Below are 72089 nucleotides of genomic sequence, written 5' to 3'. Positions count from 1 at the left end.
TGATGCTTATCTCTTTGGCTTCAGCTACGGTGCCCGGCTCATAGTTCGTGCTGGTAACGATATTGGTCCAAGGCAATTGGGAATAATTCATTGTAAGTGCTTCTTACTTGGGTAAAAATTTCATTTGTAAGATTGAATTTTAATATCGTTCATTACTTACGTGGAATTACAACTTCAGTATGTGATCCAGCCGGTCCGGGATTCTCAAATAATGCTGATCCAAGAACTGCTGCACAGTACTCTCAATGTAAGTACGCTCAATTTACATCATCGTCAAGTATTAGACATTTTTGGTTATTAATAATTGGTTTCTGTAGGTATTCATACAAATTCAAAAGGACGCGGAACTGAAGAACGAAATTGCGATCAAAACTGGATGATGGGTTATTGTGGCGAATGGCAACCGGCATCTGGGTAAATAGATTTTTTTTTTCTTCAACTTGATATTTTGTAAATTTTTCTGATCAATTCCCTTTTGACCGGATGCAGACCGAAACCGTTGGGTAGCCATGGATTATGTCCAGTAATGTATAATAATGTGGGTTAACAAGAAAAATGTTTGAACTGTGGAATGCATAAACATTAAGCTTATATTTGATTTCAGAGCTTCAAGTATAAATTTATGGCTATCGAAAAGCGCAGAACATGTAGTGCACCAGCTAACCCTCGTGATTTAAGTATTTTACCATCGGATGGAATTCGAATGGGCTATTTCCAAAAACTCTACAATTCCACACTGTTGACTGGAATCAATCTGTATGCCATCACAAAAAAAAATCCACCATACTGCTAGGCTTCGCTTTCGAAAATGACCGCTATCTTCGTTTGGTATTGACTTCAATGAACTTTTTAAAAATGGAAATATGATTTAATGTTGCTTTTTTCCAACAATCGATTGAAAAAATACTGAAGACTACGATTCAGCTCTCAGTTAGGTATTGATTCTAATTTTCGTCGTATTCATCCCAATTGGTTTGATCATATATGTGGTTTTAAATTGGTGTAGGAAAGAAAAACACACACTTGGGTAAAAATGCCTTGCATATATTTATTGTTCATACTATTTCACAAGATTCATCTAAAAATTGCTGTACGAAAGTTCACATAATAAACTATTGAAAAGGAAAAGTGCATGTATTTTGTTAATTATATTAAACACATTTGATCGAATCGAAAAAATATAATAGGTATTTACAAAAAGTTACATTTAAAATCAGTAAAATGTGCTTAATAAGCGCTGCTCATGTTCAAAGTACCGGATGAAAGATCGTAGCAGAAAACTTAATACTCATTCAATCCAGTTTGGATAGGAAAATGGTTTATCGTTTATTTATGAAAATTCCATCAGCTGATCAACTCGATTGTACTCCTCATATCAGATCGATTGAGTACTGCAAAAATTGAAAGGTAAACGAACAAATTCATTGTCGTATCACAGTCAAATGCTTTTATAATTTACGAATGTTGTTATATTGCCTCTTAACTTATTGCCGATTCAGTCAGTCGATGGAATTATTTTTTGTTCTCTACATCACATTTTTCCATTTCTTGATGTGGTCATCGTCTCTGCAAATACGTACAACGAAGCACTGCGCAAACAACTGTATTTGCTTCCTTTTATTCCATTCGTACGTTTGTTTATATTGTGTTAAGTGGAAGAATGCATGCGGCCGTGTTTTGGTTCTTGTTTTCGTTCGATGACTTTATTTTCATTCATATTCTATCACACAAACACAAGCACTCAAGCACGTACATACACACACACATACTAGGAGATTAATGTCTCAGATAAAAATCGACCTTTTTTGGGTTGTTTTTCTTTTTCTTGACTTCATCTCTTCACACAAACACACACACACACACACACGCACGCTTTTTGATTCGAAATGGCCTACAACTAAAACAACAAAACAAAGCTGGTGATAATCCAGAAAATGAGCGACCCATGAAAAAAAGTACACCAAGTGTAGAGCTATGTATGCGCCATATTGAGATGGTGATTTGCGCCCAATCCACACCATACACCACCGAAAATATATAAGGCTCGGCGCAAATTGGGCGCAAACTGGTGTGAATTGTCGTTGCAACGTCCAGATATATATTGTTTGAAATGATTATGACAGCTCACACCAATTTGCGCCGAGTCTTATATATTTTCGGTGGTGTATGGTGTGGATTGAGCGCAAATCTCGGCTCATATCTGGTGTAGACCATCAACATGGCGCATACATCGCTGTACACCTGGTGTACTTTTTTTCATGGGGAAACGAACCGATTGTAACTATGTATGGGTACAGATTTACAGGCAATAACATATTATTAACTATACTTAATAACATAATAATAACGGCCGATATATTGGTCCAACATAACATAATAATAACGTTATTAAGATTCAGCATAATAATAACATAATATGTTATGCGTTATATCGGGTGTTATCTTAATAAATCCTAAGATTCGGCGGTAATAACATTTTATTAACTATAATAATAACATATTATTAAGATGGATTTATTAACTCAATTAATAACATATTATTAAGATACAATCTTAATAACGCTTTTTTTCGCGCATTTCTTTCGCCGGAGCACTGACAAGTTGTTTTTTCTCTGCGGAGTACACACATGAATTTTTTGCACGATTGCAATGAATTTAAAATGACTCTTTGAAACGGAATTATCATGTATTGAACTTAACCATTAAGTTTAGGAAATCGCCAGTCCCGACCTTGAAAGGATCAATTTACCATATTTTGTCTGCATTGTTATAGGTGTGTACATCGTACAGTGCTTTTTTTCTCTCCAGCTAGGGAAAAGAATGCGCGAAAAAAGCGTTATTAAGATTGCATCTTAATAATATGTTATTAATTGAATTAATGTCGTGGACTTTTGCATTAGTTTTAAGTTTTTTTTTTTTTGTTAATTTTAATTTCATATTTGTTTCATTAATTTCTTCCAATTTGCTCATTTAGTTTGTTCATGCATTGTTCGGTCAAATCACCGAACGCTGAACGCACTCACATTTGCTTTCGTTTCAAATGCGTTCTGCGACTTGACTGACATTTCGTTGTGTGTTTGTGTGAGTAACATTCGGGCAAAATACCAATACAAAAGTAAGCGTTGTGATACAGTGACAATTCAGAGAGAGAATCAAAATGAAATCAGTTCTTCGTGAGTCTCAGCACAGGACAGTTCCTTATTGAACTGGCAGTACAAGTTGTGCGCAATTTAATCTGAGTTCGCATTGATACTCGATACACGGAAAGTTTCCATAGGTATCAGCACAAGTTGTGCACCTTTTGTTTAAGAAATCTCTCTGAATTGGCCAGCGCTACAGTTAGACAGCTAATTTAGTAGGTTTTTTGAATAAAATAAAAGTGAAACATCGCAAAACTCGAATTGGCTAGCTCTAAAGTTTAGACGGCTGATTTGAGTGTTTGTCTAAACGTAGGTTGAATCGCACGTAAATTCAAGTTGAATTATTGCGTCGAGAAGTTCTCGTTGGCCGATTAAAACTTCATGTTTGACAAACATTCGCCTGTTTCAATACCTTTCTCTCGATTCCATCACGCAAAATTTCACGCTTCCACACTCAAACACACAATCGAAGGAACATTCACACATCAAATCACCACAAGCATTCAAAAGAACAACATTTGAATAAATCTACCAAAAACAAATCGACGCATTTTATTTTCTTCATTTTGAATCGACTTTGGCAGCAATAAAAAGGCATATTGCTTCACAATTAATAAAATCCAAACCTAATAATATGTTATTAATTCAGTTAATAAATCCATCTTGATAATATGTTATTATTATAGTTAATAAAATGTTATTACCGCCGAATCTTAGGATTTATTAAGATAACACCCGATATAATGCATAACATATTATGTTATTATTATGCTGAATCTTAATAACGTTATTAAGATTTAAAAAAATCCCAACATAACATAATAATAAATATGTCGGGCAATAACATATTGATAACATATCGAAAATGTAAATCTGTATGTATGGGCATCCATTAAAAGTACAACACACATCGGCATAGGTGAATCGTGTTAATACAATTGTGTTCGCAACCGGCACCACCGAAATTCTATCAGATGACTCTCGTTTTGTGTGTTTCTGTTTATACATGGAAGCAATCAACAAACACTGAAGACCAATGTCATGCCGTGCGTGTGTATGTTTGGAAGGAGGAAAACTCCCGAAAAGTGTGCAAATCGGAATAACAGCCAAAATTATTTTGATTCTAGTCCACATGAAAAGGCCACTCTTTTTTCTCGTGCCTCATTTTATTCTTCTCCCCCTCCCCCTCGATTCGACTTGAACACATATCTCAAACATTTGTTTCCTTCTTTGAGTGTCTGTTTTCGAATTCCACTAAACGCTTTTGCCTTTTCACACGTCGTGTGCGTGCGCGTGGCCTGCATTTCTATCTTATAAATAATATGTGAATGGCCATTTATTCAGCATTGAGGATAATAAAAAAGCGACAGAGCAAAGGCACAATAATATACACGTGTAATTGTATGATTTGTTCATAATAAATGGAATGGACAAGCAATAAATCAATATACAAAGAAAAGAAACTTTTCTACTCATTCGATGAATGCGTATACATGATTCATTCATTGGATCTACGAAACCAATGAATGTTTAACCGTTTAGCCGTTGTTTGACGGGCAAAAAGTGAACATATTCGATGCAGACAGAATTTCGTTAGGAAAAATTCACGCCCTCTTTTTGCTGTAAAAATATGAAAACATACACAAAACAATTTTAAACCATATTGAATCAGAAAACGGTTTTTTTTCTTCGTCATAAGCGTCACGTTGTTAATAATAATTCCAGACAGGGTCTAATATTCTTTTTTTATTTTGTATACGTAAACGGAAATAGGAATGAGGTTCGATTTATAGTATTCCAAGGAATCCCAACTCATTCGCCATACAAATAGCCGTTGGCATAGAAATGGTGTAGAAAATAAGCTAAGCTGATTCTTTTTGGTTTCCATTCTCCAAAGACATTCCCACAAGGAGCGAGGTAAAAGATTGTCGTATTCTTTTAGAAATGAAATCATTTATCGATACTAACAAGAGTGCCGTGAATACGGGGCGCTGTCCAACCAAATTAATTTCCTTGTTCAATGCCGCAGAGATAATATGTCTCAATGGAATTTGTGGGGAATACAATGAGGAGTTGGGCCATACATACATAGAAATGACATGACGTACAAAAGCGATACAGCGTTTAGAAATGATACACTAATACGAAATTCGATACCAATTTCGTGCCATATCTTGCACAATTTCCGTCCGAAAACAGATGCAATCCATTAAAGACTCATCATCTCCATTGCTCGGAGTATTTAATCCTTGATGCCTGCTTAATAATCTTCCACATCTTTTCATTCGTCAGATAAAGCAATGCTTATCGGCCAAAATTAAATTTTTCAACCGGTGTGTGTATTTCGATTTCTTTTCGCAATCCAAAAAAATCGTTTAAACGGATTCATCAAATCATTTCACTGATTCATACAGTTGAATCAAAAGATGTTCAGACACTCAAAGCAATTGTTTATATTTTGGGATATCGGTTAACCGTTATATAATACGTTGTTTAACCACGTACCAAGACAAAAGAAAATCCATAATCTATCGTTCGAGATATTGATTGAATATTCAGGTAATTCGGTATATATGTATTTATTCGCATCTGCATAATGTCTTAAAAGCTCAGTCACGATCAGACGCCCATACAACGGAATCGAATCACGTGAATAATTTTGAAATCATACGCAAAGGCAACCTAATGATTCGTTCAGCATAACGGAAAAGAATATCTTCTTTTTTTTCGTGTTTAACCAGTAATCCATGGAATGCCAGCTGCATTTTACTTGTTTCGGCTATTCGAAATTACATTTCAAACGTTGGCGGTGAATAATCGAGAGCGGAAAAAAAAGAGGAGAATAAGCAACGCATTTCTCAGCTTAGTTCAATGGCTTTGGATTTGCTCGCCGTTATGATAATGTACCTGAAGCGCCGAACCCAAAAGCGAACGGATGCCAGAGCAGAGAGAATCACATTTTAAATGGCAGCAATAATAAAATTGTCTCTTTGATATTGTCTCATTAAGGCGAATATTTGAAATATTTATGAATTACAGTACAGAGTACACACCAACCGGAACGCGTGGTGCTCATTCCCTAATGGAAAAGATAATTCGTTTGGATGCACTCGATATCACTTCAGACGAAATGTAAGAGTGAATGTATTTCCCTTTCATCATTTCGATTCTGTTGACTTTCAGCACATTTCGTCAAGTCAATTTCTTTTATCACTTCGTTTACAGTTCTTTTTTTTCGCTCGTCTCCTTTCAAATAAGAGGAACAGTGAAGAAGAAATCTACCGCTTCCTTTTTTCGGGGAATTTTTTTGTTCACGTCTTTAATGAAATAGATACAATGGACGCTGTGTCTGTTTGTCGAAGTACATTTTTGAATGGTTAGTTCCTAATGAAAAAAGAACGAGTCGTTAAATCTGCCGCCGCCACCACCACACGGCTGCTTCTGAAAACGAAGGACCGAAATAGGAAGAAAAAAAATCAAAAGAATATTTTTGTCTGCGCTCCTGGTATCGGTTCGGATCGTTGTATTTTTAGGATGACGGCGTTAGCATACACAATGCTAATTCCATATTATTACACTTTTTTCAACATTTATATGCCGTTTTGATTCAAGCTCAATGCCAAAGTTGAATCAAAAACAGAAAAGTTGGGCAATGCAGTGCATTGGATGACACAGCACCACATCATTAAATTTATATAAATTTACCGCGTGCTGTAGAAACCCAAGTCACAGCGATAAATAAAACGCTTTGCTTTTCCGCTTTAGTTGCGTTTTTTCTCCTCTCTCTCGTCTCTCTCGTTTCGCAGCAATGCTCAAAGTAAATTGTAACAATTCTCTTCCCCTGTCACAGACACACATACACATAAATCTTGTATCTTGTTCGAGGGGATGACAAAATGATTGAAATCTATTCAAATACAAATACATGCACAACGCAATAGACATCCGTTGGGTGTCAGTTTGATATTGTCTATGCATTATTTATGCAAAATTCAAAATGTTTTATTGGAATAAAATTTAAAACTAAGCAAACGACTCCGTTTTAAAACGAAGGAATGCCTCGGACTGTAACTATATCTTGATTTGTACGTCGAGTGTTTCAAGATAAACCCGAAATAAAGCGTAGGAGGGTGTGCGAGAGCGATAGAGAGGGAAAGAGGGAGAGAGTATGTGTCCAATGGTATAGACTTGAGAGCGTTACCTCGTTTGGTGATTTAGTGTTTTAATGCTGGGGATAGCCGGAATGCGTTGTTTACATACAATTTATGAGCCACTAAATTGATCTTTAATGGCTTGTATTCTACATTTCTAACTTACATTCTTTTAATTTTGCCACACTTGAGGCAAAACGGAACCATTTTCTTGCTCGCACAAATAAAAGAACAAAACCCATCAGCCGACAATGAAGGGGAGAAAACAGATGAAACCTTGGCATTTAACATTGGCTTCAATTTATTAGATTTTTCCTTTTTTCGGAACGGATAAACATCGAAAGTTAAGTTGCTATTGCCCACATTTTCGAACCGACATCCAACCGAGAAATTTCACGAAAACTAATGGTTTCATGCGCTTCTTCGGCGAGGCTGGTTTTGTTAAAACGATTTTCCGAAGAGAAAAAAAAAACCTGCTCAACATTTACTTATTTTCTTTTTCGAATGAATTCATCGAAAGCAGAATAAAATGCTTCATTTTCTTGCGTTCAGAACAGATGAACAGACACATTGATACAATGACATTTCTATCAACCGACACACTTCATAAGTGCGAATGCCGTAGGATTCCAAAAACTGAATTTCAGTTGATATTTTCAGTAAATTTTCCACACCGCTACCAATATGAGATGTTTTCGTTTCCTGATGACACATGCGTTTCCAGACGTATTCGAAATTAATGTTCGATTAAGCATAAAATACCAGCGACTCTGAAAGCAATCTCAAACCACACGAACAAAAAATACATTACACATACATACAAATACTTGGAGGAAGAACGAACGAAAAAAAAATCCATTGAAATGAGTCTTTATTGGGATGACAATCATTATAACTTGTTCAAATACGTATGTATCTAAAAAAAAATCGGAGATTTGCATTGTATTTATATATTTATATACATCTATATCAGTTGTCTTGTGACTGTCGCGTTGATCGCGTCATACTCACAATGCTTGTTGGCGGAGGAGATTGTCGTGGATGTTTTTTTTTCTTCATTGTGCATGTCCCTAGAGAAATTGTTGAAATGTGAGTGGTGAAATTATGATTTTTCTTCGAAATGAAAACCCATCAACTTGAGACATTCGTAATGGAAGAAGCGCTAAAATATAAATAAAAGCGTTGTATCTGTATACATATATTGATAAAACAAAAATAAATTGACATTCTTACCATCACACACACACACCATTTTGATAAGTTTATTGGAGCGTAAAACTTGATGTTTTAGAATTCAAATGGCTTTATGACGCATAAAATATTTGTGGTATGAGACAACAAAACTGACAATAAATTTCAATGGAATTCGCTTCATGTACAGACAATGATTTTTCGCTTTGCATTTTGTCTTTTGGATTGTTTTTTTACGCTTCTTTTTAGCATTTGTTTTGGTTTTCTTTTAAAATCACAAAACATTCTGAACTCAATCATGCTTGATCATCGTCACACAGAATAAAATCATCGAAACGTTTGTAAATTGCTTCCAAAAACGCAATTCCCGACTCGTTTCCCATGGGTTGCGAATTGCTTTCAATTGGTGTGGCAAAGATGTTGAGGGAGTCCCAAATTGCTTCAAACCGCATAAACCATGCGAAGACTATGTGTCACGAAATAATTTAAAACTAATAATGGGCAGGTGAATATCGTAGCCTATGCAATGTGAATTAAAACTATCAGAAGAGCAAAAATCTTTTATGAACGCGTTTTAAGCTCATTAATCATTTAGTCAGCCTGCATAATATTGTTTCTGGCGCAGAAAATTGGGTAATTGAATCGGCCAGCCGACACATCTACACGTGTTCAACATACATGATTCACCCGCGTTAAATCGACTAATTGTAAAATATTCCACAAAGTGCACGTTCACCGTACAGAAAATATGATCAGGCTTTTTGTATGAACCAAATGGAAATTTTATTGTTTTACTGTTGTCTTGTCTCCCCATTTGAATTATCGTCTTTGCTGCAAGCATACACACTGTGTTGGCTGAGATGCCCGTAAAAAAGTTCTATTTCTTCTTTCTAGCACACGCTAGGTCTTCATTTCACTTTCAGTTTTGCTCATTTCTCTTTTTCTCCCTCGTTTAAATGATAAAAACATTAAGCTCTTTTCTGATTATTATGATTGGCATTGCGTTTAACTGACATAACACTTTCGCGTTGTGCTTTTTGTGATGATCATTTTTGTTTTCATGTTGGCTTCGCTTCGCTTCACTGTCGTTTTATTTCCATTCGGTTATTTCGCATTTTTTTATTGCATCAAATTAGTCATTCAGCGGCTGCCATCAACTCTCCGATTTCATTCTAAAAATTCCCATGAACTTTGCAAAACATCCGAATTACTGCATTGCTTTTGTTCTAAAGCACTTGTATAATCACAGAGTTACGAACAGAAAATGCTCGAGGTTGGTAAAAGCAAATGGGAAAAGTCTTTTCGTAAAGCAGTGCATAATTTACGTGTGATTTAATACAAATTTGAAACGACTGCCAATGGAACTGTTCCATCTAGACTTTCTCTCTCTCTCTCTCTCTCTCTCGGTCAGGCGTCCCACTCGTCATAAACATTCAATATGATCCTCATTGAGTGGCAGTGTTTGTCTATTATTTGACCGTCCATTTGGTGAAAATATTTAATTAAGTGGGTAATGTGGCTGGTTTTTGTAGTGTGTTTTTATCATTATTTTTATTTCGTTATCAAAACATTGCCAAGTAATGTAGTTTGGTCTTCCTCATTGGTTTGTATTATGGGTTGATAGTTGCTTTGAGCAAATACTTCGGTCGTTTTTCTTTTGTTTAACCATTTCAAAACAAGATCATAAAATTTTCGAGTTTTTTCTTTGTTCTAGGTTTTATAGTCAATCATTATTTTTCGCTTTTATCATTCAACATCTACGATTTGTTTGTGTCATTGGCATGAAATAAAGGGGAGGAAAACTCTACAAATTGTACATAAAAAAAACCCAAATTTTACTATCCACTAAATTCTGTGAAATAGAAAAATTGACAAAAAACTTTCAGTTTTGAAATAATGATAATGGAATGATTACAGCTCTTGATGCTTGAGCTTAAACAATATGAAGAATTTGAATTGCCATGAAGAGTTATTTCTCTGCCATCACTCTGTCGAGAATTATCGTCACGACTTCATCCAACAGATATAACCAGCTGAATATTTGATTTTTTTTTTCTGTTTTATCATCGAAATATTTTTGCTTTAAAATTGGTGTTTTCATCTGTCCACGCGATATTTCAGTTTGTACCAGAGAATTGCTGCAATTTTCCCTTTGAAAAAAGAAAAAAAGAAAAAAAAGAGTCATATCTCCTAGCAGTTCTCTCGCTTGTGAACCACCAAAAAAAACATCGTTGAATGAGGGTTTCAAGAGACGTTCGGAGTCTTCATCATTTCGAAAAACTCTATCGAGAGCACATGAACGAAAGTTGATCCACAAAAGTATGCGGGCGAGAACTTATTTCAAAAGTTTGATTCAAACACACACTCACACGCAGCAATGCCAAGTCGTGTGTGGTGTACGAAGTGGTGTTTTCGTTTCTCGGGCCGTGGTTCAGAAAAGAAGAAGAGAGAGAAAAAACGAAACACAACTTCTCAAACATTCATTAAGGATAACTTGTTGAGAGTACATAAAAGCACGAGCACACATATCAAAACAACATGTGAGAGGAGACAGATAAGGAAGTATCATTTCCGCACAAAATCTGCAAAAGTTAGAACAATCGGAAATTAAGAGAAAAAGATACCTTTCAATTGTTGCATGTACTTCAATGAATGGAACTATCACTTCTTTTCCGATTCGCCATTCAACGAGTTTTTGTTGCGCTTTTCTACAGAAAAACAAAACAAACTGACAATTCTAGACACGACTGAATCGATCGAAAATAACGAACAATTACAAGCTTTTCGTCAATCTTCGGTAAACGATTTTTCTATCTAGTGTGATGATAATGCGATAATTAGTATATAAAAGTGATTATTAAATAAAGAATAAAATGCAATCAAGGATTTGCAAGTGCACTTTTCAGAATATGTTATTAATTCGAATGTATATTGCGTCAAACTTTTTCTATGGAAACATTTTTTTTTCTTTTTCGCCTTGAGTTGGATTATTCTTTCTTCTTCGTTGGGCTGTGAATATTTTATGACTTTGTCGGCATTGATACGACGGCCTTTCAATATTCCTTTTGCTAACAGTGAACAAGAACGTTGGCGCATTATCCGTCAGTTGCGTTGTTCGTAGTGCCTGTCTCTCTCGCAGTGTGTATGCTGATTGTATCACAAACGAAAATCGAACAAGACGAAAATCGAAAATATTCTATTCATGTATATGAATATAATAATATTAAAACAGTTTATTATTGATGAAGCACGTTAGTATTGGCATGTTGGATGTTGGATATTGGATGATGGCGTATAAGATGCCGCCCAATACTTGCCACATAAAATACATATTGGAGAGCGGAAAATTTGCACACGTATTCAAAGTAGTCGATTCAATTCGCGTAATATACGTCAAACGGTGATGCGATACGCATTGTATCTAGCCGATGGATTGATAGAGACACATTATAAGCCACAAAAACGACGAAGCAATATTTCAATGAGTCATTGTTCAAAGGCACAATGTATTTGCACACGTTCCGTACCGTTCGGTTCCGATGGTGGTTTAAGTGGAGAGATGGAGAGAGCGAGTGAGGCTTGCTGTAAATGCCACAACACACTCTGATGGGCCTGACTTATTGATGCGTTGAACGATGAAGGATGACTTAGTCGTCGTCGTCGGCGACGATTGTTATGCTGATTATAACGATTGCTGATATGCCGACGCACCATTACCATGTTTTTCCTTCCATTTGTGTATGATTTTGGGCCTGGCGGAATCCATGGAATGGCGGAAATTCCTCTCAACCACATCGAAACAGAAAGATTTCATTTTCTTCTTTTCAGAAGCATTCCTTTTCCATTCACACACACACACACACACGCACGCAGATCCACACTCACACACGTCCCAAGAAAGCAATTTTCTCATCGTGCATGTTTGCTAAAGTCAATTTATATTCTCAAGCTCTATTCAAATGTGGAACGCCTATTATTTGTTCTTGCACGATGTATGCGGAAAATCTTCGTGCTGTTCCTGAACTATTAAAGTAAATCTTTTAGCACAGTAATTATTGCGGTGATTTTTTTCTTGTACGCTATACTTTTTTATTCAGAGACTTGATTTTTCCATTACAATGACTTAATACTACAAACAGAGAAAAGAGGCTCTTTGCAAAATTAATTTGGATTGCACCAATACTGTCAATATGTTTGTTTGAGCGATTTAGATGCCAATTATTACTGCTACACAGACAATATCTATCTAAACGCTTTGAAGCTGATTCAGCCGCTAAATTCTATGCGTTACGTTTTTTCAACGCATTTGCAGTACAAAAATGGATATCATTGTTTTTTGTGACATGACGGCTTGAGCGGAAAAGTATAATATAGCAATGTATTAATTATAGAATATATTATACTTTTCCTCTCAAGCCGTCACATGATATCCATTTTTATTAAATCACCGTTCCAACTTGGAGTGATTAGTTCTCTTTCATATTTGCCGTTCCATTGTGATGTACATTTTTGTAGTGCAAATGCGTTGAAAAACGTAACGCATAGAATTTAGCGGCTGAATCAGCTTCAAAGCGTTCAGATAGCTAGCTGAAATTATCTCAATATATTGTCTGCTGCTACAGTATTCAGTTGTTGATGATTTTCTCGTTCTACAGATGACAACAGGCTTCCTGATCTTCAAACTGATAAGAATTTTTTTTTTTTGGAACTGAGCATATTGAACAGTGTCTATACGTGTATGTATGTATCTACATTGCTCCAAGCGGCTTATTCAGCTTGTGCTCAGGTTTTCATGTTGGATTTGAGTGGAGGAATATCAGTTTATGCGTTAGCAACAAGATCTTCCAAATGATATTGGGAGATTCAAATCAGGCTAAATATTCCATTTATCAATACAGCATTGATTCAATACGCAATAAAAAATGAATAACATTTTTATCGATGCATATAAGTCGTTACTCTGCCCTCAATTTAAATGCGATTATAAGTGTCTCAGGAAAATTTGTTTGATTCGATTTTGATCCGATCGAGTTGAATGTCTAGCCAAGCTCTCAAAAGCCTAATTTTGCAAACTTATACGCGTTATATATATATATATATCGTTTTATTCCCTGTTCAAATATACATATTTGGGAAAGATTTCAACCAAAATATATTTTTATTTTTTATTTTTATTAAACACCGCCAAGCTCTGGCTGAATATAATGTGGGTTTTGATTGAAGTATGGCAGGAAAAGAGTGCAAGACTGTTACATATTTAAAATAATAAACAATTAGTAGCAATAGGTTTCGACAACTATCAGTTCTCGCCTCGTTAAAAACCTGGCTCTTTTCGTAAATTATGCTGTAATCACAATAGTAGGAACATGAAAACGAAAACAGTCATGCAACCAAGATGGAAATGCCTGATATTAGTCTATGGCAAACGGTCCAATATAACCTTTGGTAAACGTTTCCAAGGGACAAAGGCTATGTGAAGCGTTTAATTACGCGTTAATTTGAGACTCTAGGACAGCAAAAGTCATCGCTCAATTTATCTCGGTAGATAAATTGACGAGAAGTTTTACGTCTGTAAAGGCGACCCATGTTGATTGCAGAGTGCATTGAGTTGACATGGACTATGATTTGAAACGTAACTAGAGCATTTGATGCTATTTGATAAATAATTCAAATTTGATTTCAATGATAAGAATATTAAGTCGCCAACTCGTGGATGGCTTTGACAAAGAACAAAATGAATTTACAATAAATAAGTGTAAACATCACAGAAAGGTATCATCATTTCAATACATATGCAGGGAAGATCCATATATCAAATACTTTGAATAATAGCTTTTCTGTTTGAAAAAAAAAAACCGGAGAATTTCACTTAATTATTTATCGCCAAAAATGTAAATGGATGGAAAAATAAACTTAATTTACTTGCTTTTTCAACTTCTTGTGTACTTTTTTTTCTAACGGTTTTTAACGAAAACGATTATATTAGAACGATGAAAATACAAATAATCGATGAAAAACGAAATCTCTATGACATCATCAAATAAATTGAGCAGTGAGAAGAAAAACGCAGTTTAACCCACGAATGCGAGGGTTGTTGATGGTAACAAATTTGAAGAGCGGTCTCATTTTCATTTTCATATCCGTAAACGTAATGCGTTTCCATCGTCGTGGAACATATTCGGAAGTAATACGGTGCATGCAACTGAGAAAGGGCAAACCGCAAGGAGAAAAAAAAGAAGAAAAAAAACTGTTATTAATCACATCCCCAAAAATGTTATATTTAATAAATCCAAATGGTTGTTGGTACGAGGGATATATAAAGAAACGATTGAACCATTCAATTCGATTGAAATTCCACTTCACTGCACTTTTGCGAGCCAGTTTTCGACTTCTTTGATGTGATCAAAAAGAAGTTATATACATTTATTTTGTGAGCTATTTGTTCCATGTCTCCGAAGTGCTCTCAAAATGCTGTTATTTCGTCAAAACGAAAACGATGTACGATGAACATAAGTATGCGGTGTATGTCAACGGCGCACATCGACGCCATCAACTGGAAATGCTTCAAATTTGGTGGTTTAACCATCTGCGTTGAGGGCCTTTATTGCAAAATTTTATTACCTGTGTGACTGTTTTCTCAATGTATTTTTTTTTCTTCTTCCTCTTCATTATTTTCAATTGACGAATTTCACATTCCTCATCGAGTACGCGTCTAGAATGAAGCCGGTGTTGAAAGACAAGCACATTTTGACTGATACAATAATTCCTTTAATTGTGAATTTATTTGAATATTTTTCTTCATACGGTTATACTACGCCATCACATTTTTAATTCAATAAATACTTTCGATAATTTATCGGTATTAATGATTTAATAAAGCGAATTCACGATAAGATTGGTATTCAGCTTTGAACTTCATTTTCTTTATGCTGTGAGATCCAGGCATTTGTGATAATTGATAGGCATTCATTCAAATTGTGGAAATTTAATGCTGAATTCATAATTTAAATTCATGGGTTTAGATAGATACGACGTTAATAAATACGAAATGTATTCGAACGTGTACGGATTATTCAACACAGACGAACGATGAATGTGAAAAATATAGGAAGACTTTTTTTTGTTTGGGGTCGATTCACCATTTCAGTTGAATCTTTCGAGAATTGTTCTCAATCGATTACATAGACAAAGCGAAACTATAAACGATGCGCATTTTTAGTTAAACGTAAATAACTTTCAAAGCGAAAATCATTCGAGTTGGACTGTTCCGGCTCAATATTTGTCGGAAATTTCAACAAAATATAACAAATTCTCGTATCGTCCCCATCCACAAAAAATGCATTCAAGCAAAATTTATGCACAACAAACACAATGCACAAAGCATAAACAGAGCTTCGTGCACACATACAAAATGTATGATACCATCAAATGGTAATAATTGCAGGCGAGGATGCATTTTCGCAAGGGGCATTCATACAATCGTGAATTCGTAATATTTGAACACAATCAGCAGAATTCAAAAAGTTTTTCCATCAAATTGTTGCAAGTTTATCAAATCCAAAACACTGACCGCTAACACCAATCTTCAAACGGCATAGCTTCTGTGACAATGAATACATTTTTATTTGCTACAGATGTTCAGAGTTTTAATGAAGGAATCATGAGAATCAACTATCTTCCTACACTTTAACCGCAAACTGTGCCATGCCCTTCTTCCCATATATACTTCCCACCGAAGGAGTGTAGAATTCGCAAACATTTCGTAGAATTTCACATTCGATGAATGGAAGCCCCGTTGATTTTCGAAATTCAACAGGATATGCACACATACACATATTTCGTGTGCAACATAAGTTCATTAAGTCCTCGATGAGCATGCGAATGCAACATAGATACAAAAGAAATTGAATGAGCAGCATATTTTCAGCACGTTTGTTTTGCGTGCTATGTTCTTTTCCCATTTTCGTCGTTTGTTTGTGTTGAATAATACAATTTTCTCTCTGAATCTATCTCTCTTGAATGCGTGCGGTATTTTTCCATATGTAACTAAGTAAACTGTTAATTCAACCGCAAATACGTTATTTTGTGGTTATGTAAATGGTTAACACCATTTTAACCATTTAACAATTCAACATCAGTACTTGCTAACATAAATGCACAATGCAACACACTCACACAAATACACTGACTTCAGACCCATCCTACTGTGTAGTCGAAGCAAGTTTTGCAATGCTCAAGTGGATTTGTCCATTCGAAGATGTGCCATACTATTTGTGTAATTAATTCGCATTTATGTGATAGTTTTCTAGCTTCTTTTTTTTGTGTATGTTTGTGTGTATTTACGTATTATTTCAAAGTTGAGTATCATTTGAATCGATGCATAATCGTTGGACCGTATTTTACACAATTGGTGCTTGTTGAAAATTAGATGCATTTGTTGATACGATAACTTCTGTTTAGATTATACAGAGTTGGGTGTTGAAAATATTCGGTTGCGTAATTTGTTTAGCTGTTGCCTTGCAGAATAAACCAAGATATATGAATATGGTTATCAAAATAAAGTATAATTTTCAAGTGCGGCCAAGTAATGAGGAAAAAAAACTCCAAAAACATCCAACACAAATACAAATACAAATACGAGAAATGATTCGTCCAAAGCAAATGCAAGGGAGGACTTGAAACAGCAGAACCTAGAAAACGAAAATATGTGAAAAGACAAACACAATTTTTAACGATATGCAAAAAAGTTTATTTGTTTGGAAATACGTACAAAACAGATTCAACGAAACAAATTATGGATAAAAAAAAAAATGCTGAAGTGAAGAGATAACGCCGATATCGTTCTCTTAACGGCCCCCACAACGAAAGCCAATACGCATTACGTTACGCAATATACATGTACATGTATATATGGTGCACGCTTAACTTTACGATAAAATGGGCTACCACTAATCAGTATTCCTAAACAAATTTTACAACAAACGAAAAACTTTTCCCCTATGACAAAAAAAAACCAACGACAAGACAACCACTAGTCGTCGGCTGCGGAGAGCCGGGGGAAAAATGAAACAATAAGCAAAGCTGACAAAAAAAATAGCAGCAAACATGAAAAAATGAATGAAGAAGTAACTGAAACTTTCTTCAGATGAAATCCACACGGCTTCGTGTAAAGCCTTAATTTTCATCAAATGATATTAAAATGAAATATGCTCAACAATTTAGTTTGGCGAAGAAATATCACAGTTAATTCCAGTTTTAACTGTTCATTTTTCGGTATATATGCAGTGTCTGGTCCACACCAAAACCAAGTACGAACGAAGGAAAACTTCGAAAATGACGTCAATTCAGAAGAACCAAATGAAATCAATTACACACTTCTTTATCTAAATTCTATTGAAGTTAAACTTTGCCCTTGTGCGTGCAGCCCTGTTTACCGTTCGACTCAATGACCACATTTCAACATTGCAAAAATGAATTTCGGTTTGCGAAGGTACCATTCTTTGCAATGTGATTCCAAACTAGATTTCAACACTCTGACACTAAATCGCATTGGAACCATTTAAACATGAATATTGCAAGTAAATTTCCACATTGTTGTAATTAAAAAGAAGCAGATGAAGATGAAGAAGAAGAGGAATGAGAAAAAAAAATGTGAGAAATCATTGGAGCAACGACATTTGTTTGGATTTCACATTTTTATTTGAAAAATAAAAAAGTCAACGCACGTTCATAATTTGTTGCGAAATGGTAACTATTGTGCTTGCGAAAAATCTGTGGTATGCGATTGTGTGTGTGTGTGTGTTTGGTGGGAGGGTATAACAATGGCAACAACAAGTACAATCATAAAAGCTACATTTAAACTTCAAACTGTTATGAAGCACACAGCGATATATATATATATATATATATATATATATATTCTGCTCGGTACTACCTCTCTAGGGTCTATTCCGCTTTAAATCAGAGTTTTTTCTTCCTTAGTTTAGACTTTTTTCTCTCCCGCCGCTTTGTACACATTTTTTTTTCTTCTATTTTTCGAAATGTTCGCTTCAGCAAATTATTTCTCTTATCTGGAAATGGCGCCATTTCGCACTGCTACTTTTGTTCCGTGGCAATTCAGAATTGTATTAAATAAATGAGTAAATAAATAAATAAACTTGGGCAAGGGACGAAGAGGAGCGTAAACGACAATGGAGAACAGCAGAAAAAAAATGTCCATTTCCAGTGGGTATTGCACATTTCACAGTGCAATATTGCTTCCATTATAAATGACTGTTGACCGAGCTTATGATTGCTTTCTTTGCTCTCGAAAGCAGTTCAAAGTAAACTCTCCATCTATTAGATGCAAAACTTCAATAGAAAATAAAACAAAAGAAAAACGACATATTTCACCTTCATAACAAGCAAAGTTGGCACTTCTCTGTGTCTCTCTTCTCATCATACACACACACACACACACACACACACACTATTTCCTCCTTTATTCGCAACAAGTGCATGTGAAATTTAATTTCCTTCGCTTTTATGCACAACAACATAAATATTCAAATAAAGTTCAAATTTATGAGATAATTGTCGTCAGCAGAAATAGTTTTGCCACTACAAGACAACGGCATTTTTTGCCATTTCAATTCATTTTACACGCAGACGTAGGAATCGGTACGCACAATGCTGCAAGTGCAGACAATTTGCTAGTTACAAAAGTCAGACGATTATTGGGAAGAGCAAAACCATTTCCGATAAACTATGGCTGAACAACTTTTTTTTTCTGATTTCAGAATCATTTGAAAGAAAGAAAGGATCATTTATTACAGAAACCCTGGTGCTTGGCTTTAAATAATGGTAAACAAGTCAGTTTTCATCGAAACATAGTGTGCTGTTCACATCTTCTTCCGGAATTGGAAGAGCCGGAGATCAAATATTGTGAGCGCATATTTTATCCCTGAGTGATTACGACCATCGCTAAATTCTATTCTATTCATACCGAAACTGAAAAACTCTAGCTCACTTTTGTGTAGTTCATCGGCACAAGATACGATCAAAGCATGGCCAACTTGAACAAAAATAAAGGATACTCGTTGTAAGAGGCTTCGAAGTGTTTCACAGGCAAAAATACATGCTTTCCGTATGTATACCGCTTGAATGGAGGCTTGAAGTAATATTTGAACGAGAAATTCATCTAAAAATAAAATCATTTTCAGCTGTAGAGTTACTGTTTGAAATGAGTTAGGATTTATGTGATATCATATACGCCGTTCAAAGAGTGAAATTCAAGCGATTGTTTTTCTGGTTTTGCACAAAATAATCGATAAAGCATGGAACTGAAATGTAATACCTAGACTGAAGATGAAGAAGTGAGCTGCTTTTGATGATTTCCTGAAAATCCGAATTGATTATCTTACGTCAATGCAATAGGAAGCAATATAAAGGAGCGTAATAGCAAAATTTGTTGAAAATAAATAGAATGGTTTTTGTTTGAATGTGTATCAATTGGCAGTAAGTTCGTGTGGTGGCCGCTATTTTATGCATAAATAATGAGACGACTTTGCCACAAGAATCAATGAATTCTAATCGGGAATTTTGACAAGTGTTCCACAAACGGTTAACAACACGACAAACGTACGCATAATGCATACACAGAGACGTCAACAATAAAAACAGGTTATTTGCATTTCATTTCAATTTCATTCGCATTCAGTTGATTATGTACGCCACAGATTTATTGGTTTGATAAATTTTATAAAAATAAATTTGCAATTCAAAATACGCAATTTGCCGGTTTCGAAAATCAAAACGATGATGCCAGAACAATGTAAAAATATCAGTGCGGCACTTGCACAGTATCGGGACTTGATGTGCCATTGGCAATGGGCATCACCCATTTATTAAAAATTCATATGAATTCTTTTTCTCTCTCTCTCTCCCTCTATTGCTGCTGCTGCTGCTCGTTATCAAATTTTCGTCTTTAGCGCCAACACATTGCCACAACTGCCAGCACCACAACTCAAACACTCATTTACGCTTCATATCAATTTATAGATGATTATCATTCTCAATGACATTGATATTTTAACATTATTGTTTTTATTTTTCTGTGTGTTTTCACCATCTCCTGCTTCGATGTTATTCCCTTTAATTGGAATATTAATTACTTTGATTTTCATATTGAAGCTTTCATTTGGGGGGAGAATATTTGCGATAAGCGCACGTGCACCACACAAATGAGTAGTACATGTTTTGAGTGAAGTGTGCAGACATTCAAAGTGAAATGGTTTTTCGTGTAACACAACAAATTTTATTGAGCATATTATGCTGAACAATCCCATTAAAATGCTAGTGAATTTGTAACATCCTTCGAAATGTGGATGATACGGGTTTTCGGTATAAATCCCTTGGCAGATGCATTTAAGTGTGGCCGCGCTATTCAAGCGCGAAGAAAAAAAAATTCTTAATAGATTAATTATTGTAGACGGGATCCGGATTGGGAATCCAAGGCACGTCGGAAGAGCAATAATAAAAATACGAAAGTGACTTTTGTTTAATTTTTCCGAAATCATTTCGTAGCAGCGAAATGAAATGAAATTTAAGTTGTGCCACTCGCACCCACCACCGAATGTCTTCGAATCAATTTGTTACTAGAAACAAAAGTGTGTGTGTGACAGAATTGGGACGTGTGTTTTTAACGTATTCCATACGCATGCCGTTGCATAAATACCTCCGCTTTTTTACAGATGAGATTTTGAGCACTTGTGTTTGTGTGTGTGCTTCGCTGTGAAAGAAAAAAAAACATAAGCATGTCGATAGGCAACCCTTATGCTAATGGTAATTGCAGGCATCGTAAGTGCCGAACATAATAATATTCAACTTGAAATACATGAGCTGTTTGAAGTGCAATTATCAGCAAATGTGTTCGATTACGTGAACGATATCAATGAACATCAAATGGTATAAAGAGATAAATTTTTACTGCTCAATGCTCGCGAACATGATTTCCATTTTAGACCGAATAGTAAAATGCAAACAAACAAACACCATTCTGCAAGATTGTGTTGACAAACCAACATTTTCGTATCTATTCCTTTCTTTGTCAGGTCTATTCTGATTGAATGGATTTTTATTGTAAAATTGTAAGCATATCGTCAGATATATAGGTCAAATCGAGAAAAACCGACCGAAAAATAGAATTTGCTTCGATTGAGTCTTACATAGCTTGCCAATTTCACGTATTTCGGGGGTGGGGAAGAGAAAACGAGTATTTTCACAAGAGACATGTCAACGGGATAAATAGATGGCTTGCAAACAACCTTAACAACAACTCTTGAATAAACGCATAGAAATAGTCACGCGTCAATAACGCATCACTTAAAAAAGCATGATTCAGTAGAAAATTCCACTTATTGTGATCAAAACGCTATGATAATGCTTCATAAAACCTTTACGGCCACATCAAATAGCATACCGAAAGTTGTAACACATTGTCAAAATCAGGTCATGCGATTCATGTTGAAACACGTGATGTAATCAAAAATATTCTGTTTATTCAATCAGATTTATTCTCAGTAATTGTTTACAGTAGAAAATAAAACGGTTTTGATCGAGCATCATATTAGTGCTATTAAAATTAAATACACAAGCAAATAAATTTTTGGTTTCTTGTCTTTTTTTATTATTATAATTGGGCTCCAATCAATCCAATCTTCTTCGTTGAATAGAAAAAACAATATATATTTTTTGTATGTGTTTCAATAATAACTAAATATATTAATACTCTGGTTTTATAAATAGAAGTCACTGAGTTTTGTTAAGAGGTTCAATTGTTAGTCGTCCGTATATAAGTTTCAAGCTACCGTTCTGCATGATATGATGTTTTGATCATCGTTCAGTTTACTTGATTCGATTTCTCAAGTAATGCTTCACCAGATCAATGCACACTTCAGCATCTTCAGCGCTGTTATGGCCGCCGTCTTTGTTATTTCGATAAAAAATATTATAAAAAAATGCTGTAAAATTTGATCTTTTATTTTGTCAAAATTTATGCTCACCATCTTCCTGAATGATCCGTTTGAGATTTTCGATGCATAAGGTTTTCAGCGCTCGTTTCTTCGGTGGTCCCATTTTGTGTGGATAGAGTATGGATGTATCGATGACCATGTCATGGATCAGTTTCAATGCTTTGAAATCACTCTCCAAACTGTGTCCTACCAATATGGTCTTGGAATTGAACATGGATAACAGGACAGCTTGAACGTCACGCAATGTGCGGCTCACATTTTGTAGTGTTTTTTCCGATATACCCGAATATCTATTGATTGCGCAAGTAGAAAAAACGAGGATGGGTTTATGAATTAAATCGAAATTGTGATAATTTTTTTAGGCAGCGCCGGCGGGGAAGGGAAGGTATTCGATCATTTGCGAGAAATACTTTTAATTAGTTGCAAATACACCTCTAAACATATATTACACACTCTATATATCGAGTGTAGTGCAAATGCGTTTAAGAGGGAAAACAGCAGCAGCAGCAGCAGCAGCGGCAGCAGCAACAACAAAACGAATACATTGGTATAACTAGCATAATTATGTGTTGTACATACGTTGTGTTATAATCAATAATCCGATTGTCGGGCTTGACAAGTGCATCGTAAACGATTTTACGGTTGATGTCAACAACAGTGACACGTGTCAATTCTAATCCAACGGTGGTGTAACACATTTCGCAATCCAATGCGAATATATCCTTGCGAGTAGGCACATAGTCATCATCACAGGCAATGGTTTTGATAAAACCAGTTAAATTATTTTGATCAAGATAATCGGTTACGTGGTAATTTGCATACATGCAACCTGGTGAACCAGCCGGCTGTTGACAACATCGATGCGAATTGTCAGCGAAACCTATGAAATATATACATATATAAAAAATACTTATACGAAGAAAAAAAAATCGTTCACATCATACATAATTTAATTGCAGCGTGTATGCTTTTGCATCAGCATAATTTGTGTACATAATCGCATGGTCACTTGTGAAAATAATTGCCATCATGTACATATTTATATAACGGTTATTTTATGTATTGCCCATTAACCGAGATGCATTTTTGTCGCTGATTTTTTGTTTGTTTCTGTTTTGTTTTCACCTATTCTTCTTCTTTTTCTACATTTAAACCCCGCTCCCTCTCGCCCAACAGGTCCTTTGTTTGAACATGAAAACCCCATTTTTTTTCCCTGCTCTCTGTGTGTCGTGGTATCGTGGTATTACATGATTCTCGTGATTACTTTCACATGTAGACATGCAATCGAATGGCCATTAAATTTTTAATCGCAAAATGTTTAATTAATTGTCACCCAATTTACATGCAGACTACATATTTACCTATTATTATTAAACGATTCATTCATTTTAATTACCTCTTCGAAAACCGGGACTTTTTGGGTGATAATTGCAACGATCGATGCATTCCTCATCAAATTCGTCCAGTTTGAATACTTTACCACAGCGGCGACAGTATCGATCATCTGGATTTGCCGGTGTTGCGCCTTGTTTTTTGTGAATGACCGCAACGCCCGGCCGATTACCACTACGCGGATAACCATTTTCCTTCAATTGATCATCGGTCATGCACAGTTCAGCAATCATTTTATGTGCTTTTGAACTGGAAACGTTGTCAATAATATTCGTGGATCCATCGGTAGAACTGAAATGAATAGGTCATATGATGTGAGACAAAATCTAGATATGATTTGTGTCATTTTGCATTTAATTACGGTTTCCGGTTCAAATTCCACGATGTGTTTTGTCCATGTTTTCCTGCTAATATAACGTCGTGTGATATCACCTTATTCTTTTCTGTGTTCACGTTGCCAGCATCCAGAGATTCTTTGCGCAATTTGTTTATGGCCAACAATGCACTGCTTTTGTAAATATTCGGTGTGTTGCATTTCTTGAATACGGCCAATTCCTCTGTTTGTGCCTAAAATCGATCGATCCACATCCAAATCAATATGAATAAATGATTCGTTGATGAATTGCAGTAAATTACTGATCGCTTACCCTTTCCCAAGCATCGTTGCATTCATCATAAATGGTCAAACAATGTTTGACCATCAAGTTGTAATATTGCATTCGAATGTTGTACGAAATTTTGGTTGAAGTGGACTCCAATACTGGAGGCGCTGGCTTGGTATTCTAACACAAAATGAATATAAAATACATGTTTTGTACGCTCAATATGAAATGCGGCTAATGTATTTTTGGAATTTAGTACCTGTGCATTGTTGTTGGTGTTGGTGACGTTGGTTGTGTTTGTGTGAGCAACACGACCGATACCCTTTGATGCTGTTTGAGCAATGGTTTTCGGCATAAATTGTTGATGTTGTGCAATTTTCTGTGCCTTTAGCTGCAACACTTTCTCTTTTGCTCGTTCAATGGCCAGCATATTGCTGACCGGTGCAAATATTTTTGGAGGGAATCTTGGCGGAATTAAAGCGGCCGGTGAAATGAGTGGTGTGAGATTTTGCTTTGGTGCCATCACTTTTGGTTCCGGCTTGTCAGATTCAAGTGATTCAAGTAGTTCACGTTTTTCTTGTTCCTTTCGTGCCTGCTCCTGCTTAGCCTCATTCTGCTTACGTACAATTTCTTGACGCATAAACACCGACTGTACATAAAATATTTTTCATTAGTTAACTAGAATACAAATATATTTATATAGAATGAGATATCAAACCTGTAGAGCATTCTTTACATGGTCCGTTTGTTTTTTGAATGGTGCTATCGGCTTCATTTGTTTGTCGGCATTTTCATGTGCAACCCGTTTTTTCTTTGCAACATCATCGACCTTTGTATCGTCCTCTTCGGCCGACATAGCACTACCGTTTGGCATTTCATCTTGTTTACTTTCGAGCAACGACGGATCAAACTCTTCAAATATCATACGGCATTGGGCCTCCACATCATCTTCTTCACTATCCGTTTCATAAACTACTGAGCTATTGATGCAGTCTTTTGTTCTACTATTATTGCTAATGTGAGTCTTTCTATCCGAGTGACTTGATGAGTGGTGTCGCGATGAAGACGATGATGATGATGATTTTGATCGATGCTCACTTTTGTGTCTACTTTCTTTTGATGATTTACTGCTGTGCCTACTTTTGTCCGTGTCTTTGTCCCTGTCTTTATCCGAATGTTTTGATTTCCGTGACGAATGATGTGAGGATTTATGTGTTGAACTGCTCGACCTACTACTACTACTACTGCTATTACTTTTTCGATCCGAATGAGTTGATCTGTGAGAGCTGCTGCTGCTGTTATGATGTCGATGCGCTGGTGATGAAGATTTATGACTATTTTTCTTCGATTTATGATCTTGTGATTGCGTCAAATCGGTTATTTTTTCCAATCTGTCCGTACCTTTTGGCCCATTTCCCGTAAGATTTTCGTTATTTGTAATTTGATCACTTGATAATTCGGTTAATAATCCGGAAATGTCATCACCATTCAAATCATCTACAGCGGCATTTGAAATGATGTCCTCTTTTCCAAAAACCGGACTCGGTTCATATTCATCGTTTGATGTTTGATTCGGCACGGATGACGGAATATAAGTTGGAATCGGCGCTGAATTGTTACTTATTGCCTTGGGTACATACTCCAATTTCGGCTTTTTGCTTACCGGACATTCTTCGGTTGTTGTACTTGAACCATTCGCTTTACGCGCTTCAAGGATGTGCTTTGGTGTTGGTATGTAAACAGGTACCGATGGCTTTAAAGTTTTAGTGTTTTCCGAAGTTGCGGCATGCTTCGATACATCTGGTGGATTTTCTATAAATGCATAAAAAAACCAAACAAGTTAGTCAATAAAATGTCATAACAGTAAACGCATGCTGATATGTTCAATGCATTATTGTTGACCGTCGCTCCGCGCATTCTGTACATACCTGGTTTTTTGTGATTGTAATGACAATAAGGCCTATTACATGATTCGGCGTCAACCTCGTAAAACGGACAGTTGATCGATTTAAATAATTTGGTCGATGGAAGCATTGCAAGATTGTTTATTAAACAGTCGAAATCAAATTGCTTTCGAGTTTATTTGAGTCACATGCAACATAAACACATGTTTTTCAGTGAAAATTTTCTGTACACATCGCTTTCGTGCAATAGTCAGACGCAAAACATGCATAAATTTTTAAAAACTACAATTAAATCGCACAAGAAAATTTTGCTGCGGCTTTAATAGCGAATTTCCCAAACTTACGCTTTTATTTTTCACTCTTCTTAACAGGAATAATACACACAATTCATTGACAGCCCATTTGAACCGGTTCGTTCCAATTCGGTGTGTGAACCAATCATAAGGCTTACAGAACTACTACGTTCTTTGATGGAATGACGGTGAATAATGATTACATACAGAATTATTCAAGATACATTTGTTGATGGAACACTTTTCATGGGCTTGTATTTCATTCTTTCTATTTTTCCAAAAGAAAAATAGTAATGTATGGAATAATTGATTGACTCGCTGTTTTACCGCAAACAATCACTCGTACATGCAAACTGTATGTGGTCCATACTGAAAATGAAGTCGTATTGTCATAAACGATAAATCGTAAATGTGAACCATTGATTAACGCCGGGCGTTGAATTTTGACAGCAAAAAAAACAGTTTACATACTATTCCAGACGGAGAAAGTCGAACAATAGTTTGCTACACTTTTCGGCCTAAACAAACAATATTTTCGATTGATTTCGGTTTTGTTTTGATGAAAATTTCACGAGTGATTGGAAAAATCAAATAAATTCCGTTGCGTAAAGTGGTACGTTTTGAGTGAAACTAATTCTTTGTGGGTTTGGTGATGTTTTTGAGCGATTGTGTTGACGATTTGTAGCAAAATCTGGTGAAACCTAACCTCGAAATTCGATTGTTTGTTTGTTTGCAGCAAAACAGTGGGCCCGAAATCATGGCTTCGGTACAAGAAAGATTGCAGTCAAAGAGAGTACCGGTGGAAAATTGGTCAATAAGCGAGCGATTGTATTTGGCGTCGGCGGTAGCATGTAGTGGTGATCAGAATTGGATGTCAGTTAGTCGATCGTTGAAGCTTGCTTGCGGTTCGAATAATCGTCCAAGTGATTGGTTTTCGCAAAAATCATGCGCCGCACAATACGAAGTGCTTCTCGGTAATGTCGAACCAACAAAACGCAAGAAACGAAATGAAAAAGATACCAGCCAAACGGTTGTTGAGACCCCAATCCAGCTGATTGTTCGGAAACTGACACAAGAACGCATCGCCGAATTGAATAAATTGATTCAAGAACAGCGCGAAGAATACCAAAAGCTACGAAATGAAATCGCTGGCATACACAACAACGTATATGATGAGAATCAATTGCGGGAAATGCTGCACCAAATTGAAAACGAGGAAAAACAGCGTGAGCGTGAAAAACTGGAATATGCCCAATTTGTTAAGGTAAGAAATATGAATAAGCAATGTTTTATTTGATGAGCTGATATTTAAATGTTGAACATTTTCAGGAACGTGAAGAAAGAAAACGTGAGATCGAAAGAACCTGGCGCTCAAATACGAATCTTCATCAGAGTCCCTCTTCGAACATTCATTCGCCGACTTTAACGCAGCACTTGAATCAAAAAATCAAAGTCGAGGAAATGGAAGTGGATGACCCAAATGCAAAACAAGGAACATCACCACTTCTAACATCGTTGCTCAAGTCACCATCAGCCGCACCAAATCCATCTTCCTCAATACTGCATAACATTGCAAATCAACAAACTCGAGTGGCGGCGCCAACCATCACAAACCTTTTAACGGGATCGGTGACCAATTTATCGGGCTCATTGGCTTCGACACCGCAGGCTGGCACAAAAACAACTATTGCAACATCTGGTACTGCGATCACTACACCATATCCGACATCGATGCATAATCAACCATTGACCGGTCCTGGACCACATGACCATTCGATGGGCAACATTGCACAAAGCCCTTCACAAGCTGCCCCAACTCTGTCTATGCTATTGGAAAATAAGCAGAAGGAAAACTCAATGAAAGTGCCTCCTCTCACTCGAATTGATTCGCAAAATTCAATGTGTTCGATGGATCAGCATTCGAGCGGCGATATCGCCACAAAAACAGAACCAAGCGATGTAGATTTCAACAATGCCGAATCACCTATAAAGGACGAAGATCAACAGTTGATGGATGTTTTCAACGAGCTCATACCCGATGACATGGGTGAATTGGACGACATCATTTTGGATGATCTTATCAACGAGGTACAGGTGGCTGGTGATTCACATGCAGCAGAAAATTTAGAAGGACAAGTCAATTTGGATTTGAAAAACTTTCAAAGCCAACCGGCACACGCAACCGAAGCAGCTGTAATTAAAGACGAGCCCAGCAATGTAAGCGAAAATACTTGCGATTCAACGGCAGCTAATACGAAAGTTGAAGATCCATTCGATGAACTAAAAGAGGTATGTTCCGGGTTTTTTTTCCGGCGAGAATGAAGTGTAAAATTGGAATTCATGTTATCTTATTTGTTCCACAGAGTTGTAAAACCGGGAATGAAGAGAAGGTGCCACCAGTGGATTTACCGAAGGATGATGATTCAGATTTATCGAATGATACTCCATTGTCAGAGCTAATGAAACAAGAAACATCAGCTAAACAGCAGCGTGCCCAAAATCAAGCACCGACAGAAATTTCATTGACAACAGAAGCAGAACAACCGGATGAAGCACAGTGCGAGGCTGAACAACAACATGACCAAACGGTAGAGCCTGAAGAAAGCAATGAATTGGCTCAGGGTGAAAAAAAGGTTGAGGACAATGTTGATTTAATTGATAATCGATCATCTGAACAAGAAGGTTATTTGGAATCAATTCAGACGGATGAACAACAGCAACAAAATGATTTCGAATTGAAGTTGTCTGAATCGGAAGAAAAACCGAATAAGGTCGAAATTGGAATGCCAATCGATTCATTCGAATCGGACAGCAATGATGAAAAATCTATGGAAAATATAAAGCGAGAAATTGAAGCACTGCCCGAGCTCAAGGATAGCAACAGTAGTGAGAATTCGCAAGATGAGAAAATAGGGATCGAAGATTCCGAATTGATTGAGGGAAAAGTTGACACGGACAATGTCGACGAACAACCGAAAGAAGAACCTGTAGATGAAAATGTCGAACCGGATTCGAAACCAGCCGATGATGATGGTGATGGTGAAAGTGTCGAACAATCTGAAGAGTCAGTCGTTGAAATCAAAACCGGAGATGAAAAAGAAGAGAATATCGATTCAATTTCGATCAAGGATGATATCACTGATTTGACAACGACCACAGATGAACCCATTGAACAAAACGAACCCGAAGAAGTGTTATCTGATACGGAAGCCGAGAAAATCGAGCCGGTTGAAAGTGAAAAGGTTGAGAGCGCAGAGACAGAACCATGTCAAGTTGAAAATGTTGAGTCTTCGGAGCAAGAATCGAAAGTAGAACAGGCAGCAGACAGTACAGCAGCTGAAACGGTTGTGGAAATTTTGGATGACGATATACTTGACGAAGACGAATGCATACAAGATGCTGAGGCTCAATCAAAGGACGACGAAAAAATCGAGCCAGACAGTATGCAAGGCGAAACAGATGATCTGATCGAAATTAAGAGTGATGATGAGAAACAAGAGGAAGGTCCAACCGAGGAAAAGAGTGAAAAAGTCGATGAACCGGTTCCAACTACCAAAGTCGATACACAAGAAATTCCAGAAAGTTGTGAAAGGAAAGAAAAATCTGTAACACCAGCTCCAACAGAGCGAAAAGTGTCAACCGATGATGAGCTCTTCGAAGATGCTAAGGAAACATTAGACATTGAAGTGAAGCCACCAAAGCCCGTTACACCCGCCATCATATGCGATACCGACGACGACTCACCCATCGAAGTGGTGAAAGAGGAGAAAGTTGGGGTGAAACGTGATTATTCACGCCGTAAAAAAGATCAGAGCCACAATGAAAAGCGTAATGAAGAGCCAACACCAAGCGAGGATACTGGCGGTTCGATTAGTTCTCGGTTACGATTGAAAGATCGTGATCGATCCGAAAGCCCATTCATTGACGAAGATAGCGGAGAACCAGCAGCCAAAAGTAAACGACGCTACTCTACAACACCAGTCATTGATTCGCTACCAAATTCGCCCGCATCCAGTGATGACCGAGAGTATCGTAGTTGGAAAAAGTCGATTTTATTGTTGTATAATAGTTTGTCATCGCATCGATGTGCATCTACTTTTGCCAAACCAATCACCGAGGATCAAGCGCCCAATTACAAAACCATCATTCTCAATCCAATGGACTTGCAATCGTTGAAACGGAACATCGATTCGGGCCAAATTCGTTCGACCATCGAATTCAAGCGATATGTCATGCTAATGTGCTACAATGCCATTTTCTATAACGTAAACGATGAGGTCACATGTAAACGTGCTAAAGACATGCTCTCGGATGCGTTACAGCTAATTGCCGAGTTCACGGTTACGTGGAAAAAAGACAGTGAAAAAACGACGGGAGCGAGCAGCAGTAGCAGCAGCAGTGTCACCAAATCCGTACGAGGTCGAAAGAGTATTCGATTGCTGCCAAGTAATTAGTCTCAAACAAGCATCATTCAATTCTAATGATAAGCTACTTTTCACACAAAATTCAAACTTTGATCATAGCGATAAATGATTCTTAACATTAAAATGACATTTGAGTTAAAAAAAAAGAAAAAGATATAAAAAAAACAAAAATAACAACTTGAACGAATGCGTATGGTTTGATTTTCTCTCATTTATTTTTGGGGTTAAGCGAGTACATAAATGTTTTTCAGACAATTTATATAAAAGACCGGCTAAAATTTTTCACTTGCATGTGTGTGTTCATCTGCTCTCGGTGTTATACATAAAATTTGCATGTTAATGATGTTATCGAGATGACCGATGCAACGAATTTGAAGCCGTCATGCATCTGTGACTGTGGTCAATGATCATTTCAACGCAAATGAACAATTTTAAAATGATATTTACAAAAGAAAAACGAATCATGTCAATCGTATGTACAATGCAGTCATTTTCTCTCACTCACGTGCTGCTGGTTTTTAAGTCAACGCATACGTTTCGCGTGCTTGGAAATGGTGTGCAGTTTAGTTTGTTTTGGGCACTCGTCGAATGTACAAGCTGTACAGCGGTTTACTTGAAAATCATTACATTTAGTTCGCTTTTAGTCTCATGGAAATTTGATTAAAAAATCCGTAAGTTTGAGAAAATCAGTGGCGCTGGCAGTGATTGATTTATTTTGAATAAGAAGATTGTGAAAATGTTCGAATTAATTTGATTACGGGTGAAAAACGGTAAAAAAGTAGTGCGATACGGCAATCAACGATAGCTTCTTTTTCTCAACGCATTTTTTTGTTGTTGCTGGGAATACCAATTTGTGTGTTTAAAATTCAAGTGGACACATACGATATGACCATAAATCACACGATACACAAGTGTCTGATGCGCTTAAGGTCTTTTCAATTTGAGCTGTTATTTATTTGGTGTTTTTGTTCGATACTCCTTGTGCATACTGATTCACGTAAGTTCAAATAGATAAATAATAAATATCATTACGATTGAAAATTTCGAGGCTTTGTTTTTTCCTACACAAAAAAAAAACATAAAACAAAAAATGCACATAAACGTAATGTTTTTTTTAACGTGACAACTTTTTTTCCGCATCTACTTTCATGGTAAATGTGCACTTGACACTGGTGAAAACGATAGCGATTGTAGTCGTTATAATCTTTGACCATGATAGCATCAACTCCACGCTACATCAATTCAATCACCCAACTTTCTTCTTTGTGTGCACCTCGAAAGAGTTCATTAATAAGCGCGCTTATTGCAGTCACGTTTTCTTCTTTATTTCACATATATATCTGCTGCTACTTTTCTTCTTCTTCTTCTTTTTACCAACTCTGAAGGTTAATTGAACTCTAGCAAAAACAAAAACAATTACGAAATAATTCTTCAAAGTAAAAGTTGCGTTCCGCTGAGCAACCATCTGATTTAAGTTAAAATGTGTTACCAATATTTTTTGTTTTTATTTGATAAGTAAATTGAATTCCGTGTTTTAGACTATCATCGAGATTTTGGGGATATCACAACGGCCCGTGGTGTTTACTATACGTTTGGATTAAAATTGAACAATTCGAAGAGCTTGCGTAGTCATGCAGATCGGCCGAATCGACATTCAATCAACCAATTGAAAAATCAAATAAAATTCATTTTGAATTTACACACAAAAAATGAATCCATCGACAAATACATTATCGAATCGTTTAACGTATTCAATCCGGATCCGTTGTATATTTTTGTGCTGCCGGACGGTTCAAATCGAACGATAGCTTTTCGTCGCAGCAATTTTTCCGATATTTCATTTCCAAACACAACATCACTGCAAACCATACAGACAATTTTAAAATCATCAAAGTATGCACACCTATTTCCAAGCCCAGAAGAAATGGCCGCCAAACAGATGGCTTTAAATGATAAATTTTTTACAAAGTACAATCAATTTATGTCCGATGAAAAAGATCTGTTTGAAAGCGAAAGTTTGAAAATTGTCGAGGAAAATGTTCGAACCGAAAAAAGTTTCTTCAAATTTATGGACAAATTAAACGATCAGGTTAGCAATGATGAAGCTTCAATCGAAGATAGTGGCGAACAGACACCATTAGATTCAAAGCACGCTTCAAGCGACTATCAAGCGTTGATCAGAAATATTCATTCCAAAGACCATGTTGGAAACTATGAACTGGCCAAAGATAAAAAAGAACAGAAAATTGCTTGGCCGGCACACGAAAAATTATCTTGGGATGACTTTGGATTACACGGCTGGATTGGAAATATTCATGAACAACACGACAATCCACACGAAAATGGGTAAGATTTAGTAAAGATTTTTCAATGTGTTAAACAATGGATCTGAATTTGGGAATAAAAATATCTACAGGCGACCAATGCGTATTGAGTTATCCAACAGTGCGCTGCGACAGGAAAATTTATTCCCCAAACAATTCGTACCAATTTTAGCAAACTATGATCCATTGGCACTCTTAACATCGACCACCACCACGTTTAAGCCGCACTCAACTCCAAAACATGATAAAAACAAACACTGGCCACATCCCGTCCATCATTTTACATTCGTCGAACACAACAATCCGACCAACTTCCATGTGTCTCAACGACCAAGACCGCCTCCAATAATCCTTTCCTCCATGCATCAACCCACACAGAATCCGGTTAAACTTTTTGCACCGGCACCCTCTTATTTGCCACCCACAAAGACACCATCGCCAAATTCTCATCGCAAGCCATTCAAATTGGATAATGCAGAAGGAAGTTGGGACGTTAAGTTTAATATTTCGAAAGAGCTATTGGATTTGTTGACCTTTGAGAAGATTAAACTGGAAAATTTCACTAATACGCTCGGCACAAAATCCAAATGGGTGGTTACCAGTTCGCGCCTTAATCATCGAGATGGGGATGTATTCGTTGGAAGAGCCAATAATCCGTTTGGTCACTCTACTAAATGGCAACTAAGGTCAGTGCACATAGCATAGTGGATGCCTCTAATCCATTATCCGTAGAAACCGTTCACAATTTTAAATTATATCATTTCAAAATGCATTTTTGACGGAACGAACATGAGATCACTTCAATTGCAATCATCGAAACTATTTCATCAATCGCGAAAATTCCATTGGCAAACGTGGCAATGACTTATATATCTGTATCATTGAAATAATTTGTACTTGGAAGTTGGAAATGAAATTTTCCACAGATTACCCAATGATATGAACTGAACTGTTGTTGAGATTACAAACCAGTAGTATTACTATCAAAGTATTTAAAGTTTGAGTGAGTGCAATGAAACCATGACATTCATTAAACAGGATTTGCACTAAAGACAGAAGAGAGGCAGAAAAAAAAAACAAACACAACGTCAAAAAATCGGTTGAAAGATTTATTGCATTGAAACATCGATGCACTTGCACATAGTCAACGTGCGCGCGTCTCCACGCAGCTGCACAGATATCTCAGATAATTACGCTCATATTCTATGTATAGCCATTGAATGGCAATACCACTTTCGATTTCCTCTTGATGGTGAGTACCGCACGCGCATTACCACGATGTGCGCCGCCCGTGTCGATTGCTCTATCGTTGTTGCAGAGAGTTTTGCATGTTTCCACTGTTTTCGTCATGCACGACATTTGCATTGTCGCATTGTTTTTTCTTTCCTTCTCCGGCGTTTGTGCACTGCCTATTTTGGCATTGCAACTACTTAAACACAAATGGCCATAAAATCACTACGTATAACGATCGCACTTGCAGTGTGCTCATTACCCGCATTGAAGATCCAAACTGCATGTTCTGCTCTCGATTTATTTACACACCGGTTAGGAAAGTGTAAATGGAAGAAGAAAAAAATGGTAAAAACTTCACGAAAAATATGTAGCTTACAAGCATTTCACCATTGCTAAAAAAAACTCCATCGCAAATAGCATGCAATTTTGTATGCCATTCATATTTTAGCGTGAGGAAAAGCAAACGGATGAATTTATACCAATTTATATGAATTAATTGTGTGTGTGTGTGTGTGTGTGTGGGTTTTAATAACAAGCATAAAGACCGTACAATAGATTAGTACACAAAGCTGGAAATTCACATCGACGATAATACATATATATTACTTTCATTTTCGCTTGACGGACGCCATAGTAATTTCCTCCATTTCCAGTATTGCATCACAAAATGATGTCTCGAAAGATGAAACGAATGACGATGGCCGACAAAAACGCGATGTGATCGATTTGTATTCGATGGTAAAATGTGCAACCGGTTGTGATCCGCTAATTTTTAAGGGTTATGGTTGTTACTGTGGATTTCTGGGCAGTGGCAAAGCGTTGGACGGGATCGATCGGTAAAAGAAATTCAAACAAACCTATCAAATTCACAATTTTATTTAAGTGTTTTTGCAATTGATAACATTCAATTTGTAGATGCTGCAAAATGCACGACTACTGCTATCACGCAGCGAATTGCCCCAAATTCTTAGAGTATTTCGTGCCATATTTGTGGAAATGTTACAAGGGTCGACCATTGTGTGGTGAGTCAACTCCAATCCTTGCGTCTATATTTGTATGGACTTAATTGAATTATTCGTTTATGTGAATTTAAAGCGGTTGACCACGGTGAATGGGGAGGTCCGTCATCATGTGCAGCAACATTATGTGAATGCGATCGGGCTCTCTCGAATTGTCTTCGGCGCTTTTATTGTCCTCGAAAGCGTGCCGTTTGTGCTTCATCACCTTTACGACTTTTGCAGAACATTTTAATGGACGTGTGAAACACGAATGACAAAACAATTGTTGACCTTAAAACGTTTGTAAAAAGAGAATCGAATAAAATCCTGTGAAAATAAAGACTATAAGAAGAAAAAGTTGTTTTTTTTTGTTTTTTTTTTTCAAATATCGAAACGAAACGATGAAAAAGCCAAGAAAAATGGCACTAGAGGTATATTCTTTTAATATTTAGTTTTATTCAAAAGTTTTGTGTTTGTTCTTTGTTTATTTACAAAATATATAATGTTTGATGTTGACGAACTTATTCAGCGCGTATTTTATCTAATATATATATATAGATTTGAAGGCCCCTTTAAGCTATTTGATTAATCATTTCATCAGTTAAATTTTTTCGTTATTTTTTCTTTTGTTTTTATTCACTTCTTTCCTCCTATAGTGTGGTCTATAAAGTTAGATTTATTTATTATAAGAATTCATTTAAATAATTTTCATTTCATTTGTTCTGTTTATTCGTTTTAACAAGGCGTTCTTTCGTATAATTTAAATTCCTAAAAACATTATTTGCTCTTCATCATTTCTTCTCGTTTCTTATTAATTTTTGTTTAAATTTTTTCTTTGTAATTTCTGTTTTCAATTCATATTTTTTTCTTCTTCCTTTAAATACTTCGTATCATACAAGATTTTTAAAAGCTGTCTTCGATCTCACAAATGCTAACATTCAGTTTTCAACTTTTTCCACTTTTTTGCATGTTTGTTATTTAATTCGTTGCTAAATTTGTTTTACAATAAATAAAGACTCAACTAATTCATTACAATGAACTAAAAATTTGTGTTTATGGTCCCATTTTACTCTCTCATATTCTACCTTTTATTCTTCAAATTTGTATCCAATGTGTGTATTTGTTTTTCATTAAATGACGTGAAATTACAAAATTTGGGTTGAAAACCAAATTGGAGACTTATTGAAAATGAAAAAAAGATAATCTCTAAGAAATTATATACAACATCGTTTGGAAATGTTGGAATTTAGTGCGTGGTGGTTGCATGAAGTGCAAGTAAGTTCACCGGTAGAGTTTTTTTCTTTAAATGAAAATCGTTTGTTGTTTAATATCAGTTTTAAATCGTAATCACTAAATTATACATGGTTTTACTTTTCGTTTTGTTTCATTCATAAAATTGACATTTGTTTTTCTAAGAACAGTATTCCATTGCAACTGGCATATTCCTCATTTTTAATAAAACATACACAAGTGGAAGATTCCAAACAAAGACATGACAATAAATTACGTACTTTACATTAATCATATTATTTTCATTCCTTCTTCTTCTACTTTACGTTTGTTCATACAACAGTTTTTGAATTTATTTGCATTTGTACAGCTAAATATTGTATCATTTTGATTTTGTTGTTTGTATTTTTCTTTTATCTAATGAGTTTGCATTGTTTCGATCCTTTGTTGGATAGATGAATAAAATTTCGTTCTGCTTTTGTTTTGCTTCTTTCAAAATTGCTCTAATGACTACTGAATATTGTGTGGTTGGAGGAGGCTTCCTGAAGAACTCACTATTCAAATCGATGAAGAAATATAAAATAAAACAACAATTTCTATAAATGCTTGAACTGGCCTGTATCGCTTACTATTATTATTTTTAAAAGAGTCATCCAGAGCGAAATGTAAGTGATGAGTTGTGCAAGTCGGAAGAAGGACTTTGTTTTTTTTGGCATGATTTTGGAGATGAAATATTAATTGATTTTCAAAGAACTGATGACAAAAAGATAGCGAAAAGAGTTCGCAATTTACGATAGATGAGAGATGACAAAGAATTGATGAACTTTAGTTTTTTTTTCTACTGAAACCACAATACTTGTTTTTCCTTTAATACGTGTAAAGCCAATGGTATAAATATTGTGTTTATCTTATACTGAGTGCATCTGAGTGGCCGATCTAAAACGAGCGAACAATTTATGCATAACAACAATTGTGTATGTATGTGTGTGAGTGTGTGTGATTCACCTACTATAATCAACCATTTGTTGCAGTCTCAGTATCGTGTCGTTTGATTTTCTTTTACTTTTCATAAAATTTTCTTTGTTTTTGACTAAATAAGAGCGTTTAGTCAAACAAACTACAGCATCTGTGTGCCCTGTTTCGTTTCGTATTATATATTTAATACATCTATTAAATATCGAGACAAATGAATGTTGAATGTTAGAAGGGAAGGAGAAAGCACATGAACTTGAAGCAAAATGAACTATAATTTCTAAGTTGGAAGCTTCCACAAGAATCATACACGTATCATCATCATATCGTCCTTTGATACATTTCGAAATGAACGAAGAAAAAAAATACAATACTTGGTTGTTCATTTCATGCGAAACAATTGCATACATTACTTAAATACCTACTGCTTTTCATTTGCGCTTTGTTTTTGGAAAATAAACATTTTATTGACGCATTACAACTGTTTTCTTCTTTAGTTTCTTGTTTAAATAATTTTCTTTCTTTCTTCTTTGATTTTCTTTTGTTGTAAGAACTGAAATAGTCTAGAGTTATCGTAATTTTTTGTTTTTGTTCCTTTGTACACTTTCGTTTTATACTTATAAGCATAAGAGACTTCTGAGAAGAAAAAAAAAATTAAGAGAAATTTCAGACAAAATGAAAACAGATCCATCATGTTTGTTGTTTTGTAAATGTCATTTCATTTTTGTTGTTGTTGTGATGTTTAAGCCATCTACACTCATTCGAGTGACATTCTCGGAATAAAGCATTATGTCAATTGTGTTCATTTATTGTGTTGTGTTGTCGTTTTTTTTTTAATTTTATTCAATTTTTCTTTTTTTGAAAAAAATTCATAGGCACTTTCACAGTTCAATAGTTTCTCTTTTATTATTATAATTATTATTATTATTACGAGAGTCCTTGTTTTTCGTATTAGTTATCTCTGTGTTGTTATTTTTTTTTAATTTCATTATGCATTTAATTTTTTTTATAAACAAAATGAATATAAAACTGGTACATTTAAGCTCATCTAAACAAATTTACCGTTGTACAATTTGATTGAGTATCGAGTTTAATTGATTAGCAACAGTCGTAGATGTTCAGTTAAAAAAAAATTCTCTGTACGATCGAAGAATGTTATATAGAGACTGCAAATTTACCCGGCAGCCGGCTGCCCGAACATCTTCATTTTCGGTTTGTTTGAAATTCCATTAATAAAATGACTATTTCCATATTTGTTTGTTGGTTTTGTTTCTCTCATTTCATCCAAATGTTCCACAAAAAAGCTTCGAAAACGTCTGAGTGAGGATTTCTTAAAAGTATTTCCGTTGCGTTAAAATTAAGAACATAAAGGTAATATTAAATATTAAAATTTCCCTTGTTACAAATGTATTCTCCGAGCATCAATTGTTTGTTTGTTTTTGTTATCAACAATTCGTTAATTTTGTAGTAAAGTTTCTGAGTTTATAGAGAAGAAGGCATCACTCGTTAAGAAAAAAAAAATCGACCGATTGCTTGTATGCTTAGAATTTTACACGCTTCTATCAATGGCTCATTTAAAATTATTTTCTGTTGTTTTCATTCTCTCTTTTTTTTTCTGCGTTATATCTTTGAGTATATTCGATAACTCATGTAAAAGTCGCTCAACATTTTCTTTTAAACTGCAATTATTCTGCTCTATGGTCATGCTATTCCGGAGTTGTTGTAAGTGCCACCATAAAAACCACGGATTTAGTATCCGAGTTCGATGTGCGGCTCTCAATGAGTGCAAACAGTTTTCCTAGGATTTTGATTTACAATGCGTCACCGATAAGGTGTACTCAGCAGCACTTCCAGCCAACATGGGCACGATATAACTTCCAGTCGAGTGTAGTTTGGGCCCCAGCCTTTGGCAAAACTTATTCGTACACTGTATTTATCGACTGGACCGAGTTCATTGCCAGCAATTGAAGTTGGCCAGGCATAAGACTCCTTTGCAGCCCTGTCAATGGAATCAACGAAAAAAAAAAATAAAAGGAAAACACAACAGTTAGCTTTTCAATTCAAATGCAAATGCAAAGAGCACAGTTGTCTCTTTTGACTCAACCGTATGCGCCACTTACTTATCATGATCGAAAGCACGAAGACAATGACCGGGTGGAACCCGGTAAACAAGCACAGATCTCGAATCAATATCACTAAGTGTAGGTGAATGTACAAAAACTGGTGCCGATGAACGGTTATATATCCACACACCATCCTGTTCTCGACTTAATGTCACCCCTGTTAATTACAATTTACAAAAAATACATAATTAGTAATTAGGCATTGATCGATGGGGCAAAACGCGCGCGCGCTAATGCAATATTTCAAAAAAAAAAAACACGTACCCAAGCCAATTTTTTGTCTGGCTTTTAGAACCACGTCCGGTGTAGCCGACAATCGTTGCATTGCCAATGTTGTTAGACATAGGCCATCGCCGCGCGTTTGTTCAGCGAATATATTCACAGCCGAGTTCTCTACCGGAAATAAGCGACCGACACGTTGCGATTGCTCCCAATACGCCAACTGACACCAACCCGATGATGATTTTTCTGTAATGCAATAATACAAACAATTATTATTTAAAACAAAAACGGAAAAAAAATTGCCATTTGGATAATATGCAACTATGAAATAAGACAGATACATATTTAATTGGCGTCTGATGATCGCTCATAATTACATACATTATTAGCTAAATGTAAATAAGTAGCCGAATATTCAGACATTGGTGTCGACATTGTCGTATCAATGATGTCAAACACATTGGTGATTCATTTTCATTTCAAACTCGAAGGGGGAAAATTCGAAGCAGAGATCGAGCAAGCAAGAGAGAACAGTTCCACCGAAATGGAAACGTCAAAATCACTTCAATTTTTTTTTTAAATCATTCCAACCAACGATTTAGGAATCAAATGCGCCGCAGATAACACCATCATATTAGAATCCATTATGTTTTCATTAATCGCATGTGAATTCAATAAAAATTGCCTTGAAAACAGCACAAAAAAAACCATATCTCTAGCGAAAGAAACGAACGGCATGGGCAAGAAGCACGAAAAAAGTCATATAAATAAAACAACATCGGCAGCCCGATGCGACTAGACGAAACGATTGTTTGGCGCCTGTCATATGCAAACACACTATTGCATGTGATTCACACAAATAATAATATCAACAAGAAAAATAAAAAAAAAATCAACGAACGTCGAACAAGCGAGACGAAAACAAGCGAGAGCGGCCCATCTTCGTATTGAACGTGTGCAAGCCTCGCCAAACGAGGAACAGGAATGAGCGAAAGAAAAAATACTTTTGTGTCGACAGCAAAATTGCTGCCATACACACTTACATTGATAAATAAGCACGCAACAGCTCACCACTTACATCATTCATGCCGATTTTTTTTTTCGTTCGTTCGTTCGTTCGAAGTGCCATTTTTATGTGTTCTTCATTCTATAGATTCGATTTATTTGCTATGTGTTTAGATTTACGCACGAAATATATGAATGTCTACGGCTGTAGACTACGACTCACTTTGGTGCGACACTCGCTATGGATGCCGACTATTTTTCGTCTTCTGAAATTCGTTTGATCAGACGATTTCATTTGTTCATTCGTTTTGAATGGAAGATGCTCATATATTGGACCCATTGAGCTATCTACCTTTTGAAAGTTTCATTGTGATGCATGTGGTAGACAATTTTTTATTCCTCCAAATAAGCCATACTGTTGACCACAACAATTTGGAATTTTGCGGTCTTTGGAGCATGACATTCCGTCTGTTATATTTTGCCGTCGTCAAATCCGCCGAAATCCACTAAACATTTGATTAATTAGCTGATGCAATGAAATCCAAAATGCACTTGTTTTGCAAAAAACTACACCAGAACTCATATGAGACTTATAATATCTCATATTTCAAATGAGACATTTTAATGGGAATTGGTGTTCGCTTTGTCGCTTATTTCTTTTCTCTTCTTCTTCTTCTTCTTCTTCTTCTTCTTCTTTTTAATTTTTTCGGTGTTCAGCAACCCTCAAATTTGCGACTCGTACTTATTCTGTGTAGTGTGATTTTAAAATATCTTTGGCGAACAAAGAATGCCCAACAAATCAACTAAAATAAATTTTAGATGGCGCCGAACAAAAGTCAAAGGAAAGAAAATTCTATCATATGTCTATAGCTTTTGGGTGATCGCATACTTATCAAAAATAACGTGAACTTGAACTGCTTTTTTCGACTGTTTTACGATTCGATTTTGTTAATTTTTTTTCTGTTCGAGGGGAGAATGGATTGCCCGCGAGCCGCGCCAGTCTCATTTCCCCTACGCTTTTCGTCAATGTCTGAGCTTGTGGATGAAAAAAAAAATAAATAAAAAATTGTGATCGATTATTATTGGATCGATGAATACGGAGCCAGAATTTAAATTTCGATCTTAAGGAAATGTGTGCGACGTATGCTTACGGCATACGTGCACGCTTGCTTTTTTGGTTTGTTTTTTATTCCTTCGTTTTCGCCAATATTTTTTCGAGGTGATCGAATCATTTCGTTGTTTGCTTTATATTCGGTTCGTGTAGAAATCCACACAAATAGCGGTTTCTGCACACCAACTAAACGTTCGCATTAAATGTGAAATGTGTGTTGCGCGCGTTATAGCAACAGTACATCCGAAATATTTTTGCCTTGAAAATGACGGCGCCAGTATGGTGTTTATTCTTTTTGTCATTCTCGCGCTATGTGCGATTTTTTTCTCTTCGTTTGCTTCTCTTCTGTTGTTTCGTTTTCTTCTTTTTAATTTTCTTCTGATCATTGTTTATTTTACGATTATTTCACACATATTTTCATTTTTGTTAGAGAGTTTCTCTTTTGCCTGACTGCATTAATGTGATATGATAATATATCTATGTAAATATATACTGTGAAATACGTTTCGGATTGTATTTAATCATTCAAATGTTCCTGTTACATTGTGCGCGCGGTGCAAGAGTGGGGGAGAGAGATAGAGAGAGAAGAGTCCGTTTTGCTTCGACTACTGAATTGCAGTTTGTGTGTTCTGTTTTTACGTGTGATTGTTGCCGTCGTATCGGTGGCTCCAAACGCTGGCACACACTGAGACTGCATACGTACAAATTTAAATAGATTCGGAATGTATGGCCATATGCTGTTCGATCGGAATGTGACATCAACATTTTTGTATTAACTTTAGCTTTCGGCTTTCGGAGAGAATGCCATAAAATCGAAAACCGTTGAGTTCTATAGTCAAATGGTTGAGTCGTTGAGATTTGACTACGGGACGATTGTGAGGCTTTATAGCAAGATCAAAGTCATGTAACAGGAACTCGTTTCATTGAAATTCACCGATTCATCCACTTGACTTGATATCAACATCCATTAATGGTCGTTTGACAAATCTATTTTCTACTAAATTCAAAGTGTGTCTGATTGGTGACTTTTTGCGGAAATGGTTGACGACTAATGGAAATAAAAACGAACTCGATCATCACTCGAAAAAAAGAAGAAGATTACATCAACTTCCATTCCAGGTGGATATTCAAAACCATTGTATCTAATTACAAGAACGATCCCAACTGGCAATTAATTTGCCATTATATTCAGCCAATCGAAGAGACAGCTTCTTACTACTTGGCTGCTCATGCTTATCGAGCGCCCAAAACGTGCATAGGTGGTATGTGTATAGCATGTACGGCGCCTAAAACCACAACAGCATTATGTATACGTGCATTCCCTGCCTAAGCCGCAAGCGAAAATTCACTTCATGCACAACCATTAAATCTGCCATCGGTTCATTTAAAAATAAAATGAAAATGAAATAAATAACAAATTGAAAGCAGAAAACAACACGGTTGAACAAAACGACACATAAAAAATCATACGAATGTATGAATTTTGTCGCCAGCATGATGTAGTTATATTTCGTATTTCATCAATCATTAATTATACCAAAGTGAAAAATGTCGCATTATTTTTAAATACATTCGAATAAGAGCACACATGAACTTTCGAAGTGTATGACTCTTTTGAGCATCTCATACTTTCGGTATGTGCCGTTTGCGAATAAATCTTGAAGGAAAACAACTGAAAAACCGCAGAAAAAAAAACAAAATACACGAAAAAAATAAAAGTGTCCGCTGGTGTATTTTAAATTTATAAATAAAATTGGTTTTGCAGCAGCCGAAGATTGAAAATCTCTCTGGGCAATAAGAGAAAGAGAACGAAAGAGAGCGAGATAGAGAAGAGAACATCAACAACATATGGCATTAGAACCTTCTTTCGGTCGTTATGTATACGATGCATACACACACACACATGCACATCAATACACCATTCAACGAATGCTAAAGAATGCCACAACACATTCGCTCCCGAGCACGGCATACATACCGGGAAAATGTTACAATTTATATAAAATGCTGTTGTTCTTCTTTTCACCGACTCGAAAAACGCCGAACTGTAGAAAATGAAAGAAGAAGAACACCGATATACGGCGTTGCCGTTGAAATATAAGTAGAAAGCATGGGTGGCCACGATATGCATGCAACAAGCGCATATCGAGCACATTACGCACACGAAATCAATTCTAATGACGACGAGTTTTTTTTCCCTCTTCTCTTTAGAATTCAATGGCGTTTCAATGAACAATATTGAATCCAAATTACACACACACACACACACACACACACACAAATAAACACATACGCTCACACTTACATCAATTTCGATGCACTGCGATGAAAATATTTGGATACAGAACAAACCATCGGCCGTTAGTTGGTATAGAATGTCCCAAAGGCATTTTATTTTCATTAGAGTTAGATCATGTCGATTTCCGTTGATGGGTTGTTGTTTCTTAAAGTATGTAATAACGGCTGGATTAGATAGATCAACATCGAGTCGATGATGTATTCGAGCATTCTTCACAGAAATGTGGGCACAATAACAGTTTAAAGCCTAAATCTTGATTGATTAAAAGATGTTTTTCAACGGTGAGTGTTTCCACACAGAATAAAAAGAAGAAGAAGAAGGAAGAGAAAAAAAAGTAATCGGTACGATGTGGATTTAATCACACGCGGTCAATTTGTTCTGCGTGCTTTTGCAAGGGGAAAGAGGGGAAAAAGGCAGAATGTAATAGACACACATCGACGGTGTGCATGCATGTGGATGTGTACAGTATTAACAAAATCCAATAAAATATATGGCTAGACATCATGTTGGCGCCTATTTTAATTATGAACTACATATTTGATCACTGACTATAATAAATCGGCATTTATAATATATGATATATGCTAGGCATACGGTGAAGTGCACAGGCACATACATCCAAATCCGAAAAGTGTAGTGGAAGATGTGAATAAAATTTACAGATAAAAACGGTGCGTGGTAAAAAGGTGGGCGTTCAAGAGAGAAATAAAAAAAAATATGACAACCGAAAAATAACAACAACTATTTGTATGAGCAAACGAGCAAACAAACAAATAAACAAAAAAACTCATCTGAAAGAAACTATGGATTTGGAAGAAAGAAAAAAACAAACAACATCAGCGGTAGTCGAACTATCATCGATGTTTGAGGTCATTCGGCGCGTGAGAGTTCCATCAAATTCACAATGAAAGATAATAAAATATATGAACCAAGCACTTGACTGATACGGAATATAATAAACAGCCATAAAACTATGTGTACTGCATTCACATCGCTTTTTCACTGGCGCGAATAATATCATTATCAACCGGATTGTGTAAGTGAATAAGCCACGGCGAAATCGGCTACCATTCAGATACCCGCTCACGTCACCTTGTCCACTCATTTGTTTCACATTTCATTTCAGTATAGTTCGCATTCGGGCGCGTCTGTGTGTGTGTGTGTTGCCTCTTTGTTATTCTTAATATGTGTCCTGCTGAATCGTGCGCCAAATTGATGTTTAGAATTTGCACAGTGAGTGTAATTGTGATTGTGATTGTAAATCTGAAGGAGCAATAAAAATATCAAATCTCATTTCAATCGCTGATCTCTGATTATTCTGCATACACCTCTTTTTGCCGCATACTAAAACATATGCAATAATATTGTTTTTTCTTGAAATTTGTGATTTAATTTGGCCCGGTGTTTTATCGGCCGCATTTGTTTCAATCGAAATAACGAATGGCGCTGAGAATATGTCACCGGCTGCATATTTAATTCGCGTTTACACGAAAGATCATCACAAGTCTCTGTCGTTCATGTTGCCTAACCTTTAACACTTATTGTATTCTCCAATCATGATTACTCTCCAAAAAAAACGAAGATCGAACCACGACTTATTTAGAATGGAACACGGTCTCTTCGCGAGTGGGTAACAACTGAAAGAGCCGTCAACGTCACATTTTCTTTAAATTGCTAAATTTTCAGTAAAATAAAGACGAAATACGGCGATTTATTGGTCACTTTTGTAGCCCTTCATTCGATTTTGTTCACACTCTTGATGCATTAACGTCGGTGGCGTTGTCGCAATATTCATGCAAAGTAATTCTTGGCAGTGTGGTGTGTATGTGTGTGCTTCTGTTTCTTTTTCGCAAATAGATTTTTGTGCGGTCACATCGGCTTGTCATGATTATTGTATGTTTTTTTTAGCCTGGCGCCATTCTCCAATAGTATGAAGTATAAGCAAAAAAAAATAAAAGCGGAAAAATATGAACTCCGTATCCACAAGTATTTTTGCAGGTATTTACTGTGGGTATATACACACACCCAACAGCACTGCACACAAGATACACACGAGTCAACGGAAAAATTGATTTTGTAGTATGGCTGTTCGTTTTTTTTCTCTGTAATTTCGCTATATGCCACTATTTATAAGTAGCATCTGGATCAGGTGGCGCCGTTCGAACTATATATATATACATAAGTACACATAATGTTAACTGCATGGTCAAATGAATCGTCAAAGTACTTGCCGTGCGGCTCAATGAAAATTGGTATTGATTTACATGGAAAAAAATATTGGTGATAATGGACGAAATACCAAACATTCGGATGAGTCAATACCTCTCAATTAGATTCAATGCATTTACATATACAGTTTCGAATACAAATGAAATTTGTAGCGCATCGTGTCGGGTTTTGAGCCAGCTAAAAGCAGAACGGAAACTTAAAAGAGCAAAGGCGACGTTTAGCTCGCAAACAGTAATAATAACAAAAGACTTGCATGTATGGAAATGTCACCAATTATCAATGCTTCCTCGGTTTGATTCCCCAATAATGGAAATTACAAAAACGCGTCGCGAATGAAAACAAAAAAAAAGATAAGATACTGACATTAGCTATGTACATGTGTATATATTATATATGGCAACTAATGATTCTGTCCCGCTTCTACTGGCGCCATCTCAATTATTCGAGGCTTAAATGCGTTCGCATTTTTTTTTCTATATAGATACTGAAGCATCGACCGTCCGACCGATCGAACACACAGCCACACAAAGTCGTGTGTGTGTGCGTGTGTGTGTGTGTATGTGCTTTGACTGATGTTTTTTTTTTCGTTCGTATGTTAAAACTCATCCGTTCAACGGCTAATAGACGGCCGTCACTGTTGCTGTTGTAGCGGAGGCTGCCGCTACCGCTACCGCTGTGTACACATTTCACAAATACCAACGATCGACAAAAAATGAACACATTGTGTGTGTTTTTTTTTTCTTCTTCTTCTTTCGTTAATGTCGGAATTTTGACCGTATAAATATATTCGTATGTAGCATTTTACCATGTGTAAAGCATTTCACGGGCGCCGTATGTACCTTCTTTAGGCTTTTTCACATTTTTCCGCTCATTTTCTCAACAAGCGATCACTAGCAGCCCGCAAATAATTATTTCGAATTGCAAATAATGGAACGATGAACTTTTTGTGCGCTTTACGTGATCTTCAGTCAACAACTGGGTGGGACCCCGAATTTAATTCTCAATTCAAAAGGCAACGAAAAATATGCGAGTTGAATTGATCAAATATTGCCTTTGTAATGATGTCGATATGATAAAAAAATTGAATAATGTTTTTATGCTGGTTAGGCATAATGTGCGACCACCGTAGTGCTGCTTCCGTACTAATTTCGATTGAAACTTTCCTTCCACTGTTACACGACACACAAGTGCCGGTCCAACCGATGCTCTGCAAGGCGAACAAATATATACCATTGAAGTGGATATATATGCTCAATTTCGTACAGAAGTTGTTGTAGCGAATTATAAGGCTTGAACGTGGATGAAAAACTCACTTCTCACTTTAGAGCGATGAGATTAGTAATGAATATTAAATATTTATTGAAATGAGCGTAGGAAATTTTTTTTTCTTCATCAAAATTCACATCAATAAATAAGAGATGGGAAAAAAAAAGTTTCAAGTAAAAGAGTGAGAAAAAAAACCAAATTTTATTCGTTAGTTTCGAAGCAAAATATTCGTTGACCAATGAATGTTCACAATACTACGCTGAGACGTGCATAAGTCCTTACTCTTAGGAAGGGGCGATGCAATTGCGCTAATCCATATGAAGCGAGAAAAAAAATCCGCCGCTAAGCAGCAGAAAGATGAGAGCGATTCAGTACAAGAAGAGCATGGTGTTCCGGTGCAACAGCTCGGAGTTATGAAATGAGTATTTGTTTTTATGCATTTTACTTGCCAATTAGTTTCGGATCAAATCGTTTTTTTATATACGGTAGCACCCGATATAGTATTTATAAACTTCAGTTCTGCCAACTATGGACTGCGCAGCAAAAAAAAATCTAACACAGCATCCATCCAAGTCAGGTTAATAATATTAATCGACAGGCGGAAAGGGATATCTCACTCGAAGGAAAAATAACCGCAAACTGACAATGTAAAAAGGGGATATGCATAAAATGAAGTCAATATAATTTATTGGCTATCAAATGGTATCATGATTTAGCACGAAAATCGAATAAAATGTGCTCGGATATCGTAAATCATTCAAAATTTAAGCGATGATTTTATTTTTTATTAGCGAATCATTTAATCGGTCTTTTTGGATTAAATGTGATTTTTTGTGTGAGTATGCGTGTATGTGTGTGTGTGTGTCACGTTTGAAATGTGACAGCGAAATGATTCAAAACTGTTTCTAATTTGTGTTCGAGAGTATATAAACTCAACAGAATGCAGCCAATAAAAACGATCGTAAAAATGAACAATTTATGAAAGCGTATTTGAGCGATGATCACAGCTACAAGAAAAACTAGACCGCAGAGCTTTGCTTCGCTCCGCACTGCGTTCTTGAGTTTTTAATTACTTAATCTATTTTGTTGTTTCACAACAAACTATTTTTTGGCGCACTACATGAAATGTATTTCATCAAAGTAACTTTGAAGTAATATATTCATTTGCAAAATGAATTACAAGATCTTGGTTTAATTTCTTTTTTGAAATATACTGCCTTTGGTTTAAATTAAATAAATAATATGGGCATGAAATTCAAATTCACCATAATTTGTTTCAACACTCAAAAAGTATCTAGGAAAAAAAAGAGCAGCTTAGTAGCTCTACATTTCATGTAGTGCTAAAAATACCACTGACTTGTAATGTCGATAAATTTAATATTTATGTACAACATAACTAGAATCATTTAATGGGGCTTTTTATATCTCGTTTATAGTGATCGATGTTTACTGTCGCTTTATTAAACGATCTTGGTGACAATTCTGTTGCAGTCGAACATTTCAAATACGAGGAACTGGTTGTGATTTCTTAAAAATTTCTAAACAGCGGCGGCTGCTGCTGCTTCATTTCAATTTGAATATACAATTTGCCAGGAAATGATAGTTGCCTTCTAGATTTAATTTGGAATTTGAAAGTATTTCGAAGGCTGTTTCAAGTGGCTTGAATTTGAAAATAGCATATTAGTATTTTTTAAAAGCCTTAAATCCTCTTGAGTTCATTGAAAGTGCATTTTTGGGAATTGTCCTATTCGACCGACATTAGGTCATTGAAATTGAGTATCGTTACGATTTTGAATTCGAAAAGGTCTGTTTAATCACAAATAGAGGAAAGAAAGTTTTCTATTTGATTGCTCATCACACGCATGCCGTTCATTCTTTTTTTCTCTGAGTGAGTGTGTTTCTGTCTCTTGCTCACAATTTTTATGTTCGTTTTTTCCACATACAAATTTGAAGTTTATTTTTAAATATTGTAATAGTTATGTGCGGCGAATACGTCGTAATTATTATAGCATTATTAATGCTGATAACGATCATAACACATATTTTCGAAAGCACCACAAATATTTCAATATTCTCGGCAATTTCATTCGAATATTCGGCACCGAAAAAAAATATAAACGCAAATGATATTTGAGAGATGAAAAACGAAAGCCCTCAGTCAAATTGCGTGTGTGTGTGTGTGTGTGGGGAGGATGAGGGAAAGTGCGCAATGAATCGTGATGGCAATATTTAGATGTATGAGCAATGTTTTAATTATAAATAAAACATTCACGGTGTAATCAGACGATCTTCGATGCCGATGATATTTCAATTAAAAACTTTATATTTACAGTAAGAATTGTATGTGTGGCTTTTAAAATCGAAAACCCGTTAGATTGTTTTTTTATTATTGCGGTGGGAAAAATTCATGAAATTACAATGAACGAAGAAAAAAAATTGCGAATAAAAACGCTTCTGGCGATCTGTCGAGCAAAAAGTTCGCGACATGGCAAAATTTATGTTCCATAAAAGAGAATGCACGGTGCTCAATGATGAATGAAAATTCCATGTCTTTGATTTCTGAGTCGTGTGTACTGTTCGTATTGTACAAAATACACCTAAAATTGACCAAATGACCTGACCGACTTGCACTGCGCTGCTGCCTATTACATCATTAAAAATCGATTTGTTCTACGACATCGGCCGACAAACCGAAATCATTTTGCGGTTGGTTTTTTTTTCTTCGTTTTTCTGATTGTTCGATAACATCAAATGGCTTTGTAATTGCATCGAACTAATAACCATGGAGCATTAATTAAACCAACGGATGCGTTTTGTTCAGTCCCAACACTCCTCTCCGTCAATTCAATCGTAAAGCATTCTTTTTTTCGGAACGATGCATTGCAGAAACAAAAATCATTCATGCTTTCGAATCAATATATAAAATGTATCATGCATGTGATATCTTACCTTCACCATCGGTACTAAGTGACCCTGGAAAAATGCTAGGATCACGCACACGCTCTTCGCTGGTACGATCTGAAAATTGAGATAAAAGAAACTGTTTAGAGAAATCCACTTCGAAAAATATTTTCTGACTCAAAGCTCATTCGCCGAAAAATGTTTGTCATAAGTCAAGGAAATGCGGAATTTTATTTCTCAGAAACACTGAACTCGCTTGAGATTTTCAACAGTTCAATTTGGCTTACGTGAAGATAGTAACCCCAAAGAGCTCTCTTCTGTAAAATGTGCAAATCGAATGATTTCGCATACATAAAATGGGATAATCTATCACAATCCTATTTGTCACCATGCTTCAAACAAATGTGCTGTATTTCAAACATTTATTGTACCATGGAAAGCACGAGCACTGGTGCAACGCTTGTATTCGTGAAACCAGTCGTTTTGATGTAACAACATATATATTACATGTTCACGCCGACCAGTTTGACATAAAATAAATGCACCGCATTTTAATTGATCATCCAGTTAACGTTTTGCAAAGTGTATTGGAGCCGCAGTGAAGCAATCGAGTGTGCATAAAATAGCAATCAATGCTCTCTTTTTTTCTTTCTCTTATTCATGGTCTCTTGCTTCTGGCCGCTTACTATTCTAAACAATCAGTAGCGAATTTTGTTACTGTCTTCATGAGCGCCTGATCAAAAAGTGAATGAAAGCCACATATCGGAAAGATTCGACACTAATTATGTGTACATTGTTTTCCAAGCGCATCAATATCATTCTTTTCATTTTCTGTAGCTGTTGCTTCAGATTGATTGAGCTACTTTGCTTATCTAAATGATGTTTTGCGAAAATGACATTTTTCACTGGTGAATCGGTCTACTTAGTGCAATTTATGGCAATAAATTTCTTTTGGCATGCAAAAACCAAATTCCCATAAACTTTCATTTGGGATTCCTGGCTTTTATGGAAAAATACGTGGACACTTCGTAAAAAAAGGAATAAAAGGTAGAAAAAAGGAACAAATTCAAGTTCAAATGAAGATCATCAATATGCAAATTTGCAGACATCGTTGTTGGTGTCGTTCTTTCTGTCCGATAGTAGACAAATGTACTTGCAATCATACGCAGTCAGTCTGTTAGAGAGTTGCGTTTGTTCATCGATACATATTGAAATGACTTATCGCTCGCTTGACGCAAAAGGCAACAACAACATTTTTTCGATAAATTGAAACAATAAACTATATTTGTATATTTATGCGTCAATAAATGTGCGCAGTGCATTCACCTTTTGCTTTATTTACTAAGCGAGTTTCACACGGTTGCAGACAGTGATATATGTAGTAAAATTAAATAAACAAAAAAAGGAGAAAAAAATGGCGAATAAGCAAAAATACACAGTACACAATCGATACACTGTCTCATCGAGTTCAGCGGCGGTTGCAACATTGTGATTGCGATGCATTTTTTCATATTTTTAATGCCAGTGCCATAGCACAAAAAAATGCTTGATTCACCTTTTCAATTTTAGATTGTAACAGTCATAAAGTGGTTATTTTTGAAGAAACCAATCACTAAACGATCGAATCAACCGCAAGCGAAAAACCTCGAACTAGAAATTCTATAAGGATCCATATATTTATTGGTGTATCGGTTAGAGTGATGTATTGACATAGGAGAAATTGGTTTTTGTGAATGAAATCATTTTCGTAGGGTATTTCACTCTGTGTATACCTGTTCAGCGCTATGGCCAAACAATACAACAAACAATAATTGAAGTGAGGTAAAGGACGAGAGAGAGAGAGAGAGAGAGAGAGAGAGAGGAATGTGTGTCATATTTGCTACGAGGCGCCGCCAATGAAACGTAGGCTTATCAGGATGGAGGGTCATGTTTATTGTTTATCTCAAATAAACAATGTAGAAAGGAATAGCCCTTACATGATATTTCAAAATAAAACGGCTAAAGTCGCGACACACAATCCAGCCACAAAGACATATGGATACGATTGGACAGGTCTACCTTATTTCCTTCTGATTATTTTTTTCAAGTGCATTCGAAACTACATAGTGAATGGCATAGGAGAGAAAAAGACAGAAGAAATAAACGAATCGAAATCAAGACGACGATACGCAAACAAAGGAGAATAAAAACTATCGTCGACGACAGCAAGACGATAACAAAACGATGAGAGAAAAGACAGAAAAGCAATGCTCAAAAACCGACTATGGATTTTGCCTGTTTCGTTTCCTTTTTTTTCTCTATGTACGTTGCGTCAACATGTGAGCACATCGGATAGCCTGCACATTACAGTATTATTTACAGTCATTTTTCGATTTGTGGCATAAATCTCTTTTCATGCAGCACCTTTCATCGTTTTCGTGTCTATGTATTTTTGTTTGGTGTGTAAGTGTTTCAAATGCTATGTGATGTAAGCAGTGAAACCGCATTACCATTGCACTTCAGCTCGCCGCACACATGTAAATGCATTCGTAAGCGCCAGCGCCGTTTTAAAAATTTTGTGATTAGGTTTCTTTTTTACATCGCACTTGATTGCCGCCTTCCCATTTTCTTGGTGTTTCGGTTCATTCGACAGCTATTATTAGCTGAATTGAAGGCGACTAGCAACTAAAAAGAACAATGAAATCGGACAGTGTCTGATAGCAGACTACAAACATATGTAAATGTGGGCATTGAAGATTCGATAGAAAACATTTCACTCATGAAAATATCCAAATAATCGATCAAACTCATACAAACTCGCTTAAATTCATATTAAATCCAAATGAGTCTGTTACGTTTTTAGCCGCATTTTATATGTTTCTCATTCTCTGTGAACTGAAACATCAACGGAAAGTTGAAATAAAATAAAACACATATTCTTGAATCTTTTACGTCTAGGTTAATAGGCGAGACTGTTCAAGTCGAATCGTCGATGTCTGCGTAATTTCATATAGACGAAGGAAGAATAAAAAAAAACATTCCCAAAAACCAATTTAATGGCGTCACTTTATCTTAACTCGTCTCTACTTATTTTCTGTTCTGTCTGTTTTTGTTCCATTTTATTGTTTTTAATTTTGTTATTCAATTCGTTTCAGCTTTATCGAAAATTAACAGAAAATTTATAGATCAGTGACAATAACTCCTTGATAATTGCCTCTTTTGACTTATTTTTTTTTATTTTTTTTTTCTTTCCCTTTCTTTCTCTTATTCGTATGGTGCGATTCAATATTAAACTGGCACACAATACGTGCAGACAGTGTACAATATACATTGTCTATTATAGTATAGAACTTACCTTCGGGTTTCAGTCTTTCCATGGCAAATTGTGAGTAAGGAGGTGGAGGTGAATCTGTAAATATGAAAAGGAACAGAAAAAAACATATGCTTACTATTATTAATTTAATCATAAACATTTCCGATTGTATCGGTTTTATTAATGAAGTGTAACCGTTAAAAGTCGACCGTTTGGCCGTTGTCATAATTCTGAATATATTCGACAGTAAGCCACCAATTCATGTATGCGCAACCATGGCTGTTGAATGTTGTAAATACCTTGTGATTTATTTGCGAAATGCCAATCGGATTTATAGAATAGGAAAATGATGAACACAACCAAGGGAAAAAGCAAAAGAGAGTGTGTATAATAGAGATAAAATGAGAAGACATCTTTGAAGAAAAAAAAATGTAAATTTTCGACAAGATGATTAATAAAAAAGATCACAACAGAAATTCACAGTGTCAGAGACACAATACATCTATCCGGTCGGTATTTAAGAAACGGTAGATAAACTATAAAACTTTTTATTACAATTTTTTTTTCATGACTGACATGATACCAACACACACCCATGCAAGAAGCAATAGTAGAAATTAGAAATGGGCACATGCAAGATATACACAAACACACATCATCTATCTCTCTCTCTCACTCTCTTTCTCGTGCGTTCTCTTGTCGACGAAAAATCCTGACCGGAAGATGAGACCATAAAAAGAACTTTACTCGGATTAACGAAAAAAAAAATCGTTATCAAATTGCTTGGCTTGGTTGAGCATGTTCCATGTATTAACGCTTATTCATATATGGCAGAGAGACAAATCCGAACGACAAACATCAAAACAGCTTAGACGGGAAGCACACATATGTTTATTATAAAATTTTTTAACGCAAACGTTAGATTAAACTAAATGGCATGACCATGCGAACCCAAGTGGAATTTTGAACATCACACAGTGAACAACCTAGATGATTTCCAAGCTCAACGTACCATTTCAGTTACGCGCAAACACACACATATTATGCTATATGTGACACAAAGTGATATGCTTAAAAGACGATCTATGTGCTGCTAATCTTTTCGTGTAATTTATATTGGTCGCATTCTATGATCACGAGAAGGTAACTTCATTTCCACTCATTTCCATTGCTTGCTGAATCATTGCCGTTTTTTTCATCGTCTAGTCAATCCAATCGACAGAGGCATAGAGTCGATGGAAATTGCATGGCGAACGGAAGGAATGAATGATATGAATGGTGAAGCACGCAATTCGTTCGGTCGCATGTTGAATCAAATGGTCATTTAATGGTCACAAAGAATGACCATTTATTGAATAACTACTATTTAACTACACTGTTAGTCGGTTCTTTGTAATTTTTTGCATTTCGGGCGTTTACACTTTGCTATTTTCAAAATGTCTGCACTCACAGTCGGGAAAAAATAGAGATAAACGACGCACATTCATTTCAATCGATCTGCATTTTCGAGCGCATTGCCAATATGTGGCCCTTGTCATTGGTTACGCTTAGCTTTTGATAAATTGTATGATAACCTGTTTTTGTTCCCTGTTCATGTACACTCCCTCCTTTTCATCTCCGTTTGTCCACCGCATTTCGATTTTAGAAAACCAATTAAGCAATTTATATGAAGAAAAAAAAAAGAACCAACGAAAAAAAAGACCGAGACTTCAAATCGAGACAACGAGAACAAGAACCAGCACAACCGATATACATGTAATGGACTAAGACATGGAATGTATATACGTTAAGTCACAGCAACGAAGCATGTATACAATTCCAATTTCAATTCCAACTTCGAATGGACATTTACTGTGTACTATTTATATGAAATGTCACATCTTTAATGTGCATTGCGTTTATGATCATTTGATCGTTGGATTAGTAGCCGTGCATTTGATTCTTGATTTTTATTCACCGTAAACCAATTGGTTTTTGATTGGGAGATGGCGAAAGATCAAAACAAGAACACACACATGTGAAATTAGTTTATGAATTTGAAAAAAAAGAAAACAAACGAAAGAATCTGGCCGATTCTATTGGCAGTCGAAAAAATTTGTGCAAAAGTGAACTTTAAAATGGTAAAATCAAGTAACTGATTGTCATTTCATTGCATTTGACAGTCATCATCTGTAAATTTATTTTGTCCACACGGAAATTAAAAGCCAAACGAGTGACCGAACGTATTCGATTCTTCATCATACCGAGATACATGCATTTCACTTATACATTAGGTCCGCAAAGAACCTCAATTTCCGTATCGCTTACATGTATATGGTTCTCTCTGTGGTCTTTTTGTGTATGAACGTGCATTGGTATGTCATGCTTTTGTAACTCCACACACATTGCTCTTTTGTTAAACGAAGAAGAAAAAGAAGAAAAAAAATGATCGAATGGGACTTTTTTTCTTTCATTTCCAGAAATCAAATAGGAATGTAAACGCCACATGAAAGAAAAAAGTCAAACAGTCGAAGAGAATGATGCGATTCCAAGAGGAGTGGATATCGGACAAAAGATAACTTAAACATTTCGCCGGTTTTCCTTTTTCTACGTTCGTTCGCTCGTTGGCTCTCCGATTTTTCTTGTATGGGCTTCGACAAAAAAAAGAAGGCACACTGAGAGTAGAAGACAGAAATACATCAGGCTAATGGATTTATAATATAACCAAAACGTGCGCAATGTATATACATATTTGTATTTAGAGGTTTAAATAGAGTATGAGCATGTACGATCTACACTGAAGAGAAGAGAAATGAAGAGATGAAAAGTTGAACATCTTGTAAAAGTTTTCAATTCAACGGTTGCTCTTGGCTGCGCCATTCTTCTTCTTTTTCTTCTCTTCCCTTTTTTTCTGGTCATTTTGTCGTTGCTATTGTTGGTGTTTTTTTCCATTTTTTTTACTGGCCTATTCATTCCTGTTTGTTTTGGCTTGTTTGGCAAGCTTGTGTATGCGATTCTTGTGAATTGTTTGTGTGCTTATTCGGATTTTTCTTCAATTTTTTTTTCTACCTTTTTCTCTTTGTTTCTGTTTGCACAGATAGTGGCCGTGAACGGAAAATGAACGAAAAAAAAATGTTCAAAGAACAAATAAAAACCAACATCGACAGAAATGGTGGAACACAAAAGTCGACGATGAAGAAAAAAAAACACACAAAAACCGAACAGACTTTATTGAAGTCTTCAATTCCAAGTAGAGTTTGACCATAGCATAAACCAAATATAACAGATAAGGATTAAGGAGAGGATCTTTCGTCAGCAAACGCCATCGTAATTAATATCTTTTTTCCCGTCACCGCTGTCGTATTCTTTGTGTGGATGTGTGTGTGTGTGTGTGTGTGTGTCTTTATTGAACGAGATTTCAACTTGAAACATGCATTGCATGTTTATCGATTTCAAATCGATGCTCCACTATTTAATTTGTTGATGTTTGTTCTTTTTAATGTGATCCACAGCATAAACAATCTGTGTAGCTTCATTGAAAATTTTTGTTTTACGTGCTACTATGGTTTGTTTCTTTCTTTTGGCTTTTTCTTCTGAGCGTTTCAAGTAATTACACAGAATGATCGATCTCAAATGTATTTCGAATGGGAAATCTATTTTCGTTGACTTTCGATTCTTGTCTATTTTCTATGAAAACCGTTGCGCTTTTTGGTTGTTTATGTTGCTGTTGCTGTTGCTGATGCGTGTTCACAAACTGAAATGACGAACATTTTGATTGGTTGAACAAATGTGATCGTTAGATCACACTCGGCATTTTTTTTTTTGTATATCGGAACCGTTACGCAAACTGGTGTGAAAGAATAACACATACAAACACAGTGAGCATTCCATAAATCAAATGTGAATCGATTATGTTTATATTCGCGACGCAAATATAAGGCAAAAATCGATCGACGTTTTCGTTTCCCTCTGATGTTTCTCATTCACATACACACACACACACATATGGCAAACGCTCGAATGTGTTTAACATACAAAGTGTGTTTAGCCTACGCAATCCGAATGAATCGATGTCTTCTCCGCAAAAATATTACTACGTTGCTTCTAAAAGTGTACAAATAGTAAAAACGTTTGAGAGCGCGCATGAGAGAAAAAAAAACACAAGCATCTTTCATACATAATTTGTACACCATACAGATCGACAGGAAAATTTATTTTTGAGCATCTCATAAAAATAAGTATTTTTTTGTCTATCAAAAATCACATCGAGTTTTGTAAATGGACATCGCAAAGAATACAAATGCACGAAAATGTTACAAAGAAGAATTCAACACACATGGTGTAGCATTGAACATGATTTTCTGAATGAATCAGTCGATCGTATTTTTGATCTTGTTTAAACACTAAGCTTATAAAAATTCAAGAATCGCTTGAGATTCTGATATCATCATTTTAATCATATCGTTTTAGCATTTATAATATCGATCTCTAGCATGTAATGAGTGTCAACATGGGCTTTTGCTATCCGAAACGCACAACTTCTATCGAACTGATGAGCTGAACGAAAATGAGATAGGGATAGAACGAGAGAGAGCGAGAGAAGGGGAAGAGGGAGATAGATACAACATTCATAAAAATATAAATGTTCACATAAAGTTTTTGGCATACGATTTTGTAGTTTTCCATTATTTCTGTTTTTTTTTTCTGAATGAATACAATAAATCAAACGACTAAAGGGGCTCTCTGTATTGGATGGATTTCGCATGGAAATGAGTAGTGGTCAACTCAACCTATTTGGATTAACATTTGACTTGATCCATCGAAAATTGACACCGTCGACCATTCAAGTGCTTTGTCTATGTGTATATTCCTGTATTAACATAATAGTCCCAGCTTAAAATGATCACCAGCAATGACACCGTGATGGTTTCAGTCACAACGGATTCTATTGCGTTAAGTCGTTAATAGTTGACACATTCGATAACAACAACAAAATACTCTTTGATTTCGATTGGTTGGTTTTTCGATTGCACTTAAGTCAATCGCACGTTTGTCAATCGGTTGAAGGTACCCGTTTGCCAATGATATTGAGCTGGAAGAGTATTCGTGTTGTGTCGGTTTTGTGGTGTTTGAAATGCGCGTGCAACACACATAATGCCAAATCCATTGACAAATCAGATTCACCAAAAGCACACATACACACGCACCAGCCGAATGATGAATCAAAAGCAGGTTATTACTTTCTGTTCCATGTTTTTATCGCTATCTCTGTTTGATCGCTTTTTACGTCTGGATGAGAACATGTTAGAATCCAAACTGCCCAAATTATACAACAAATGAGGAATAATCCCCTTTGTGCGATAGTATTCGAGTTCCCGAATACGTATACTTAGCGCGATTTCTGACTGTCTGTGCGACTAAATGACTTGTTTCTTCGCATTGGTCTCACTTTTTGTATTCAAAACTGGATTAGATGGTTTTTGAATAATGATTTGTATGTATGGTTCTGAGCTTCACGTTGAGAGTCGTTTACAAATGCAAAACCATTAGCCAGCTACACTTCGGCCACATATATATATAAATGGAGAGAGAGATTGAGAGAAAAAAGTGACAACAACAAATAGCAACAGCAACAACACAACAGCCGTAGAAGCAACATCAGTAGCACTCGCATATATCGCGCGCGCATGTGAACAGCTAATCAAACAAAAATTACCACCTGATTATTAAGCTGAAGTGAGAGCAAACAGCTCTTTAATCATATTTAATTTACGGCTCAACTGTATCATTAATCAATTGTAGAGTACAATTCCAAATGGTCTTTCGCTTTTGCGAGCTTGTTTTCTAACTGGCGAAAAGCGCTCATTTCTAGATTACTCTGAAATTATGGTTGAGCACGGCGGCTAGCATCAAAATGAACATGAAATAACTATTTACCATTTCCATCGTAATTAGGTCGTTATTGATATCGCACTGCGAGAAGTTGAGACAAAAGAAAGGAACAATTTGAGTTGAAAATTAAACGGCTAAACCGAATTGTCCATTGGTCGACACTCAACCAATAATTCGCTAAGAAAAAGTAAAACAAACCGCACAATGAAACCGGTGACACAAGACGCTAATTATAATTATTCGTAATTGTATGTTGCCGTTGTTTCATGCAAAGACCATTTCAAAATTTATGTAAAACATTTCACAAAACATCTGCGATCCAATATCGCAATGCTCTTGATCGAGACAAAGCCAAATCAAATTATCGATTGTCAATTACAATTGCCGAGCAAATTAAAAAATGTCCAACGATTAAGATAATGGGGTGTGATCATTAACAATATTCTTCAATGTATATACTTAATGCCATCAATTGGGGACCCTTCGCATTCATTTTCAGCTAAACGAATTTCAAGACGAGTATTTGGGCTTTTTTTTTACCGACACCAGTGCGCTGTGCAACAGAAACAATAATAGATGTTCTTCGTGAACGGGAACTACACGAAGCATTTTCTATTGAGCGACGGAGAGAGAGAGCCTTGCCGTGCAAGCTTTTTTGTGTGTGAGCACTATTTAGTGTATGTGTGCTCAAAACGAAAGTATTCAAATTGAAACGAAAATACAAACACACACTCATACACAAGGTAGCGAGCTGGCAAGCTGGCAAGCGTTGAGTACCTTTTCGCTTGGAGTATACACATTTGAAAGTATGCACATTGCAACATGTATACAGCGTTTCATTTGTTTGTTTGTTTGATTCTTGCTATTTATTCAATTTTGCTAAAATTACTCGTTGCGCGTGCCCATTTCCTGGCGCCAGCAATAAGTCTTAATGTTGTTTATGAATATAATTAGTTATACAAAGCTATTTCTTGCTATTGTTACCACTACTGCTATTCACGCTTCTATCGTCACTATCAAATGTATTATATTTTCGTTTTTCGTTGGTAGACAAAATCAAAATTTACACACATATTTTCGTTTAGTGCCTCAAAAACCAAATATTTGCTCCATTCTTGTGGCTTTCATACCGTCTGCTATGTAAACGTTTAATATAATCTATTTGAGGTTTCAACTTTCGCTCGCTCAAACGTATTTTCGCTGCTATTTCAAAAACAGGACACATTTGTTCGGGTTCTGTTGGTGCGAAAAATGAATGACCTTGAAATGCAACAAGAAATCCAATTCAATCAGACAATTCAGCGCATTATCAAAATTTTAAATATTCATTTCGTTCTCACAATACATAAAATCGACTAAAACTGATTCTCTTCCGCTCAGTATTCTACCGCCGTTAAATAATACATATGATTGTTTTTTTTTTCATTCTAATTTTTGTTCCCGTATTTGAAAAAAAAAAGTCTTTGTTCAATGCCTTTTTCTTCTCTCTTTTCCCGAATGTGAATTCCTGTGTGCAATCGAAAAATGGGAGTGAAACTCAAACATAAAAAAGGAACCAAATTCATGATGAGTCAAATGGGTTAATGTAAATCCAATTCTTGAGCACAAAAACTGCCGAGAAAACATTGAATTATAACACGAAGCGAGGAGCAGACGAGAAAAAACGAAGAGCCGTAGAAAGAGAGCGAAGGAAAAATAAAACATTAATAGTAACGTTCATGTGTTTGTATGGATTAAGATTCCATACAAATTACATAGTAGGCGCCATAAGAATGTTATTGAAATAAAGCCGGCTCGACTTATGAACATAAAGGCAAACACAAATAGCACCGACCCAATACATATACTATCTGCACGAAGTGTAAGAGGCAGAATGAGCGAGAGAAGGAGCGAAAGAGAGGGAGTGAGAGAGAGTGCGCGCGCGAGTTTAAAACCAACGCAACGCACAGTGTATGTATTTCCACGTCGGTACCGACGACTATACACATGCACTGCCCGTATCAGTCTATAGAGTATATTGTGTCTGTATAAAGTAGGCATCAGTGAAACGTGTATATTTGCGCCCATCGACTTGATATGAACGTAGCCAGAACATAAAATGCAAAACATTATATAAAATGAAGAGGCAAAAAAAACCTTGATCAAAATCAATTTTCTCTCTATCGGTCAGATTGCGAAGATCCATTTCGTTGCAATATGGAAATCATTGCAGTTTGTTTTCCCATATTTTGATTGCATATTAATAAGATGACATGAGCGATCGTTTGTACAAAAGCGAGCGTTTTTTTTGCTCTGTGCTCTGTCCAGAAGAAGACTATCTCGTTATTGAGAGAGAGATGGATAGAGAGCAATGAAAATGCTATTCGAACCGAGAGAAGATGACAAAGAAAAAGAAGAAGAAGAAGGAGACGGAGAAGGGAATAAGAAGAATTGTATATTGGAAATGAATGAAATGAGATGAACTGAGAGGAGAAAGAGAAGAGCCAGACAAAGAGTAAATCACGAAGAACTATAATTTTTATGAAGACGCCAACAGATTGAAAGCAGATAGTGAGACTCGAATTCGGATTTCAATGCAACAGATCTCAGAATATGTGTGTGCTGGCTGGTTTTGTTTGTATGAGTGAGAGTATCGATTCATTCTTCGTTGCGATTGCGGTACCGTTCAGCCGTTGCTGTGTTGATTTCTCTGGACTCTTTATATTTTCATCTTTTTCTTCTGAGAAATACTCTGGTTTCAGTATCATTTCATTTTCTTTTCAAGTATTTCGTTTCTCTATTTCTTTCCGTAGTTTTTTGAGTTGCTATGAAATGTGCTGGACACCGATTTTCGTAAGAAGCGATCATCGATCTTTGATGTGCTTAGAATGAAATGGTTTGAACTTCGTTCGGGTGGACGCTGTTGTGAGTACGACTCTTCACTTGTAACTCTCGACATCAATCCTGTTTCAAAGCCATGACTGACAGTGAAGCAAGTGTGAATTCAGGCGAAATACAACGAAAAAAGATCATTTTTGTTGATTTAAAAACGTATGCAATTGCGAAATGTTTGGAATGGTTGTTCGTCCAATGTTTTTTGTTTTCATTTGTTTGCCTTCATTTTTTTTCTCTTTCTCTGCGACATTGTTTCAGCTTTTACACAGTTCGAGGACTGAACATATCATGTTTATAATAATGTGTCAGCTTGGTCACAAAATTTCATCCAAAGAATTTGGCTACGTTTTCATTCAGAAGCACCGAAATGATCAGCATAGATATATCAATCAGGTCGATTCATTATTTATAGAACATGTTTGTTTAAACAATCCATGTTTTCTCTCTGTGTGTCAAAAGTTTTTATATTGATTTTGCTGTTGACCAAAAACAAAGGTGTTAACCAAATCATTTTATCAAATATGTGGACGAGATCAAACCAGCCCGATTGGCTATTTTGTCATTGTAAATTGATGCCAAAACGAGAATAATTATCTATTTCAAATATATTCAACCGTTCATTTGATTGGTATCAATGTTATTGCTCGGCCAAAACCTCTCAAAAAACCATATGGAATGAATATGGGTTTTCGTTAATTAGAAATATGTGTAAACGAAATGGTTGTATGGAATGTCGACACAGAGACAGAGGCGCTGAGTGTGTGTGTGAGAGAGAGAGAGAGAGAGAGAGAGAGAGAGAGAGAGAAACAAACGTGCGGACTGTGTGCCACACAACTAAAATACACCATTGTATCATACCAACGAAAACTAAAGTGCGCACGGAGCAGCTAATTTACGTCGTCTATGTGTGTAAATATTAAGCACCAATGCGTATCGGTGTATGCATATATATATATATATATATATATATACAACAGTGCAAAGCGAAAAAAAAGTCGCGTCATATTTTTTTGTATATTTATTTTATAGGGCAGGCGACATTCTACGGGCGCCAAGTTTTTGTTGTTGTTGTATTCGGTGTGTCGGCTTTTGCCTTTTGCTACAATATCGTGGAGTATATTGGCGAAATATGTGATACGAACTTGTGTACAGTGTTCGTGTCTGAATGCTCGCTTGGCTTTGCGGAGTCGAAAATTGATTTTCAATTGAGAGAAGAAAGAAGAAGAAAAAAATGAACACATCGGCCCCAAAACTATATAGCAACAAATTCTATACAAACCATAAGACGTTTTCAAGTGTGAATAACGAGGACTCTGACTTTTTTTCCGTTTCTTTTTATTTCATCCTATGCAAATCGAATTCCATTGATCTTGTTAGTGTCATAATGTTTCGAATGAGAAACATCTTTCAAATAAAATCGATTGAAAGCGCCACAATGTATGATGAGGATGGAACATGTTGGATTCAAAATGAGAAACTGAACCGAATGTCAAATTAAACGTTGGGCAAAAAGGATTTACTGAAACAAATACAAACTGAAAGTAAAACAAAATTGATTCTAGATGTGTGCGTCAATGAACTGGCAAACAAACACACAGCGCAGTTAGCACCATTCTAAAAATAATTTTGGGTAACTCTTTTTTCTTGTCCGGAGGGATGAGGGAAGTGAATGTACAAAAAGAAAATGTGAAGAAAAAAAAAACGCAAAGAACAGAAAAGAGAAAAATAAAACCAAAAAAGAACTGTACCTGTTCGACAAATCCGGAACCAATGTGTCGGATTGCAGCAAACATAGACGGGATCTGTTTCGTTTGGGCACGATGGTATCCGTTTCAGTTCGATTGCATAACGTAGATCGGGCCATCGCCACAGACGGCAGGCAATTACGTGCGGATCTTGGCCTTCGATTAACAGTCTCGGTACTAAAACACAATTCGTTGTTTGGCCATACTTGACCGCTTGGCATAGGGTCTCGACTTGTGCTTCTTTCAGTTTTTTGGTCAATGCGCAAAATAGTTGATACAGATTTGTGGTTTGCATATTGGCGGGATTTAATTGGTATTGAGCGGACGAATCGATGCTGCAATCGCTGCTGTTTCCATCTCCGTTTGAGTTGCCACACAAACAACCACCCCCATAGTCGAATTTCGTTGAATTGCACGAGCGCGATGATGGATTGCATTTTGGATGCTGGTGATAGTGATGCAGATGATGATGATGATGGTGATGATGCGTCGTCGTCATCGTCGTTGCTGTCGTCGACTGCATCGAATGTTGATCCAATTGCTCTTGATTCAGACTTGAGGCTGTTGTTGTGGCTAAACCCCATAGTCGTTTCAGATTTCGTTTGCGTTGAAAGAACATGGGGGAACAGCATTGGTAACAATTTTTTATTGTACTATTTTCGTTATCATTTCTTTGACAATAATTATTATTTAACGGTAAACTTGGTTCGCTTTCGTTGTTTATTAGAATTTTTTCGCTCATACCACACAACACCGCCGGCACAATCACGTTTTTTGCTTTGAATTTGTTGGTCGGTTTGATTGCAACACACAATGTTGATGCGATGCACCATTTGAAATCAATTTTGCTGTTTCTTTTCGCGCAAATTTTGGACAGTCTTTAGAAAAGTAATGAAGGGAAGATATATATAGATATATTCGAAAATGAGAATTGGTTTTGTAATTGGCTTGACTTCGGTACAAAATCGCTATCGTTTCGAATTCACACGGACACACAAATTTGATATTTTCCTCTTTGATTTTTTTCTTTTCTTTTCTTTTCTTTTCTTTTCTTTTCTTTTTATTAAATATTGATATTGATTTTGACTTTGATATTCACAATACGATTGATATGTTTACGTTTATTTTTGCAAAATGCAATTCGCGGTGATATGGTTCATTTCATGCGATAGATAATGCGAGTTCTACGCTTCTAGATGTGGTTTGAAAGCGACGAGACGGCTGTTGTTGGAAATCGAATTGTCGAGTTGTCGAATCGGCAAGAAGACAATCGCTAAAAATTCCTCCGATTTTGCACAGTGAACGAACAGTGAAAAATAAAATAAAAACAAAAAACAAAAATGTTAAATGAGAGAAAACAAATTCCAATATTTTGCGCGTAACGCCGCTGTCTTTAAGTAAGACCGAATTTCTTTTCGTCGAGATTCTACGCACTCACGACATGCACGGGCACACACACATAAGCCAATGCACATTTATATATCATCACAACCGCGATGTGTGCGCATACTTCCTTACATAAAAAGTTAGATACATTTAGCTATTGTACGGAACAGCGTTTGTTCGAACCGTATGCGATGGACTCTTGCTATCGGATATGTAGTATTGTTGTTTTCTTGTTACTGTTGGTGTTTTTTGCCGTTTGTATTTTGCTCTGCCATACCACAATGTTCGTATTCACACTCAGAATTCACATACGTGGCGTAACATATATAATACTGCACGATTTACTTCAGTCTCTGTGCGAGATGCTACAACGTAGACGCACACATGTAGATGATGACTTTTTTTTCGCTTTGGATCGTTCTTTACTTTTATTTTTCTTTTCTTTTTGAAATTTCGCATTCAAAGCAGCAATTGTTTCCTTTTTTTTCTTGCTCCCTTTTTCACTATATAGCACCGAGGATAGTTTGCGCACTCTTTCTCTCACAGTAAATAGATTTGTTGAAAAATCCGAATACGAATCGAATGAGACACTTCGATTGATTTTTTCTCTAAGTTTATTCAAAAATATGCCCGTTTCTTTATATATTCAAATAAATCATGAGACGAGAGCATTCGCATCTATTTCGTTATCGCCGCATTGTTTCGTATATATTCAATTTAATCGACACCAAATAGTCAAAGAATCATCGATCGAAGTAAATCACAGTGTTCGTAAACAATTCGCTGCTCAAAATCGGTTCGCTTCGATGTGAAAATGGTATGTAACAAAACTGAATTGTGATATGACGATTTTGATTTTGTTCTGTTTCTGCTTTTTTATTTATTTATTTTTTGATTGTTTTTCGCTCAAATTTCGACGGCATATGTGATCAGTCAAGTCAAACTAGTTCATGCACACATATCTATCCGCTTATATTGCACAATGATTAGAATGCATTCAGTACATTCGGCTATTGATCTCACATGAATTTTGCTTGCTTTTGTCTTGTCTCGGCTCCTCTCGTCTTTCGTTCTCTCTCACACACACACTCTCTCTCTTTTTGCTCGATTAATTGGCCGATTTTGTTTATGGTCGATGAATCAATATTTATTTCATTTATTTACTTGTCAGTGCACAAAAAAGTGTGTTCAACGTCACTCTGGTCGTTGTCTCTCATCACTTGGAATTTTCGAGTGTGGTTCAAAACGTTGTCATTAACGAATAATCAACTTCACTTAAAGCATAAACAATTCTTTCATTTTCATTAAATGTTTCGTCCAGTGTTTTTTTGGCTTCTATTGATTAATTCAGGCGGCCCGTCGTTTCGTTGACTTTTCTCAGGCTCCCGTAAATTTATAACCTCGTTTAATCGATGGGCTTGTTTATATGCCTATGACTTTTGTTTCCATAAATTTCATTCAGTTGCTTTGATGATGTTTCAATTTAAAAACAAAAATATATTCATATAACAATGCCTAATTGTAAGCCGCATACGCCTAAAACTTATCGGTTTTGGTTTTCGCTTTTGCTTTTGCTTGATTATGTTTAAAATTTACCGTGTGTTCACCGTTTTTTTTTATTTAATAACGAAAACAAAAATACGTAAAAAACGAATGAACGAAATTAAATTTTGAAAACAGAATAAAATAAAAATAAATTGATCAGCGACATTCGTACGTATCGCTCTTATCTCCTCTATTCCTTAAGTCATACTGATTACTCGTACGGGCATTCGAAAAAATATATCTTTCAACAGCAACAACAGCAGCAAGAGCAGCAGCAGCAGCAGCAGCAGAGTATTGTGAGCGCGTTTAGTTGTGACACCAGCCGATAGAGTACCAGCGTGGGATCTAGCGCCACTAAAACACTCACACGGCACCGTTCGTACGGTTTGCTGTTACGGCTGTTCTTATATGTATACATGCACAATAACTCCGCTGTGTATCAATATTCACCATTCATTGTGTATCAATGTGTGTATTCACGGCGGTGTTCAGTGTGTTCGCCTTTTCTACACATGTCAGCAGCAGCGGCGACGGCAACAACATCAGCAGCATGTCTTCGTTCGTACGATTCTGTGTAGGTTGTGTGCGCATATGTCGGTGTGTTCGGCTGTGTCTTTCGATGATATTCGTCACAATTACGTTCATGAATGCAGGTGTTTCGAACCCATTTGTAGGAAAACTGTTGCAAATGTACGATGCCACCATGGCCAATGAAATTTAGGAAAAGTTATTTCTTTTTTAAAGCAATCCAATACAGAATGTTCCTCTCCTTATTTTCAGCTTAAACAGAATCAAATGCGTTTGCGGTCGATTTGAATAGTGGAATCGCCGATTTTCTTATACAATACATAGTATCCTATACAGTTTTTTTTTTTCTATGGATCAAAATATTCAGTTGGTTTTGGTTACGTGAAATAGAAATCAGTTGGGTTCGTTCAAGACAAGCGACACCATTGTCTAGACACTAAATTATTAAAGCCATGTACAAATAGGGTGTCACGGCCAAATTAGTTGGATCATCACACAGAGAAAAAAAGTCCAAGTCAATGGTCAATTAAGTTTAACGCAATCATTTACTTCACATTATGCACAATATGAATCATCTGCCATAATTAATGATAAATTCAATTTCAGACACAATTCCAACTGTCGCCGTTCAGTAAGTGAACCGAGACAAAAAGCTGATTCAAAATCCAAGCCACTCTAGTGCACACTTAAAAGAATTGTCGGCATTCGTATGTGTATAATATGTGTGCGTCAGTGCGTCGCGACACCATTGCATTGCGCTCACGCTTATGCTGGATCTTATATGGAGGTCTGTTTTCCACATTATCGTTGCTCGCACACGGTGTGTGTTGGTGTCTATCTTTCGGTCGTTTGTTCGTTTACTCGTTTATTCGTTTAAGGCGAGTATATATAATGTTTGTACGGGAAAAACTGAACATAGTAGAATGCCAATTGGTATTGTTGCTGTCGTAATCGCCGTTGCTGTCTCCGTGTCCGTCGCCGTCGTCGTTCGATTCGGCTGAGGAAACCATGGCATAGGAAAAACACAATGCATTCAAATAAAATATCGGATTTTCATACATTTGGTCGCGTATATTGTTGTGCATTTGGTGTGCGAATGCGCTTTTGTATGTAAGATTTTGTAGATGGAAGTTTCATTGATAAAATGAAAAAAAAAAAGAAAAAAAAGAAATGCAAAGTAACCACGTGCGCCATACACAAACAAACATATCTTCACCACATGCTAACAAGCAGCCAAAAAGAACAGCGATCCCGTATCGAATGCGATGCCCATTTCCAATAATTTTGCATAAATTTTGTTGTATTTATTACTATAAACGGTACAACAAAAAAATATGCACGAAAAGTTATCATTTACTGTAAAATTATTGCATAATTTCTTCTTCCTGCTGCAATGATTTAACCATTTACTTGATAAATTCATTAAAATGCGCATGACTCGTCAATTTCATCTTAATTTTTGATAATAAAGTTACTAAATGTTGCTCGTTTTCCTACCTTCGAGTCATGGAGGAATACGCAAACGAACGAACGAACGAACGAACGAAAATTGACATCAACGCATAAATGACTGCCGGCTCATTTAGTCGTGATAGAGTTATCGTTATTAGAATGAACACACGGAATAAAGATAGCGAAAAATTAATGATGCAAAATCCGATCTGCAAAAGTCGTTACAATTACGATGCATATTATATGATCTAAATCTTCTTTTGTTTTCAAGAAACACGGACCAGCGATCGCACACACACATAAATCAAACGAAAATCAGCCGATGATAAACATGATTCCTGTGATGATATATGATGATTGATCGCATAAATGGAAATAACGTATCAATTTATGTGTCGTGAAATTTTTATTGCTATTTTACCATTACCATCCCAGGTCCGGCCCAACCATGAGAAATGCATTCAACTGGTGTCTCCGGCGAAACGCTTGCGCAATGCACGAAAATGACATGCTGATCTGCGACGAGATGATTGCAAAGTATCCCATTAAATCGAATGTTATTCAAATGATGTGACATCTTGTTTCTGTGGATATTCCTCCAAAATCATCATATCCTTCCAATTGAATTGAACATTCATTCAAATAATTCCCAATCGAAAATATGAAAATAATAATAAAAGTACATGTACAAACTTGAACAAAAACACTCGCATAAAATAGTCTAATTACTAGCATTATATTAGGCATAGTATGCAGACAGGAAAAAGCGCACTGTCAACGCGGATCTTTCTGTTTCCGGCTTTCATAGATACTACGCGAGCGGTCATTAAATTTGCAATCCGTTTGTATACATTTCCATTTTGTGAATTTACGATGCGGGAATTCAAGATAGAAACGACAGTTAGCTTGTTTGTTTATTCTCACAATTTGTAGTCGATTTGGTTTGTCCTGATGGCGACATCACATTAACGAAACGTCGCCAATCCTTTTTTCTTTCATAACAACTGAACTTATTATTAATTGCTTAATTTGACCAGATTTGACGTTATAGCAACTAATAAGCCCTCGAATAAGCCAATTGGATTGTGCACCATTTGGGCATATTTGTAGCGCGTATGAGATTTTAAATCGATTTTAACTATTCCATTCGTATGCTTAAATTTGCTTCCAATTTGACGATTTAATTAGACCACCCATTCGATTTTGTTGATTTTTGGCTTTAACTCTGACTAATGAATTCCATGATCGGCAAATGAGCCAACAACGATACCAACAACAACATGCAACGGAAAAACATGCCATCTCGTTCACCGCACATAAGTATATTAGTTCTACCAGTGAATACACTTTTTAAAAAACAATTCCAAGCGTCGCATTTCCATGATTTCGATGGAATGTGTGCTCCTTTTCAACCATGGCTCCTTTTTGGCAAAAATTCTTAAGTTGAAGCGATCAGTTTTCTTCTTGGTGGATTCGAGTCGAGTGCACAAAAAAGAACATAAAACCGGTTCGTGAAAATATAGCATTGTATCAATTATATTTAGATGAACTCTAAGCTCTTATGAAAATTGATAAATAAATAAAAATGAGTCTACATACACACGAAATTGGGGATAAGGAGACTGCTGCCGCTTCTTATTCTTCTTTCTTCAATGCTTCAAATCGCAAACTAAGCGCCGCACTATTTAAACAGAAAATGTTCATTTTTTTAAGTGCAACGCAGTCACAGTCTAAACAGAGTAGAAACCATTTAGTTATTCTTAGGCCGCTAATTGCATAATGTCACTGTTAAATCGCTTCGAGTGAGAGATGCGAACGAAGGCAAATCAAAGGAAATGAAGAAAGAAAGAGTTAATAAAGTAGAATTTTGAAACGCAGCATCTTCCAAATTTGCAGTGGGCCAACGAAAGCGTTTTACTCATGCTTGAGTTATGCGCGCTGGAATTTAATTGCAAAGATGAAGAAATAAGATGTGAAGGAAGAAGCGCATCACAAAATCGACAAATACGCACTTATTGAGAACCAAAGCGTTCTGCTCAAATAGAAAATTGTACAATGTTCGCAATGTCCATATTACTTCTTGTTTGTTTGTTTTGCTTCGTTTAGCGCTTGAATGTTTATATAAATTTTTCTTTCTCTTGCGGCCAAATATTATGCATTCCAAGAGCAGGTATGCATTCGTTTTATTTGTTGCGATGTTTTCGTGTGCTCTTGCTCTCACTCTGGCTCTACTTCTCTGGTGCATCTGAACGCAATCGTCTCATCGCAACTTGGACCATTCCTCCATTTCGCATTGATATCGAATCTATTTCAGCGCATAACAACAATTTATCCACAAGCTAACATACCAAAACGACCATTGATACATATACAT

General features: G+C 36.1%; 5 protein-coding genes across 6 annotated transcripts in view; 3 read left to right on the top strand and 2 right to left on the bottom strand.

Moving 5' to 3' along the window:
- The window catches only part of LOC129579356 (uncharacterized), a 1595-nt gene extending 708 nt beyond the window's left edge, over window positions 1-887 (top strand). The window contains exons 4-8 of the mRNA XM_055469392.1: window positions 1-92; window positions 179-247; window positions 318-414; window positions 490-538; window positions 605-887. The exon at window positions 1-92 is cut by the window's left edge and continues 151 nt beyond it. Of these exons, the coding sequence (XP_055325367.1) occupies window positions 1-92; window positions 179-247; window positions 318-414; window positions 490-538; window positions 605-793 (496 nt within the window). The 3' untranslated portion in view covers window positions 794-887. The remainder of the gene's footprint in view (window positions 93-178; window positions 248-317; window positions 415-489; window positions 539-604) is intronic.
- Window positions 888-22124: 21237 nt separating this feature from the next.
- On the bottom strand, window positions 22125-27056 carry LOC129578531 (RNA exonuclease 1 homolog). 2 transcript variants are annotated; one of them, XM_055467259.1, is made up of 10 exons: window positions 26417-26818; window positions 25890-26300; window positions 25207-25802; window positions 24748-25137; window positions 24534-24668; window positions 24248-24453; window positions 23891-24177; window positions 23074-23374; window positions 22525-22784; window positions 22125-22446 (listed from the first exon to the last, which is right to left on the bottom strand). In XM_055467259.1, exons 1-10 carry the CDS (start codon window positions 26520-26522, stop codon window positions 22367-22369), a joined length of 2772 nt encoding a protein of 923 aa, XP_055323234.1. In that variant the 5' UTR covers window positions 26523-26818; the 3' UTR covers window positions 22125-22366. The 2 variants fall into 2 exon arrangements, with proteins under 2 accessions (XP_055323234.1, XP_055323233.1); XM_055467258.1 differs by having other exon boundaries at window positions 25207-26300; window positions 26417-27056.
- Window positions 27057-27070: 14 nt separating this feature from the next.
- On the top strand, window positions 27071-31292 carry LOC129578529 (bromodomain-containing protein 8). The gene is made up of 4 exons (XM_055467257.1): window positions 27071-27298; window positions 27422-27949; window positions 28015-28974; window positions 29049-31292. The coding sequence occupies exons 2-4, from the start codon at window positions 27443-27445 to the stop codon at window positions 31137-31139; spliced, it is 3558 nt and encodes a 1185-aa protein (XP_055323232.1). The 5' UTR covers window positions 27071-27298; window positions 27422-27442; the 3' UTR covers window positions 31140-31292.
- LOC129578532 (uncharacterized) lies at window positions 31292-36018 on the top strand. The gene is made up of 6 exons (XM_055467260.1): window positions 31292-32106; window positions 32648-33455; window positions 33526-34119; window positions 35320-35502; window positions 35582-35688; window positions 35762-36018. Exons 1-6 carry the CDS (start codon window positions 31995-31997, stop codon window positions 35926-35928), a joined length of 1971 nt encoding a protein of 656 aa, XP_055323235.1. The 5' UTR covers window positions 31292-31994; the 3' UTR covers window positions 35929-36018.
- An 80-nt stretch (window positions 36019-36098) lies between these two features.
- On the bottom strand, window positions 36099-69251 carry LOC129578528 (mothers against decapentaplegic homolog 6). The gene is made up of 6 exons (XM_055467255.1): window positions 64808-69251; window positions 54357-54410; window positions 51071-51139; window positions 40254-40457; window positions 39987-40146; window positions 36099-39865 (listed from the first exon to the last, which is right to left on the bottom strand). Exons 1-6 carry the CDS (start codon window positions 65544-65546, stop codon window positions 39688-39690), a joined length of 1404 nt encoding a protein of 467 aa, XP_055323230.1. The 5' UTR covers window positions 65547-69251; the 3' UTR covers window positions 36099-39687.
- Window positions 69252-72089: the final 2838 nt, after the last annotated feature.

Source organism: Sitodiplosis mosellana, unplaced genomic scaffold, assembly GCF_009176505.1.
Source record: "Sitodiplosis mosellana isolate CC-2019 unplaced genomic scaffold, AAFC_SMos_1.0 Smas_scaffold_6226, whole genome shotgun sequence".
NCBI classification, from domain to species: Eukaryota; Metazoa; Arthropoda; class Insecta; order Diptera; family Cecidomyiidae; genus Sitodiplosis; species Sitodiplosis mosellana.
The sequence above is the reverse complement of the archived record's forward strand: the minus strand, read 5'-3'. Positions and strand labels throughout refer to the sequence as shown.

Coding starts and splice junctions, on each gene's coding strand:
- LOC129578531 (XM_055467258.1), bottom strand. CDS start 26,522: ATGCTTCCATCGACCAAATTATTTAAATCGATCAACTGTCCGTTTTAC. Junction 26,301..26,416: donor TTACAATCACAAAAAACCAG/GTATGTACAGAA, acceptor ATGCATTTATAG/AAAATCCACCAGATGTATCG. Junction 22,785..23,073: donor ATTATTGATTATAACACAAC/GTATGTACAACA, acceptor CGCAATCAATAG/ATATTCGGGTATATCGGAAA.
- LOC129578529 (XM_055467257.1), top strand. CDS start 27,443: ATGGCTTCGGTACAAGAAAGATTGCAGTCAAAGAGAGTACCGGTGGAA. Junction 27,950..28,014: donor AATATGCCCAATTTGTTAAG/GTAAGAAATATG, acceptor GAACATTTTCAG/GAACGTGAAGAAAGAAAACG. Junction 28,975..29,048: donor CATTCGATGAACTAAAAGAG/GTATGTTCCGGG, acceptor TTTGTTCCACAG/AGTTGTAAAACCGGGAATGA.
- LOC129578528 (XM_055467255.1), bottom strand. CDS start 65,546: ATGAGCGAAAAAATTCTAATAAACAACGAAAGCGAACCAAGTTTACCG. Junction 40,458..51,070: donor ACTTAGTACCGATGGTGAAG/GTAAGATATCAC, acceptor ATTGCATTACAG/AAAAATCATCATCGGGTTGG. Junction 40,147..40,253: donor CAGACAAAAAATTGGCTTGG/GTACGTGTTTTT, acceptor TGTAATTAACAG/GGGTGACATTAAGTCGAGAA.
- LOC129578532 (XM_055467260.1), top strand. CDS start 31,995: ATGACCATAAATCACACGATACACAAGTGTCTGATGCGCTTAAGGTCT. Junction 34,120..35,319: donor TCTACTAAATGGCAACTAAG/GTCAGTGCACAT, acceptor CTCCATTTCCAG/TATTGCATCACAAAATGATG. Junction 35,503..35,581: donor GCGTTGGACGGGATCGATCG/GTAAAAGAAATT, acceptor TTCAATTTGTAG/ATGCTGCAAAATGCACGACT.